General features: G+C 37.8%; 2 protein-coding genes across 2 annotated transcripts; both read right to left on the reverse strand.

Moving 5' to 3' along the window:
- Positions 1-371: 371 nt before the first annotated feature.
- Positions 372-33358, reverse strand: LOC115925101 (mucin-5AC-like). The gene is made up of 3 exons (XM_030988293.1): positions 32282-33358; positions 1533-1767; positions 372-523 (listed from the first exon to the last, which is right to left on the reverse strand). Exons 1-3 carry the CDS (start codon positions 33356-33358, stop codon positions 372-374), a joined length of 1464 nt encoding a protein of 487 aa, XP_030844153.1.
- Positions 33359-60147: 26789 nt separating this feature from the next.
- LOC579872 (neuromedin-U receptor 2-like) lies at positions 60148-61066 on the reverse strand. Its single transcript, XM_779966.1, has 2 exons — positions 60624-61066; positions 60148-60157 (listed from the first exon to the last, which is right to left on the reverse strand). The coding sequence occupies exons 1-2, from the start codon at positions 61064-61066 to the stop codon at positions 60148-60150; spliced, it is 453 nt and encodes a 150-aa protein (XP_785059.1).
- Between the last annotated feature and the right edge of the window lie 8633 nt (positions 61067-69699).

The following is a 69699-nucleotide window of genomic DNA, read 5'->3' on the forward strand; positions in this document are numbered from 1 at the left end:
GTTGCTTCAATGTCCACCTTCCGAAGAACGCTGAATAAAACGTGAGCACCAAATTTACCCGTGAACTGAACGCCATAGGACGCCATGTTGGGGATACAATCGCCTAGCGGTACTATGGCATACCTGCCCGCTGCACTCGGCGCGCGAGCTGGCCCAAACACGGCGCGGCAAAGCCCAGAACGAAAGCAACAAACACCCGGGTTTTCCTCACTGCGATATCGATATTTTCGCAATCGCAATCGGATCAAAAAAAATAAAAAAGCGTAGGGTCGGGCGGGTTACGCCAAGTCATCAATTTTTTTTTTAGGCCTAATGATGCGTCTTAATCCACTATGAAATCCTCTGGTTGTAGATTTTGTGAGTTGTCTCTTTTAGAAAGTAGGGGCTTGGTTATACTGGAGCAGAGGCAACTGCACCCTCTGAAGAAATGTAATAATCTGCCATTCCATTTTCATGTAGTTGGTCAGAAGTCTTCTTGAGACTGAAGAAGGGACATCTGCTGGTTGCTCCTTCATCTGGTTTTCTAAAAGAAAGCTATACCTCTTTAGAAAAGAACATTCTGCACCACACTGCAGGCAAGATGATGTGATGATGTCCCGCAGGAATTTCCCGGCGTCACGTTGCTTATTGTTGGCGTATTTGGGCATCAATTATTTAATATCCATGACAGCCTACTTGACCCCGCAGTTTGTTCTTGCTGCCTTCAGTTGTAGGATTTTTTTTAATGATGGAATCTTGTGCTCTGTTTGCCCTGGATACTCCTGCGCCAATGGGGAGGCTCCAATCACTTGAGCCGTTGCGTTCATATAACATGTGTTACCAAAGTTTGGTATTCCCTGTTTGAAATACATGAAAGTTTTGTTTATCAAAATAAAGCAAATTATATCAAATGTTGACAATGTTATGGCAGGGAGGTGTTTTGGGTATAAACTTATATTCACAGAATTTTTTTTATTGAACTTTGTGCATTCATGGATTTTGCTTCACAAATTAATGATTGTCTTGACTTAAGAAAATCATAATCACATGTCTTTTTGGTCTCTCTGATGATACCGCATTATCTATCTCGTTTCTTTTGACTTTGTGGCTTCGGAGTCTCCAACTTCTTCTCCAGTTTGGACTTTCATCCCCTGAAAACAAGTCTTGAGATATAGACAGCTGAGACAAAACAATCAAGATTATATCACTTTAATTTTGATGTTGGCTGCAAATGGGATATAGTACCTTTAATTACTGATTAATTATCTTATAATGATTTTTTTTAAATCCTTCCTTGCATTTGTGACCTTGTATGCAAACTTTCGGGATACGTCTGCTGGAGTTAGCATTGTTCATCCCCTCTTCTTTGACAAGGCTAAGACGAATTCTGCAAGATAAAATGAAAGTTTCTGGATAAACTGACAGATATGTTGAATGATTCAATATGGAAGCAGACATTCTGACAACTTTGGTACACTACTTGTAAAATAGGAAAGGCTCTAACTGATCAAATAGGTTCACTTTGTATGATATATTAGAACATGCTGACATACCTTGCACTGCTTCAACTTTTGCAGAGTCCAGGGGCGCCTTGTTATTTTTCCTTTTGCCCATGCCCCCGGACTCTGCAAGTTCTTCCTTGGCGAAGACCAAATCAATCGCTCCATTCAACAGGATTACAGCAGGTATTAGTGAGGCCCCTGCCTTCGTTATTAGGGAATGGAGATCCTTGGATCTAACAAGGATATTGCTGTACTTATTGTCCTTTTTATCAATCATAAGTGGAATCTGCAAACAGAAAACAAAACCACAGTTTACAAGAAATCTTTGACCGATATGTTTTATATTATCACTATTGATTGATTAAAGTGCTCACAGTAAATCTCAGTAAGTGCAATTGATGATCATGAAATCAGTTGGTCTGGATGTTGCTAATATTTTATTTTCAATTTAACAGAAGACAAAACCTTTTTTTACGCAGATGGGAATGCTTATTAGGTGGTCTGTCAACGACAGATCACCTATTGATTTCGCTAGAATTTTATTTCTTTATTTATTAGGTGGTCTGTCAACGACAGATCACCTATTGATTTCGCTAGAATTTTATTTCTTTATTTCTTTATTAGGTGGTCTGTCAACGACAGATCACCTATTGATTTCGCTAGAATTTTCTTTCTTTATTTCTTTATTTATTTTTATTTCTTCCGTACACTTTTTTGTACACACGTTCACTCGAAATCGACATGGTCAATTTCCTTCAAATTTCTGTCAGTCATCAAGCACTATGATTTCAAGTCAAATCAACTTTTTCAAGGTCATGGGGTCATCGTGACGTCATCCAGGCGCCATTTTGTAAAAATCAGGTCATTATCATATCTCGATAACGAGTCATCAAAAATCAACCATATTTGGTATACATCAACTTCAGGTCAAAGGTCAACGAAAAATGTCAACAAAATCCGTGCGCGCACCTCGACGCGCACGTACGCGCGCATTAAAATTTTAAAATGGTCAAATTCGTTCTAAATTAATTTTGCATACGTTTCAGGCCATTTTAAGCATTTTCAAAATTTGCGCGCGCGTAATTATGCGCGCGCGTTTCCGCGCGTATCCGCGCGTCCTGGCATTTTGCAACATAGAATCGCCAAATTTTTTCTGTTATCATATTTATTACATTTTTCCAAGCATTTTGATACCTTGTTTACCTGTTTCCGACCAGTAATACCGCAATTAGCGGCTGTCAAAGTTGAACGCACGCGCCGACCTGCGCTATCTGTATCCACAATACATGGGCAAAAACATGCCTATACAAAATTCATTTTAACTCTTCAGAATTGATAGATAACCCCCAATTTCTTTCATATTTAAATAGATTATGAGTTGGAGGTATGATTTCATGTCTCATTTGACCCTCAATTAACTCATGACGTCATCATAATGGCCTCCGAACTCAAAATTTCAATTTGCATATTATGACGTCAGCAGATTTTTGGAAAATTGATTGTATCTCTGTAAATATTGATCAATTTTGTTTCAAATTTTGATATGTTCTACCTGAGAATATTCTCTACAAATACAGTCACCACCAATTTTCATTTGGACAATGGTATTATGGCGTATTTTTGCGATTAAAGGAGGCATGTCAATTTTTTACATTTTGCGTGTATTCTCTATGGGACATGACTTTTTCTCAAAACTGGATTCTACATTCTCGTCTTTTGCGAGCAATATCTCCGTCGTTGTATCTTTGTTTACGCTGAGCTTTGAGTATGTTGTAGCTGAGACAATAAGCTATCACAAGTGTGCCCTTTATTTTTCGATCAGATGCCGGGATCATGCTCATATTTCACTTACAAAGTGGGATTTGAGAATTCAGTTTTCCGTTTACGTGTAATCTCTATTGGAAATGTTTTGGTATATCGGTAACGCACTTGACTTCCGACCTCGAGGTCCCTGGTTCGAGTCCGGGCGTTTCCAACAATTTTGTTTCTTCACTTTTTTTTTCTTTTTGACCTTTCACTGTACCATCTCCTTTGAATATTAAAACACGTACAATCGCAAATAATGTAATAAACAACCATATTTACTTTAATATTACCCTATTATCACTTGATCCATTACTTTTGGCGTGTAATCCTTATGGGAGATGACTTTTTCTCAAATCTGGATTCTACATTCTTGTCTTTTGCGAGCAATATCGCCGTTATTTCGGCTTGATTTTTGTTGATTTTGTAGTATGTTGTAGCTGAGACTATATACTATCTAAATGTTCTCTCATTTTTTTCAGTCTGATGTCATCATGGTCTGTTGATGATGATCATCAACATCATCATGATTGTGATGTTCATCATCATCGTCATCACCATTACTATAAAGATCATCATCATCATGATCATCATTAAGATCATCATTGTTTACATGTCTATATAACTTGAAGGCAGACCACCTTATTCGTCCTCGTGACGAATTAAAATCTAGTATTTTAATTGAATTTGTACAAAAACACAATTCAATTAAAATAAATTTGTGACCACTTTTTTGTGTGCACGATTACTCAAAATTGAACCACCCAATTTCTTTCAAATTTAATACAGTCATAGGTCATCATCTTAAGACGTGACAGGAACATTTTCAAGTTCATCAACATATCGTGACGTTATCCAGGCGCCATTTTGTGAAGTGCTCTGAGAATCAACTCATGATCATATCTTCATAACCGTAAATCATTTCTCATTCATATTTATAACGATTAAGGGCATTATCCGTCCGGTAAACTTAAGGTCAAAAAACGCGCGCGTACGCGTCCGTCCGCGCGTCGGTGCGCGCAAAAATAAAAAATGCTCATAATCACTTTTTGGTCAATTTAGAGTACGTTTTAGGCCATTTCAAGCATTTCGAGAATTTGAAAATTTTCGCAAGCATAAATTTGCGCGCACGTTTGTGATCGTAATGGTCGTACGCAACCGAGAATCGCCTTTTTTTTGTCTATCATAGTATTGCCCAATTTATTCCGAACAATTTGATACCATATTTATCTCTTTATGACAATTGATAACGAAATGAGCGTCCGTTTAAGGTAAAGTCCGTTCAAACCCTCAATTAACTCATGACGTCATCATGATTGCCTCCGTTCAAGGTAAATGTCAGTGCGTGCGAGCTCTTGTAATACATAGCATATATGGGCAAAAACATGCCTATACAAAATCCATTGTAGCTCTTCAGAATGGATAGATACTCCCAATTCTTTTTCATATTTGGATAGATTATGAGTCGGAGATATGATTTCATGTCTCATTTGACACTCAATTAACTCATGACGTCATCATAATGGCCTCCGAAATCAAAATTTCAATTTGCATATTATGACGTCAGCATATTTTTGGAAAATTGATTGTATCTCTGTAAATATTGATCAATTTTCATCCAAATTTTGATATGTTCTAGCTGAGACAAATCTCTACAAATGAAGTCACGACGTATTTTTCATTTTAACAATGGCATCATGGCGTATTTTTGCGATTAAAGGAGGCATGTCAATTTTCACATTTTGCGTGTATTCTCTACGGGACATGACTTTTTCTCAAAACTGGATTCTACATTCTTGTCTTTCGTGAGCAATATCTCCGTCGTTTTATCTTCGTTTACGGTGAGCTTTGAGTATGTTGTAGCTGAGACAATGAGCTATAATAACTGTGCCCTTTATTTTTCGATCAGATACCAGTATCATGCTCATATTTCACTTACAAAGTGGGACTTGAGAATTGTATTTTCCGTTTCCGTGTAATCTCTATGGGAAATATTTTGGATGTATCGGTAACGCACTTGACTTCCGACCTCGAGGTCCCTGGATCGAGTCCGGGCGTCTCCAACAATTTTTTTTTCATCATTAGGTGGTCTGTTATCAACAGACCACCTATTGATTTCGTCAGAATTTTCTTTATTTATTTATTTATTATTATTTATTAGGTGGTCTGTTATCAACAGACCACCTATTGATTTCGTCAGAATTTTCTTTCTTCTTTATTATTATTATTATTATTATTTATTTATTTTTATTTATTTCTTCACTTTTTTGTGTGTCGGATAACGTAAGATTGGTTATGTCAATTTGATTCAAATTTGGCACAGTCATAGGTCATTATCATGAGACGTGACAGAAACATTTTTAAGGTCATTAGGTTATCGTGACGTCATCCAGGCGCCATTTTGTGAAATCACGTTATCCATCATATCTTCATGATGCATCAGCAAAGGTCATTCATATTCATATCACATATACTTTAGGTCAAGGGTTAACAGGTCATGTCATCAAAGGTCACATAAAGGTCATGACGCGCGCGTATGTGCGCGTCAAAATTTAAAATTGCTCAAAATTACTAAACTATTAAACGAGAGTACGAATCAGATCATTTTAAGCATTTCAAAATTTTCCGACCGTAAGTGTCCCCGCGCGCGGTGTGCGCGCTCACAGCGCGCGGAAAAGGTCAAATTCAAAATGTTTACATGATTTTGATTCCTCTTAACGTAATTGACAATTTACATTAATTTCAGTCACTCTTCATATTTCATAAGGCCGTGAGCGTGCGTCAAAGTTCAAAATCCGCGCGTACTGCTATGGGCAATATAGTGCAAATTTGATCAAAAACATGCCATTTTAAAAATCGAAATAGCTCTTCAGATAGTCCATTGACCCCCAATTTTTATATCATGGTTGGAGAAAGCATGAGTTGGAGATATGATTTCATACCACCCTGACTCGTACAAAGTGAAATAAAGTCATCATATTGGCATCTAAACTCAAACAAATGTATTTTGTTGATGACGTCATTCTTGTCTTTGTTTAATTGAGATTATCTCACTTATCGGTCTTCAATCTTCTCCCAGATTTTGATATGTTGTAGCTGAGATAATTCTCTATCAGTAATATGCCATTTATTTTTCATTTAGATGACGTCATCATAGTTAAATATTCGATTAAAGGTGACAATGCATAATTTGTCATATTTGCGTGTTATGTCTATGGGAGGTCACTTTTTTCAAAACATGAATCTGCATGACAAGGTGTTTTGACCAGTATCTCGGTTGTTATTCAACAGTTTTCTTACAAATTTTAGTATGTTGTAGCTGAGACTATTTGCTATCTAAATATTTCCTCATTTTTTTAATCAGTTGTCAGGATTATGCTTATGCTCATCATCATCATTAACATTATCGTTTTTATCGTCATATAACATTATCATTATCATCATCATCATCACCTTTACTATCATGATCATCACCATGTTCATCATGATCATTATTGTTTACATGTCTATATAACTTGTCCCATTCTCAAATCTATCATAAGACTTAGACAGACCACCTTATTCGTCTTCGTGACGAATTAAATTCTAGTATTTTAATTGAATTTGTACAAAAACACAATTCAATTAAAATAAATTTGTGACCACTCTTTTGTGTGCACGATTACTCAAAATTGAACCGTCTAATTTCTTTCAAATTTAACACAGTCATAGATCATCATCTTAAGACGTGACAGGAACATTTTCAAGTTCACCAACATATCGTGACGTCATCCAGGCGCCATTTTGTGAAGTGCTCTGAGAATCAACTCATGATCATATCTTCATAACCGTAAATCATTTCTCATTCATATTTATAACGATTATGGTCAATATCCGTCCGGTCAACTTAAGGTCAATTAACGCGCGCGTACGCGTCCGTCCGCGCGTCGGTGCGCGCAAAAATAAAAAATGCTCATAATCACTTTTTGATCAAATTAGAGTACGTTTTAGGCCATTTCAAGCATTTCGAAAATTTTGCGTGCGCACACCTTTCCGCGCGTATAAATTTGCGCGCACGTTTGTGTTCGTAATGGTCTTACGCAACCTAGAATCGCCTTTTTTTGTCTATCATAGTATTGCCCATTTTATTCCGAACAATTTGATACCATGTTTATCTCTTTATGACCATTAATAACGAAATGAGCGTTAGTTTAAGGTAAATGTCTGTGCGTGCGAGCTCTTGTAATACATAGCATATATGGGCGAAAACATACCTATACGAAATACATTATTAACTGTACAGAAAAAATATTATTGCTCGATCTGAAAAGTCAACGGCAAAATGCGTGTGAAACTAGTGAGCAATAATTGACCCAGTTGTACGTTTCATCGCGCACCAGCTGCTGGTGACAATGACAATGTATATTACGTGTATAACAAAATGCGCACTATGCCCGAACTCCATTGTGACGTAACAATCAAACCCTAGGCAAACTGATTGCAGTGTATCGAAAATTCGTCAGCATATTTTTGGAAAATTGATTGTATCTCTGTAAATGTTGATCATTTTTCTTCCAAATTTTGATATGTTTTAGCTGAGACAATTTTCAACAAATGTCGTTGCCACGATTTTTCATTTTGACAAAAGCATCATGGCGTATTTTTGCGATTAAAGGAGGCATGTCAATTTTTCACATTTTGCGTGTATTCTATAAGGGACATAACTTTTTCTCAAATCTGGATTCTACATCCTGTCTTTTGCGAGCAATATCTCCGTCGTTTTAGCTTTGTTTTCGCTAAGCTTCGAGTATGTTGTAGCTGAGACAATAAGCTATCACAGCTGTGCCCTTTATTTTTCGATCAGATGCCGGGATCATGCTCATATTTCACTTACAAAGTGGGATTTGAGAATTCAATTTTCAGTTTACGTGTAATCTCTATGGGAAATGTTTTGGTATATCGGTAACGCACTTGACTTCCGACCTCGAGGTCCCTGGTTCGAGTCCGGGCGTTTCCAACAATTTTTTTTCTTCACTTTTTTTTCTTTTTGACCTTTCACTGTACCATCTCCTTTGAATATTAAAACACGTACAATCGCAAATAATGTAATAAACAACCATATTTACTTTAATATTACCCTATTATCACTTGATCCATTTCTTTTGGCGTGTAATCCTTATGGGAGATGACTTTTTCTCAAATTTGGATTCTACATTCCTGTCTTTTGCGAGCAATATCGCCGTTATTTCGGCTTGATTTTTGTTGATTTTTAAGTATGATATAGCTGAAACTATATACTATCTAAATGTTCTCTAATTTTGTTCAGTCTGATGTCATCGTGGTCTGTTGATGATAATCATCAACATCATCATGATCATCATCATCATCATCATCGTCATCACCATTACTATCAAGATCATCATCATCATGATCATCATGATGATCATCATTGTTTACATGTCTATATAACTTCTCCCTTTCTCAATATAGTAAATATTATAATCTCTCATAAGACTTAAAGACAGACCACCTAATTCGTCCCCATGACGAATTAAATTTCTAGTATTTTAATTGAATTTGTACAAAAACACAATTCAATTAAAATAAATTTGTGACCACTTTTTTGTGTGCACGATTACTCCAAATTGAACCGTGCAATTTCAATTAAAATTGACACAGTCATAGGTCATCTTCTTAAGACGTGACAGGAACATTTTCAAGTTCATTAAAATATCGTGACGTCATCCAGGCGCCATTTTGTGAAGTGCTCTGAGAATCAACTCATGATCATATCTTCATAACCGTAAATAATTTCTCATTAATATTTATAACGATTAAGGTCAATATCCGTCCGGTAAACTTAAGGTAAAAAAACGCGCGCGTACGCGTCCGTCCGCGCGTCGGTGCGCGCAAAACTAAAAAATGCTCATAATCACTTTTTGATCAAATAAGAGTACGTTTTAGGCCATTTCAAGCATTTCGAAAATTTCGAAAATTTTCGCAAGCATAAATTTGCGCGCACGTTTTTGTTCGTAATGGTCGTACGCAACCGAGAATCGCCTTTTTTTGTCTATCATAGTATTGCCCAATTTATTTCGAACAATTTGATACCATGTTTATCTCTTTATGACCATTAATAACGAAATGAGCGTCCGTTCAAGGTAAAGTCCGTTCGAACCCTCAATTAACTCATGACGTCATCATGATTGCCTCCGTTCAAGGTAAAATGTCCGTGCGTGCGAGCTCTTCTAATAACATAGCATATATGGGCAAAAACATGCCTATACAAAATCCATTGTAGCTCTTCAGAATGGATAGATACTCCCAATTCTTTTTCATATTTGGATAGATTATGAGTCGGAGATATGATTTCATGTCTCATTTGACACTCAATTAACTCATGACGTCATCATAATGGCCTCCGAACTCAAAATTTCAATTTGCATATTATGACGTCAGCATATTTTTGGAAAATTGATTGTATCTCTGTAAATATTGATCAATTTTCATCCAAATTTTGATATGCTCTAGCTGAGACAAATCTCTACAAATAAAGTCACGACGTATTTTTCATTTTGACAATGGCATCATGGCGTATTTTTGCGATTAAAGGAGGCATGTCAATTTTCACATTTTGCGTGTATTCTCTACGGGACATGACTTTTTCTCAAAACTGGATTCTACATTCTTGTCTTTCGCGAGCAATATCTCCGTCGTTTTATCTTCGTTTACGCTGAGCTTTGAGTATGTTGTAGCTGAGGCAATGAGCTATCAAAAGAGTGCCCTTTATTTTTAGATCAGATGCCGGTATCATGCTCATATTTCACTTACAAAGTGGGATTTGAGAATTGTATTTTCCGTTTCCGTGTCATCTCTATGGGAAATATTTTGGTATATCGGTAACGCACTTGACTTCCGACCTCGAGGTCCCTGGATCGAGTCCGGGCGTCTCCAACAATTTTTTTTCATCATTTTGTTTACTTTTTGACGTGTCAATGATCATGAAAATTGAAGACAGACCACCTAATTCGTCCCCATGACGAATTAAATTTCTAGTTATTATTTATTTTTATTTCTCCCCGTTTTTTGTTCATCGGTTAACTCAAGATCGGTTGTGTTAATTTCTTTCAATTTTGACACAGTCATAGGTCATTGTCATGAGACGTGACAGTAACCTTTTCAAGGTCATCAGGTCATCGTGACGTCATCCAGGCGCCATTTTGTGAAATCACGTTATCCATCATATCTTCATGATGCATAAGCAAAGGTTATTTATATTCATATCACATATACTTCAGGTCAAGGGTCAACAGGTCATGTCATCAAAGGTCACATAAAGGTCATGACGCGCGTGCGCGTCAAAATTTAAAATTGCTCAAAATCACTTAACTATTAAACGAGAGTACGAATCAGGTCATTATAAGCATTTCAAAATTTTCCGTCCGTTCATGTCCCCGCGCGCGATGTGCGCGTTCATAGCGCGCGGAAAAGGTCAAATTCAAAATGTTTACATGATTTGGATTCCTCTTAACGTAATTGACAATTTACATTAATTTCAGTCACTCTTCATATTTCATAAGGCCGTGAGCGTGCGTCAAAGTTCAAAATCCGCGCGTACTGCTATGGGCAATATAATGCAAATTTGATCAAAAACATGCCATTTTAAAAATCGAAATAGCTCTTCAGATAGTCCATCGACCCCCAATTTTTATATCATGGTTGGAAAGAGCATGAGTTAGAGATATGATTTCATACCACCCTGACTCGTACAAAGTGAAACAAAATCTTCATATTTGCATCTAAACTAAAGAAAATGTGTTTTGTTGATGACGTCATTTTTGTCTTTGTTTAATTGAGATTATCTCGCTTATCAGTGATCGATTTCCTCCCAGATTTCGATATGTTGTAGGTGAGATAATTCTCTACCAGAAATATGTCATTTATTTTTCATTTGGATGACGTCATCATAGTTAAATATTCGATTAAATGCGACAATGCATAATTTGTCATATTTGCGTGTTATGTCTATGGGAGGTCACTTTTTTCAAAACATGAATCTGCATGACAATGTGTTTTGACCAGTATCTCGGTTGTTATTCAACAGTTTTCTCCCAAATTTTAGTATGTTGTCGCTGATACTATATGTTATCTAGATCACTCCTCATTTTTCCGATAAAATGTCAGAATCACGCTCATAATCATGATCATCATCATTATCATAATGATGATAATCATCCTCATCAACATCATCATGATCATGATCATCATAATCATTACCATCCAGATCATCATCATCATAATCATCAATGTTTACATGTCTATATAACTTCTCCCTTTTTCAGTATAGTAAATATTATAATCTATTATAAGACTTGAAGACAGACCACCTTATTCGTCTTCGTGACGAATTAAATTTCTAGTTTTTATTTCTTCCCGTTTTTTGTGCCCAGGATAACTCACAGTTTGGTTTGGTCAATTTGATTCAATTTTAGCACAGTCATAGGTCATTGTCATGACCTATGACCTTGAAGATTTTCAAGGTCATCAAGTCATCGTGACGTCATCCAGGCGCCATTTTGTGAAATCACATTATCCATCATATCTTCATGATGCATAAGCAAAGGTCATTCATATTCATATCACATATACTTCAGGTCAAGGGTCAACAGGTAATGTCATCAAAGGTCACATGAAGGTCATGACGCGCGCGTATGTGCGCGTCAAAATTTAAAATTGCTCAAAATCACTTAACTATTAAACGAGAGTACGAATTAGGTCATTTTAAGCATTTCAAAATTTTCCGTCCGTTCATGTCCCCGCGCGCGGTGTGCGCGCTCACAGCGCGCGGAAAAGGTCAAATTCAAAATGTTTACATGATTTGGATTCCTCTTAACGTAATTGACAATTTACATTAATTTCAGTCACTCTTCATATTTCATAAGGCCGTGAGCGTGCGTCAAAGTTCAAAATCCGCGCGTACTGCTATGGGCAATATAGTGCAAATTTGATCAAAAACATGCCATTTTAAAAATCGAAATAGCTCTTCAGATAGTCCATTGACCCCCAATTTTTATATCATGGTTGGAGAAAGCATGAGTTGGAGATATGATTTCATACCACCCTGACTCGTACAAAGTAAAATAAAGTCATCATATTGGCATCTAAACTCAAACAAATGTATTTTGTCGATGACTTCATTTTTGTCTTTGTTTATTTGAGATTATCTCACTTATCGGTGATCGATTTTCTCCCAGATTTTGATATGTTGTAGCTGAGATAATTTTCTTTTAGAAATATGTCATTTATTTTTCATTTATCTGACGTCATCATAGTAAAATATTCGATTTAAGGCGACAATGCATAATTTGTCATATTTGCGTGTTATGTCTATGGGAGGTCACTTTTTTCAAAACATGAATCTGCATGACAAGGTGTTTTGAATAGTATCTCAGTTGTTATTCAACAGTTTTCTCCCAAATTTTAGTATGTTGTAGCTGAGACTATTTGCTTTTTAAATATTTCCTTATTTTTTCAATCAGATGTCAGGATCATGCTTGTGCCCATCATCATCATTAACATTATCGTTTTTATCATCATATAACATTATCATTATCATCATCATCACCTTTACTATCATGATCATCATCATGGTCATCATGATCATCATTATTTACATGTCTATATAACTTCTCCCATTCTCAATTCTATCATAAGACTTAGACAGACCACCTTATTCGTCTTCGTGACGAATTAAATTTCTAGTTTATTTTTATTTCTTCCGTACACTTTTTTGTACACACGTTCACTCGAAATCGACATGGTCAATTTCCTTCAAATTTCTGTCAGTCATCAAGCCTTATGATTTCAAGTCAAATCAACTTTTTCAAGGTCATTAGGTCATCGTGACGTCATCCAGGCGCCATTTTGTAAAAATCAGGTCATTATCATATCTCAATAACAAGTCATCAAAAATAAACCATATTTAGTATACATCAACTTCAGGTCAAAGGTCAACTAAAAATGTCAACAAATTCCGCGCGCGCACCTCGACGCGCACGTACGCGCGCATCAAAATTGTATAATGCTCCGATTCGTTTAAAATTAATTTTGCATACGTTTCAGGCCATTTTAAGCATTTTGCAAAAAACGCGCGCACGGACATGCGCGCGCGTTTTCGCGCGTAATTGCATCTTCTAACATAGAATCGCCAAATTTTTTCTGTCATCATATTTGGCACATTTTTTCAAGCATTTTGATACCTTGTTCAACTTTTTCTGCCCATTAATAACGGAATGAGCGTCCGTTTAAAATAATTACCGTGCGCGCGAGCTTTTGTAATACATAGCATACATGGGCAAAAACATGCCTGTACAAAATCCATTGTAGCGCTTTAGGATGCAAGGTGACCCCAAGTTTTTTTTCATATTTTGATAGAGTATGAATCGGAGATATGATTTCATGTTTCATTTGACCCTCAATTAACTCATGACGTCATCATAATGGCCTCCGAACTCAAAATTTCAATTTTCATATTATGACGTCAGCAGATTTTTGGAAAATTGATTGTATCTCTGCAAATGATAATCAATTTTCTTTCAAATTTTGATATGTTCTACCTTAGAATATTCTCTACAAATGCAGTTGCCACGATATTTCATTTTGACAAAGGCATCATGGCGTATTTTTGCGATTAAAGGAGGCATGTCAATTTTTCACATTTTGCGTGTATTCTCTATGGGACATGACTTTTTCTCAAAACTGGATTCTACATTCTCGTCTTTCGCGAGCAATATCTCCGTCGTTTTATTTTTGTTAAGGCTGAGCTTTGAGTATGTTGTAGCTGAGACAATAAGCTATCACAAGTGTGCCCTTTATTTTTCGATCAGATGCCGGGATCATGCTCATATTTCACTTACAAAGTGGGATTAGAGAATTACATTTTCCGTTTACGTGTAATCTCTATAGGAAATGTTTTGGTATATCGGTAACGCACTTGACTTCCGACCTCGAGGTCCCTGGTTCGAGTCCGGGCGTCTCCAACAATTTTTTTTCTTCACTTTTTTTTCTTTTTGACCTTTCACTGTACCATCTCCTTTGAATATTAAAACACGTAGAATCGCAAATAATGTAATAAACAACCATATTTACTTTATTATTACCCTATTATCACTTGATCCATTACTTTTTGCGTGTAATCCTTATGGGAGATGACTTTTTCTCAAATCTGGATTCTACATTCTTGTCTTTTGCGAGCAATATCGCCGTTATATCGGCTTGATTTTTGTTGATTTTTGAGTATGTTGTAGCTGAGACTATATACTATCTCAAAGTTCTCTCATTTTGTTCAGTCTGATGTCATCATGGTCTGTTGATGATGATCATCAACATCATCATGATCGTGATGATCATCATCATCGTCATCACCATTACTATCAAGATCATCATCATCATGATCATCATGATCATCATTGTTTACATGTCTATATAACTTGAAGGCAGACTACCTTATTCGTCCTCGTGACGAATTAAAATCTAGTTTTTATTATTATCAGGTGGGCTGTATAACGTACAGACCACCTTATAATTTCGTTAGAATTGCCTTTATTTATTTATTATTTATCAGGTGGGCTGTATCTAATACAGACCACCTTATATTTTTGTTAAAATCGCCTTTATTTTTTTTATTTATTTATTTATTTTTCTTATTTCGACCCACTTTTTTGTTAGCAAGATAACTTGAAAATGGTTGAATGAAATACCTTGAAATTTGGCACACATATGTATAGGCATATGGAGAAAACACAGTAAGGTTTTCAACCTTGACCTTGACTGATGACGTCATCTAGGCGCCATTTTGTGAAATTTTCTGAAAATAAACTGATGATCATATCTTCATAACCAAAAGGTATTTCTCATTCATATTTATTATGATCAAGGTCAATATCAGTCCAGTCAATTTCAGGTCAAAAAACGCGCGCGTGCGCGTACGTCCGCGCGTCAATGCACGCGCAAAAATTTTAAATGCTCAAAATCATCTCAAATTTATTTTGCATACGTTTCAGGTCATTTTAAGCATTTTATAAAAAATCGCGCGTACGAGCATGCGCGCGCGTTTTCGCGCGTAACACCATTAAAAAACATAGAATCGCCATTTTTTTTTCTTTCATGATATTTCTCATATTTTTTCAAGGAATTTGATTCCATGTTTATCTCTTTATGACCATTATTAACAAGATGAGCGTAAATTCCAGGCCTCGAATTACATCAAATTTGGGTCAAGGCCACTTTTTTGAGAGGGCACAAATCCACTGAAAGGGGCACAAATCTATCCTAAGGGGCACTAAGGCCAACGTGGAAAGTGCGCGTAAAATCACCTCACGCCGTTGTTTTCAAGATGGAGGGGGGGGGGGGATATGTGCACCCAGGGGCGGATCCAGGATTTCTTCCTTGGGGGGGGGGGGGGCCCACCTTTTTTTTTTGTCCCAAAAAATCGCAACGACTCAGCCAGCCGCTGAATAAGCGGGGGGGGGGGGGGGGGGGGGGGGTAAGAGGACACTTTTTTTTCTTTTTTTTTTGGTCTCGAAATTTGAAAATTTGACATTTTGTTCCCTTTGGGGTGGGGGGGAGGGGTGGGGGGGGGGGTGAGATCACCTTTTTTAGATCAGCCATTGGCATAATTTTTTTTTTGTGTGTGTTTCATTTAAAAAAAAAGGGGGGGGGGGTTTGCTCTAAAATACAGACATAAAAAAAACCGAAGGGGGGGGTTGAACGCCCCAAACCCCCTCCCCCTCCCCCCTGTGTACGTGCCTGCTCGTCTGAATACAGTTCCCCTCCCTCCGCGCAAAACGCGGAAGCTTTTACGTTTCATTAAATCATTAGAGAAAGAAGAGGATTCGTTGTACCGTTTTTTACTCTTAATCCTCGTCTAAATTCATCCCCCCCCCCTCCCCCGCAAAGCTCGGAAGCTTTTACGTTTCATTAAATCATTTAAAGCATTACATTACCGTCAGATTAGCATCCGGTGGGGTCCAGGGGGCAGAGCCCCCGGAAGCTCAGGGGTTTAAGCATTTGATTACGGTCAGATGAACATGTTTTTATACTTTATTTGTGACACTGGCAGGACACTGATTGGCGTGAGGTCCAGCGGGCGGAGCCCCCAGAAGATCAAGGGTTTTAGGCACTAAATTGCAGTTAGATGAGTATCAAGAGGCCTGCCAAAGGGCCCTTGGTTGGGTCCCGGGGGCAGAGCCCACGGAAGCTCAGGGGTTTTAGGCGTTTAATTACGATCAGATGAGCAATTTTTGATACCTTATTTTGTTGAGAAACTGGTAGTTAACTATTTTTTCTTTCTTGCTCTCTTTCTTTCTATTTCTCTTTAAAATGCTTTTCAAAAAAAAATTGGGGGGGGGGGGGTTTCCCCCTTTGACGTTTCATTGAATTATTAGAGAAAGAAGATGATTCGTTGTACCGTTCTTGACTCTTTATCCTTTTCTGAATTCCAAGGGAAGCGCGGAAGCTTAGACGTTTTTAACAAATTATTAGGGAAAGAAGACGATTCGTCTCGATCTCGACTACCGGTATTATACTTTTCTGAACTCAATTCACACCCCTCCCGCGCGATGGGCGGAAGCTATGACGTTTTAATTAAAACGTATGGGAAAGAAGACGATTCTTTGTACCATTATCTCGACTCTTAATCCTTTTCTGATTTAATTCCAGACCCTCCTCCCGAGAAAAATCCAAGTTTTTCACTGATTAAAAACTGTGAAAACGCACCAAAAAAGGTCACAACGCGAAGTAAAGATGTTGAACCAACGATGGGTAAACAAAACTTCCCGATATTGATTGGTTCAAATAAAAAGGATGGATTGAAAAACTAAGCCTGAGTCATTACGGTTTTTGTGCCAAACGTTTCAGTCATTTGGATGAAGACATTCTTTCATATCTCCGTATCGGCAATTAAGTCCCGCCAATTAATTTAGGAGTTCCATAGTGGAAATTAAGTCTCGCCAATAATTATTGTTTTAGATCTCCGTAGGGGCAATAAAGTCTTGCCCATTATCATTGTTTTAGATCTCCGTAGGGGCAACAAAGCCTTGCCGACTATTATTGTTTTTAGAGCTCCGGAGGGGCAACAAAACCTTCCGGTAATTATTGTTTTTAGAGCTCGGGAGGGGCAATAAAACCTTGCCGATAAATATTGTTTTTAGAGCTCCGGAGGGGCAACAAAACCTTGCCGACTATTATTGTTTTTAGAGCTCCGGAGGGGCAACAAAACCTTGCCGATTATTATTGTTTTTAGAGCTCCGTAGGGGCAACAAAACCTTCCGGTAATTATTGTTTTTAGAGCTGCAGAAGGGCAACAAACCTTGCCGATTATTATTGTTTTTAGAGGTCCGTAGGGGCAACAAAACCTTGCCAATAATTATTGTTTTTAGAGCTCCGGAGGGGCAACAAAACCTTCCAGTAATTATTGTTTTTAGAGCTCCGGAGGGGCAACAAAACCTTGCCGACTATAATTGTTTTTAGAGCTCCGTAGGGGCAACAAAACCTTCCGGTAATTATTGTTTTTAGAGCCTCGGAGGGGCAACAAAACCTTGCCGATAATTATTGTTTTTAGAGATCCGGAAGGGGCAACAAAACCTTACCGACTATAATTGTTTTTAGAGCTCCGTAGGGGCAACAAAACCTTCCGGTAATTATTGTTTTTAGAGCTCCAGAGGGGCAACAAAACCTTCCGGTAATTATTGTTTTTAGAGCTCCAGAGGGGCAACAAAACCTTTCCGATTATTATTGTTTTTAGAGGTCCGTAGGGGCAACTAAACCTTGCCGTTAATTATTGTTTTTAGAGCTCCGGAGGGGCAACAAAACCTCCCGATAATTATTGTTTTTAGAGCCTCGGAGGGGCAACAAAACCTTGCCGATAAATATTGTTTTTAGAGCTCCGGAGGGGCACCAAAACCTTGCCGACTATTATTGTTTTTAGAGCTCCGGAGGGGCAACAAAACCTTCCGGTAATTATTGTTTTTAGAGCTCGGGAGGGGCAATAAAACCTTGCCGATAAATAGTGTTTTTAGAGCTCCGGAGGAGCAACAAAACCTTGCCGACTATTATTGTTTTTAGAGCTCCGTAGGGGCAACAAAACCTTGCCGACTATAATTGTTTTTAGAGCTCCGTAGGGGCAACAAAACCTTCCGGTAATTATTGTTTTTAGAGCCTCGGAGGGGCAACAAAACCTTGCCGATAATTGTTGTTTTTAGAGCTCCGGAGGGGCAACAAAACCTTGCCGACTATAATTGTTTTTAGAGCTCCGTAGGGGCAACAAAACCTTCCGGTAATTATTGTTTTTAGAGCTCCGGAGGGGCAACAAAACCTTGCCGATTATTATTGTTTTTAGAGCTCCGGAGGGGCAACAAAACCTTGCCGACTATTATTGTTTTTAGAGCTCCGGAGGGGCAACAAAACCTTCCGGTAATTGTTGTTTTTAGACCTCCGGAGGGGCAACAAAACCTTCCGGTAATTATTGTTTTTAGAGCTCCGGAGGGGCAACAAAACCTTGCCGATTATTATTGTTTTTAGAGGTCCGTAGGGGCAACAAAACCTTGCCGATAATTATTGTTTTTAGAGCTCCGGAGGGGCAACAAAACCTTCCGATAATTATTGTTTTTAGAGCCTCGGAGGGGCAACAAAACCTTGCCGATAAATATTGTTTTTAGAGCTCCGGAGGAGCAACAAAACCTTGCCGACTATTATTGTTTTTAGAGCTCCGGAGGGGCAACAAAACCTTCCGGTAATTATTGTTTTTAGAGCTCCGGAGGGGCAACAAAACCTTCCAGTAATTATTGTTTTTAGAGCTCCGGAGGGGCAACAAAACCTTCCAGTAATTATTGTTTTTAGAGCTCCGGAGGGGCAACAAAACCTTGCCGACTATAATTGTTTTTAGAGCTCCGTAGGGGCAACAAAACCTTGCCGACTATAATTGTTTTTAGAGCTCCGTAGGGGCAACAAAACCTTCCGGTAATTATTGTTTTTAGAGCCTCGGAGGGGCAACAAAACCTTGCCGATAATTATTGTTTTTAGAGATCCGGAAGGGGCAACAAAACCTTGCCGATTATTATTGTTTTTAGAGCTCCGTAGGTGCAACAAAACCTTCCGGTAATTGTTTTTAGAGCTCCAGAGGGGCAACAAAACCTTCCGGTAATTATTGTTTTTAGAGCTCCAGAGGGGCAACAAAACCTTTCCGATTATTATTGTTTTTAGAGGTCCGTAGGGGCAACTAAACCTTGCCGTTAATTATTGTTTTTAGAGCTCCGGAGGGGCAACAAAACCTTCCGATAATTATTGTTTTTAGAGCCTCGGAGGGGCAACAAAACCTTGCCGATAAATATTGTTTTTAGAGCTCCGGAGGGGCACCAAAACCTTGCCGACTATTATTGTTTTTAGAGCTCCGGAGGGGCAACAAAACCTTCCGGTAATTATTGTTTTTAGAGCTCGGGAGGGGCAATAAAACCTTGCCGATAAATAGTGTTTTTAGAGCTCCGGAGGAGCAACAAAACCTTGCCGACTATTATTGTTTTTAGAGCTCCGTAGGGGCAACAAAACCTTGCCGACTATAATTGTTTTTAGAGCTCCGTAGGGGCAACAAAACCTTCCGGTAATTATTGTTTTTAGAGCCTCGGAGGGGCAACAAAACCTTGCCGATAATTGTTGTTTTTAGAGCTCCGGAGGGGCAACAAAACCTTGCCGACTATAATTGTTTTTAGAGCTCCGTAGGGGCAACAAAACCTTCCGGTAATTATTGTTTTTAGAGCCTCGGAGGGGCAACAAAACCTTGCCGATAATTGTTGTTTTTAGAGCTCCGGAGGGGCAACAAAACCTTGCCGACTATAATTGTTTTTAGAGCTCCGTAGGGGCAACAAAACCTTCCGGTAATTATTGTTTTTAGAGCTCCGGAGGGGCAACAAAACCTTGCCGATTATTATTGTTTTTAGAGCTCCGGAGGGGCAACAAAACCTTGCCGACTATTATTGTTTTTAGAGCTCCGGAGGGGCAACAAAACCTTCCGGTAATTGTTGTTTTTAGACCTCCGGAGGGGCAACAAAACCTTCCGGTAATTATTGTTTTTAGAGCTCCGGAGGGGCAACAAAACCTTGCCGATTATTATTGTTTTTAGAGGTCCGTAGGGGCAACAAAACCTTGCCGATAATTATTGTTTTTAGAGCTCCGGAGGGGCAACAAAACCTTCCGATAATTATTGTTTTTAGAGCCTCGGAGGGGCAACAAAACCTTGCCGATAAATATTGTTTTTAGAGCTCCGGAGGAGCAACAAAACCTTGCCGACTATTATTGTTTTTAGAGCTCCGGAGGGGCAACAAAACCTTCCGGTAATTATTGTTTTTAGAGCTCCGGAGGGGCAACAAAACCTTCCAGTAATTATTGTTTTTAGAGCTCCGGAGGGGCAACAAAACCTTCCAGTAATTATTGTTTTTAGAGCTCCGGAGGGGCAACAAAACCTTGCCGACTATAATTGTTTTTAGAGCTCCGTAGGGGCAACAAAACCTTGCCGACTATAATTGTTTTTAGAGCTCCGTAGGGGCAACAAAACCTTCCGGTAATTATTGTTTTTAGAGCCTCGGAGGGGCAACAAAACCTTGCCGATAATTATTGTTTTTAGAGATCCGGAAGGGGCAACAAAACCTTGCCGATTATTATTGTTTTTAGAGCTCCGTAGGTGCAACAAAACCTTCCGGTAATTGTTTTTAGAGCTCCAGAGGGGCAACAAAACCTTCCGGTAATTATTGTTTTTAGAGCTCCAGAGGGGCAACAAAACCTTTCCGATTATTATTGTTTTTAGAGGTCCGTAGGGGCAACTAAACCTTGCCGTTAATTATTGTTTTTAGAGCTCCGGAGGGGCAACAAAACCTTCCGATAATTATTGTTTTTAGAGCCTCGGAGGGGCAACAAAACCTTGCCGATAAATATTGTTTTTAGAGCTCCGGAGGGGCACCAAAACCTTGCCGACTATTATTGTTTTTAGAGCTCCGGAGGGGCAACAAAACCTTCCGGTAATTATTGTTTTTAGAGCTCGGGAGGGGCAATAAAACCTTGCCGATAAATAGTGTTTTTAGAGCTCCGGAGGAGCAACAAAACCTTGCCGACTATTATTGTTTTTAGAGCTCCGTAGGGGCAACAAAACCTTGCCGACTATAATTGTTTTTAGAGCTCCGTAGGGGCAACAAAACCTTCCGGTAATTATTGTTTTTAGAGCCTCGGAGGGGCAACAAAACCTTGCCGATAATTGTTGTTTTTAGAGCTCCGGAGGGGCAACAAAACCTTGCCGACTATAATTGTTTTTAGAGCTCCGTAGGGGCAACAAAACCTTCCGGTAATTATTGTTTTTAGAGCTCCGGAGGGGCAACAAAACCTTGCCGACTATTATTGTTTTTAGAGCTCCGGAGGGGCAACAAAACCTTCCGGTAATTGTTGTTTTTAGACCTCCGGAGGGGCAACAAAACCTTCCGGTAATTATTGTTTTTAGAGCTCCGGAGGGGCAACAAAACCTTGTCGACTATTATTGTTTTTAGAGCTCCGGAGGGGCAACAAAACCTTGCCGATTATTATTGTTTTTAGTGCTCCGTAGGGTCAACAAAACCTTCCGGTAATTATTGTTTTTAGAGCTCCAGAGGGGCAACAAAACCTTGCCGATTATTATTGTTTTTAGAGGTCCGTAGGGGCAACTAAACCTTGCCGTTAATTATTGTTTTTAGAGCTCCGGAGGGGCAACAAAACCTCCCGATAATTATTGCTTTTAGAGCCTCGGAGGGGCAACAAAACCTTGCCGATAAATATTGTTTTTAGAGCTCCGGAGGGGCACCAAAACCTTGCCGACTATTATTGTTTTTAGAGCTCCGGAGGGGCAACAAAACCTTCCGGTAATTATTGTTTTTAGAGCTCCGGAGGGGCAATAAAACCTTGCCGATAAATATTTTTTTTAGAGCTCCGGAGGGGCAACAAAACCTTTCCGACTATTATTGTTTTTAGAGCTCCGGAGGGGCAACAAAACCTTGCCGATTATTATTGTTTTTAGAGCTCCGTAGGGGCAACAAAACCTTCCGGTAATTATTGTTTTTAGAGCTGCAGAAGGGCAACAAAACCTTGCCGATTATTATTGTTTTTAGAGGTCCGTAGGGGCAACGAAACCTTGCCGATAATTATTGTTTTTAGAGCTCCGGAGGGGCAACAAAACCTTCCGATAATTATTGTTTTTAGAGCCTCGGAGGGGCAACAAAACCTTGCCGATAAATATTGTTTTTAGAGCTCCGGAGGGGCAACAAAACCTTGCCGACTATCATTGTTTTTAGAGCTCCGGAGGGGCAACAAAACCTTCCGGTATTTATTGTTTTTAGAGCTCCGGAGGGGCAACAAAACCTTGCCAACTATCATTGTTTTTAGAGCTCCGGAGGGGCAACAAAACCTTGCCGACTATCATTGTTTTTAGAGCTCCGTATGGGCAACAAAACCTTTTTGAACATTACAAGTCGGGTTGGCTTACGATGACTATAATGACGGCAAAACTTTTGTGGATTAAAATATTGTGGCCGTAAACGGTTTGATTTTGAAAAGGGCATTCCGGCCAGTGAGAGGGGCATGGCGGCAAATTGCCGATTGCCGGTGGGTAATTCGAGCCCTGAAATTCAAGATAAATGTCAGTGCGCGCGAGGTCTTTTAATACATAGCATATATAGGCAAAAACATGCCTATACAAAATCCATTATAGCTCTTTGGAATGCACCGGGATCCTCAATTTTTTTTCATATTAAGATAGAGTATGAGTCGGAAATATGATTCCATGTCTCATTTGGCCATTAAGTGTATCGTGACATCATCACAATGGCCTTGGAACTCAAAATACGAATTTGCATATAATGACGCTAGCATATTTATGGAAAATTGATTGCATCTCTGTAAATATTGATCAATTTTCTTCAAAATTTCGATATGTTGTAGCTAAGACAATTCTCTACAAGCTCAGTAATAATCATTTTTCATTTTGATGACGTCATCATAGTGAAAATCTCGATTAAAGGCCTCATGTCAAAAGGCCTTCATAATTTGCGTGTTATGCCTATAGAAGGTGAATTTCGTTCACGTCATGAAACTACATGATATTGTTTTTCAAGAATTTTTAAGCAGTATCTCGCTTATTTTTGCTCTATTTTGTCTCAAATTTAAGTTGACCAGCCCACCTATACTTGTTCCAAACAAGTATTATGTCTAGTTAGGTGGTCTGTCAACGACAGATCACCTATTGTTTTCGTCAGAATTTTCTTTCTTTATTATTATTATTATTATTATTATTATTTATTTTTATTTATTTTCACACTTTTTTGTTAACAGGATAACTCAAGATCATTTTAGTCAATTTCGTTCAATTTTGGCGCATTCATAGGTCATTGTCATGAGACGTTAGAGTAACATTTTCAAGGTCATCAAGTTTTCATGACGTCATCCAGGCGCCATTTTGTGTTTTTTGGGGTACTTTTTACTCATGATCATATCTTCTTAACGGAAAAGCATTTCTCATTCATATTTATCATGATTAAGGTCAATATCCGTCCGGTCAACTTCAGGTCAAAAAACGCGCGCGCACGCGTACGTCCGCGCGTCAGCGCGCGCAAAAAAAATAAAAATGCTTCAAATCGTTTAAAATTAATTTTGCATACGTTTCAGGCCATTATAAGCGTTTTGCAAAAAAAATTCGCACGCGCGTGCGCGCGCGTTTTCGCGCGTACTGGTATTTGCCAACATAAAATCGCAAAATTTTCTCTGTCATCATATTTAGCACATTTTTCCAAGCATTTTGATACCTTGTTCACCTTTTTCTGCCCATTAATAACTGAATGAGCGTCCGTTTAAGATAATGTCCGTGCGTGCGAGCTCTTGTAATACATAGCATACATGGGCAAAAACATGCCTATACAAAATCCATTGTAGCGCTTTAGCATGGAAGATGAACCAAATTTTGTTTTCATATGTTGATAGAGTATGAATTGGAGATATGATTTCATGTCTCATTTGACCCTCAATTGACTCATGACGTCATCATAATGGCCTCCGAACTCAAAATTTCAATTTTCATATTATGACGTCAGCAGATTTTTGGAAAATTGATTGTATCTCTGTAAATATTGATCAATTTTCTTTCAAATTTTGATATGTTCTACCTGAGAATATTCTCTACAAATGCAGTTGTCACAATATTTCATTTTGACAAAGGTATCATGGCGTTTTTTGCGATTAAAGGAGGCATGTCAATTTTTCACATTTTGCGTGTATTCTCTATGGGACATGACTTTTTCTCAAAACTTGATTCTACATTCTCGTCTTTCGCGAGCAATATCTCCGTCGTTTTATCTTTGTTTACGCTGAGCTTTGAGTATGTTGAAGCTGAGAAAATGAGCTATCGTTAGTGTGTCCTTTATTTTTCGATCAGTTGCCGGGATCATGCTCATATTTCACTTACAAAGTGGGATTTGATAATTCCATTTTCCGTTTACGTGTAATCTCTATGGGAAATGTTTTGGTATATCGGTAACGCACTTGACTTCCGACCTCAAGGTCCCTGGTTCGAGTCCGGGCGTCTCCAACAATTTTTTTTCTTCACTTTTTTTTCTTTTTGACCTTTCACTGTACCATCTCCTTTGAATATTAAAACACGTACAATCGCAAATAATGTAATAAACAACCATATTTACTTTATTATTACCCTATTATCACTAGATCCATTACTTTTGGCGTGTAATCCTTATGGGAGATGACTTTTTCTCAAATCTGGATTCTACATTCTTGTCTTTTGCGAGCAATATCGCCGTTATTTCGGCTTGGTTTTTGTTGATTTTTGAGTATGTTGTAGCTGAGACTATACGCTATCTAAATGTTCTCTAATTTTGTTCAGTCTGATGTCAACGTGGTCTGTTGATGATAATCATCAACATCATCATGATCATCATGATGATCATCATTGTTTACATGTATATATAACTTCTCCCTTTCTCAATATAGTAAATATTATAATCTCTCATAAGACTTGAAGACAGACCACCTAATTCGTCTCCATGACGAATTAAATTTCTAGTTATTATTATTATTATTTATTTTTATTTATTTTCACACTTTTTTGTTAACAGGATAACTCAAGATCAGTTTAGTCAATTTCGTTCAATTTTGGCACAGTCATAGGTCATTGTCATGAGACGTTAGAGTAACATTTTCAAGGTCATCAAGTTTTCATGACGTCATCCAGGCGCCATTTTGTGTTTTTTTTGGTACTTTTTACTCATGATCATATCTTCATAACGGAAAGGCATTTCTCATTCATATTTATCAAGATTAAGGTCAATATCCGTCCGGTCAATTTCAGGTCAGAAAACGCGCGCGCATGCGTACGTCCGCGCGTCACCGCGCGCGCAAAAAATAAAAATGCTCAAAATCGTCTCAAATTTTTTTTGCATACGTTTCAGGCCATTTTAAGCATTTTGCAAAAAACGCGCGCACGCACATGCGCGCGCGTTTTCGCGCGTAATTGCTTTTTCCTACATAGAATCGCCAATTTTTTTCTGTCATCATATTTGACACATTTTTCCAAGCATTTTGATACCTTGTTCACCTTTTTCTGACCATTAATAACGGAATGAGCGTCCGTTTAAGATAATTTCCGTGCGTGCGAGCTCTTGTAATACATAGCATACATGGGCAAAAACATGCCTATACAAAATCCATTGTAGCGCTTTAGGATGCAAAGTGAACCCAATTTTTTTCTCCATATTTTGATAAAGTATGAATTGGAAATATGATTTCATGTCTCATTTGACCCTCAATTAACTCATGACGTCATCATAATGGCCTCCCAACTCAAAATTTCAATTTGCATATTATGACGTCAGCAGATTTCTTGAAAATTGACTGTATCTCTGTAAATTTTGATCGATTTTCTTCCAAATTTTGATATGATCTAGCTGAGACAATTCTCTACAAAGACAGTCACCACAATATTTCATTTTGACAAAGGTATCATGGCGTATTTTTGCGATTAAAGGTGGCATGTCAATTTTTCACATTCTGCGTGTATTCTCTATGGGACATGACTTTTTCTCAAAACTGAATTCTACATCCTGTCTTTTGCGAGCAATATCTCCGTCGTTTTAGCTTTGTTTACGCTGAACATTGAGTATGTTGTAGCTGAGACAATAAGCTATCACAAGTGTGCCATTTATTTCTCGATCAGATGCCGGGATCATGCTCATATTTTACTTGCAAGGTGGGATTTGAGAATTTTAATTTCCCTTTACGTGTAATCTCTATGGGAAATGTTTTGGTATATCGGTAACGCACTTGACTTTCGACCTCGAGGTCCCTGGTTCGAGTCCGGGCGTCACCAACAATTTTTTTTCTTCACTTTTTTTCTTTTTGACCATTCACTCTACCATCTCCTTTGAATATTAAAACACGTACAATCGCAAATAATGTAATAAACAACCATATTTACTTTATTATTACCCTATTATCACTAGATCCATTACTTTTTGCGTGTAATCCGTATGGGAGATGACTTTTTCTCAAATCAGGATTCTACATTCTTGTCTTTTGCGAGCAATATCGCCGTTATTTCGGCTTGATTTTTGTTGATTTTTGAGTATGTTGTAGCTGAGACTATATACTATCTAAATCTTCTCTCATTTTTTCAGTCTGATGTCATCGTGGTCTGTTGATGATAATCATCAACATCATCATGATCATCATCATCATCGTCATCGTCATCACCATTACTATCAAGATCATCATCATCATCATCATGATCATCATTGTTTACATGTCTATATAGCTTCTCCCTTTCTCAATATAGTAAATATTATAATCTATCATAAGACTTGAAGACAGACCACCTAATTCGTCCCCATGACGAATTAAATGTCTAGTTATTAAATATTTTTCTTATTTCTAACCACTTTTTTGTTAGCAAGATAACTTGAAAATGGCTCGATGAAATGCCTTGAAATTTGGCACACATATGTATAGGCATATGTACAAAGCACAGAATTTTGTTCAACCTTGACCTTGACTGATGACGTCATCTAGGTGCCATTTTGTAAAATTTTACGAAAATCAGTTCATGATCATATCTTCATAACCAAAAAGTATTTCTCATTTATATTTATCATGATCAAGGTCAATATCCTTCCGGTCAATTGCAGGTCAAATAACGCGCGCGTGCGCGTACGTCCGCGCGTCAATGCGCGCGTAAAATTTTAAAATGCTCAAAATCGTCTCAAAATCATTTTGTATACGTTTTAGGCCATTCTAAGCATTTTATAAAAAATCGCACACACGCACATGCGTGCGCGTTTTCGCGCGTAAAACTATTGCACAACATAGAATCGCCATTTTTTTCTTTCATAAAATTCCACATATTTTTACAAACAAATTGATAGCATGTTTATCTCTTTATGACTATTAATGACGGAATGATCGACCGTTAAACATAAATTTCCGTGCGCGCGAGCTCTTGTAATACATAGCATATATGAGCAAAAACATGCCTATGCAAAATCCATTGTAGCTCTTTAGGATGCAAGGTGACCCCAATTTTTATTTCATATTTTGATTGAGTATGAATCGGAGATATGATTTCATGTCTCATTTGACCCTCAATTAACTCATGACGTCATCATAATGGCCTCCGAACTCAAAATTTCAATTTGCATATTATGACGTCAGCATATTTTTGGAAAGTTGATTGTATCTTTGTAAAAATTGATCGATTTTCTTCAAAATTTTGATATGTTCTAGCTGAGACAATTTTCTACAAATCCATTTGCCACAATTTTTCATTTTGACAAAGGCATTATGGCGTATTTTTGCGATTAAAGGAGGCATGTCAATTTTTCACATTTTGCGTGTATTCTCTATGGGACATGACTTTTTCTCAAAACTTGATTCTACATTCCCGTCTTTCGCGAGCAATCTATACGTCGTTTTAGCTTCATTTACGCTGAACTTCGAGTATGTTGTAGCTGAGACAAAAAGCTATCTCAAATGTACCCTTCATTTTGCCTCAATTTTTTGTTGGATCAGCCCACCTATACTTGTTCCAAACAAGTATTACAAATCTAGTTTATTTTTATTTCTTCCGTACACTTTTTTGTGCACACGTTAACTCGAAATCGACATGGTCAATTTCCTTTGAATTTCTGTCAGTCATCAAGCCCTATGATTTCAAGTCTAATTAACTTTTTCAAGTTCATGGGGTCATCGTGACGTCATCCAGGCGCCATTTTGTAAAAATCAGGTCATTATCATATCTCGATAACGAGTCATCAAAAATCAACCATATTTGGTATACATCAACTTCAGGTCAAAGGTCAACGAAAAATGTCAAAAAATTTTGCGCGCGCACCTCGACGCGCACGTACGCGCACATTGAAATTTTAAAATGGTCAAATTCGTTCCAAATTAATTTTGCATACGTTTCAGGCCATTTTAAGCTTTTTCAAAATTTGCGCGCGCGTAATTATGCGCGCGCGTTTCCGCGCGTATTCGCGCGTCCTGGCATTTTGCAACATAGAATCGCCAAATTTTTTCTGTTATCATATTTATTACATTTTTCTAAGCATTTTGATACCTTGTTTACCTGTTTCCGACCAGTAATACCGCAATTAGCGGCTGTCAAAGTTGAACGCACGCGCCGACCTGCGCTATCTGTATCCACAATACATGGGCAAAAACATGCCTATACAAAATTCATTTTAACTCTTCAGAATTGATAGATAACCCCCAATTTCTTTCATATTTAAATAGATTATGAGTTGGAGGTATGATTTCATGTCTCATTTGACCCTCAATTAACTCATGACGTCATCATAATGGCCTCCGAACTCAAAATTTCAATTTGTATATTATGACGTTAGCAGATTTTTGGAAAATTGATTGTATCTCTGTAAATATTGACCAATTTTCTTTCAAATTTTAATATGTTTTAGCTGAAAATATTTTCTACAAAATTAATACAGTCACCAGAATATTTCATTTTGACAATGGCATCATGGCGTATTTTTGCGATTAAAGGAGGCATGTCAATTTTTCACATTTTGCGTGTATTCTCTATGGGACATGACTTTTTCTCAAAACTGGATTCTACATTTTTGACTTTTGCGAGCAATATCTCCGTCGTTTTATCTTTGTTTACGCTGAGCTTTGAGTATGTTGTAGCTGAGACAATATGCTATCGTAAGTGTGCCCTTTATTTTTCGATCAGATGCCGGGATCATGCTCATATTTCACTTACAAAGTGGGATTTGAGATTTCCATTTTTCGTTTACGTGTAATCTCTATGGGAAATGTTTTGGTATATCGGTAACGCACTTGACTTCCGACCTCGAGGTCCCTGGTTCGAGTCCGGGCGTCTCCATCAATTTTTTTCTTCACTTTTTTTTCTTTTTGACCTTTCACTGTACCATCTCCTTCGAATATTAAAACACGTACAATCGCAAATAATATAATAAACAACCATATTTCCTTTATTATTCCCCAGTATCACTTGATCCATTACTTTTCGCGTGTAATCCTTATAGGAGATGACTTTTTCTCAAATCTGGATTCTACATTCTTGTCTTTTGCGAGCAATATCGCCGTTATTTCGGCTTGATTTGTGTTGATTTTTTAGTATGTTGTAGCTGAGACTATATGCTATCTAAATGTTGTCTCATTTTTTTCAGTCTGATGTCATCATGGTCTGTTGATGATAATCATCAACATCATCATGATCATCATCATCATCATCGTCATCACAATTACTATCAAGATCATCATCATCATGATCATCATGACGATCATCATTGTTTACATGTCTATATAACTTCTCCCTTTCTCAAGATAGTAAATATTATAATCTATCATAAGACTTGAAGACAGACCACCTTATTCGTCCTCGTGACGAATTAAATTCTAGTTTATTTTTATTTCTTCCGTACACTTTTTTGTCCATACGTTTACTCGAAATCAACATGGTCAATTGCCTTCAAATTTCTGTCAGTTATCAAGCCGTATGATTTCAAGTCAAATTAACTTTTTCAAGGTCACTAGGTCATCGTGACGTCATCCAGGCGCCATTTTGTAAAAGTCAGGTCATTATCATATCTCGATAACGAGTCATCAAAAATCAACCATATTTAATATACATTAACTTCAGGTCAAAGTTCAACTAAAAATGTCAACAAATTTTGCGCGCGCACCTCGACGCGCACGTACGCGCGTATCAAAATTTTAAAATGCTCCAATTCGTTTAAAAAAAATTTTGCACACGTTTCAGGCCATTTTAAGCATTTTGCAAAAAAACGCGCGCACGGACATGCGCGCGCGTTTTCGCGCGTAATTGCATCTTCCAACATAGAATCGCCAAATTTTTTCTGTCATCATATTTGGCACATTTTTTCAAGCATTTTGATACCTTGTTCAACTTTTTCTGCCCATTAATAACGGAATGAGCGTCCGTTTAAGATAATTACCGTGCGCGCGAGCTTTTGTAATACATAGCATACATGGGCAAAAACATGCCTGTACAAAATCCATTGTAGCGCTTTAGGATGCAAGATGACCCCAAGTTTTTTTTTCATATTTTGATAGAGTATGAATCGGAGATATGATTTCATGTTTCATTTGACCCTCAATTAACTCATGACGTCATCATAATGGCCTCCGAACTCAAAATTTCAATTTTCATATTATGACGTCAGCAGATTTTTGGAAAATTGATTGTATCTCTGCAAATGTAGATCAATTTTCTTTCAAATTTTGATATGTTCTACCTTAGAATATTCTCTACAAATGCAGTTGCCACGATATTTCATTTTGACAAAGGCATCATGGCGTATTTTTGCGATTAAAGGAGGCATGTCAATTTTTCACATTTTGCGTGTATTCTCTATGGGACATGACTTTTTCTCAAAACTGGATTCTACATTCTCGTTTTTCGCGAGCAATATCTCCGTCGTTTTATCTTTGTTTACGCTGAACTTTGAGTATGTTGTAGCTGAGACAATAAGCTATCACAAGTGTGCCCTTTATTTTTCGATCAGATGCCGGGATCATGCTCATATTTCACTTACAAAGTGGGATTAGAGAATTCCATTTTCCGTTTACGTGTAATCTCTATGTGAAATGTTTTGGTATATCGGTAACGCACTTGACTTCCGACCTCGAGGTCCCTGGTTCGAGTCCGGGCGTCTCCAACAATTTGTTTTCTTCACTTTTTTTTCTTTTTGACCTTTCACTGTACCATCTCCTTTGAATATTGAAACACGTAGAATCGCAAATAATGTAATAAACAACCATATTTACTTTATTATTACCCTATTATCACTTGATCCATTACTTTTTGCGTGTAATCCTTATGGGAGATGACTTTTTCTCAAATCTGGATTCTACATTCTTGTCTTTTGCGAGCAATATCGCCGTTATTTCGGCTTGATTTTTGTTGATTTTTGAGTATGTTGTAGCTGAGACTATATACTATCTCAAAGTTCTCTCATTTTGTTCAGTCTGTTGATGATGATCATCAACATCATCATGATCGTGATGATCATCATCGTCATCACCATTACTATCAAGATCATCATCATCATGATCATCATCATGATCATCATTGTTTACATGTCTATATAACTTGAAGGCAGACCACCTTATTCGTCCTCGTGACGAATTAAAATCTAGTTATATCTGCCTTTTTGAGCCACCGGCCACGCTGATTTGGGTGGTGTAATCACCAGAAGCCAATTGATGAGTTACGGTAAATGGAAAAGTTGAGCATACCTGAAAAAATAATCTTGCTTTTTGTACATTTTCAGTGCTGTTTCCTTTATATAACATGCATTAATTGTTCTATGCTTTAGGAATATTCACATTTATAGACAATACAAATTGGAGAACACACATGTAGAAAAATGCAGAATTGGAAATACACTTACCATTGGGTCTGTGTTATCAAGAGGCTGAGGAGTGAGGGAATAGGCGTGAGGATGATTGAAAGATGTGATAGAAGAGAAAGATGTGTTTGGAGAGAAAGTGTCGGGAGGAGAGAAGGCAGAGGTGCTAGGAGCAGAGAAGGTAGAGGCATAAGGAGCAGAGAAGAAAGAGTCCGGAGGAGAGAAGACAGTGGTGTTAGGAGCCGAGAAGGTTTCATGAACAGAGAAGGAAGACTCTGGAGGAGAGAAGGCAGAGGTGTTAGGAGCAGAGAAGGCAGACTCTGGAGGAGAGAAGGTAGAGGTGTTAGGAGCAGAGAAGGACGAGTCTGGAGGAGAGAAGGCAGAGGTGCTAGGAGCAGAGAAGGTAGAGGCATAAGGAGCAGAGAAGAAAGAGTCCGGAGGAGAGAAGACAGTGGTGTTAGGAGCCGAGAAGGTTTCATGAACAGAGAAGGAAGACTCTGGAGGAGAGAAGGCAGAGGTGTTAGGAGCAGAGAAGGCAGACTCTGGAGGAGAGAAGGTAGAGGTGTTAGGAGCAGAGAAGATGTCAGGAGGAGAAAAGGTAGAGGTGTTAGGAAAGAAGTTGGTAGAAGAAGAGAAGGCAGAGGTGTTAGGAGCAGAGAAGGTGTCAGGAGGAGAGAAGGTAGAGGTGTTAGGAGAGAAGTTGGTAGAAGAAGAGAAGGTAGAGGCATAAGGAACAGAGAAGGACGAGTCTGGAGGAGAGAAGGCAGAGGTGTTAGGAGCAGAGAAGGAAGTGTCTGGATGAGAGAAGGTAGAGGCATAGGGAGCAGAGAAGGTGTCAGGCGGAGAGAAGGTAGAGGTGTTAGGAAAGAAGTTGGTAGAAGAAGAGAAGGCAGAGGTGTTAGGAGCAGAGAAGGTGTCAGGAGGAGAGAAGGTAGAGGTGTTAGGAGAGAAGTTGGTAGAAGAAGAGAAGGTAGAGGCATAAGGAGCAGAGAAGGAAGAGTCTGGATGAGAGAAGACAGAGGTGTTAGGAGCAGAGAAGGTGTCAGGAGGAGAGAAGGCAGAGAAAGTAGAGGCGTTATTGTGAGAGACAGATGTGTTAAGAGAAGAGATCTTAGTCATGAGGATGAAATCAGATAGTGTAGGGTAAATTTTGGTTTGGTTAATACATTTCAATTGGTAAGTTATGGCATGTCGGAACAATTTTTTTAAAAGACTTAATCGGAACTTTTGCCAGCTTGATCTCTCTTGACAGCTTTCCTGTTTACCTCTTCTGGTTTCTCTGTGAAATAATCAACAATAATGTCTTCAAAATAGGTGGCCTATTCAACAACAAGAGCAGCACAACAGCGGGTAGCATGGGTGTCGATTTGTATCTGTGGTTGGGGGATGAAAGGTACCAAAATATTTTCGGCAATGTATCAAAGCAACCAAGAGGTAGAAGCGTGTGGCAGGTTGCACCCCCTCCCTCCCAAGTTGTTAACTTTTTCAAGTCACCCTCAATAAAGATAACATTTCAGAGAATATAAGAATGGTAATAAAATTATTAACATGCTAAATGTTAGTCCTGACTCTTGCCTGCAGTGTAGGCCTACTAGACTGATATCATCTATTTTTAAACGAAATTTAGACATTACCTAAAAAAAAATCCAATGATGAGGGATATCAACTTGTGAAAGTATTGTGTTACCAGTGGGCAAATGCATTAGGTTGGTTTGGTTCACTTCCGAGGAATCCTTCCTCATCTCTTTCACCTCCTTCATTGCTTGTGGACATGGTGGAAGGACCACCTAGTTCATGTTCATCATTTCCCTCTGTTTGTAAGGACATTGGTTTTGGAACTTCTTTCACAGATTCCTCGTCTCTTTGATCTATTTTTGGTCCATTTTGCAGGGCAGAACTTTCACCTTCTTTATCTTTTTCCTGTCTTCTAGTAGATACCTGGAAGAAATTGGGAAATTGGATCTTGGAGTACTTCTTGCGCTTTGCAGGGGGGGGGGGGGGGGGGGGGTACTCAGATTTTAGTCGGGCAAAATATTTCCTTTATGTTTATTCCGTTTTAACCATTTTTCTTGTACTTTCTTTGTACACTTTCAAAGAGAGCTTTTTCAAATACATGATGAATACACACAAGGTCCAATAGGTAGTGTGACTGATCTACACGTACTTACCAGGATAATAGATAGGCAACTATATTTGCTGTTACGAACAGAAAACTTCTTACGGGTATTCAAAAACCGTAATTTGTGGTAAACTTCACAAGTCTTGATGTTTTGAGTAAAATTATAAGGCTTGCATTAGGTGACATATTCAGTCGCAGTACGTGTACGTTTTAGATCGTCTTATTACTTCTACTTCTACGACGATACTCAGCAGGATCCATAAGTCAGGATGTATAGTGCTGAGGAATAAACTATCTAGTTCTTGGTCTAGATGCTGGGTGGAAGCGCTCCCTTGAAGCCCTCCAGTGAAGTAGCGTCAAGAGTGATCTTTGAAAGTGCATTCCACGCAGTTACTGTCCGAGGGAAAATGACTTCTGGTAGAGCTGGGTGCGGGATCGGATAGCCAGCAACTTCTGCGAGTGATACTGTCGTGTGTTGCTGGCAATCATGGATGCTGTGTAATGGTGTGCATTGATGGCTACTGTGTTTTTTTGGATCTCCAGGCTCTCCCATTTCAGATGTTGAATCATGGCCGAGACACTGGTTAGAAGAAGGCTCTTCAGGACGAATGGTCACTCGCACAGTGCCATCAAAGCTGTCTTGCTCTCGCTCCCTTGGTCTTCTAGAAGTACATCTAGTTGTTTTTGCTCTTACCAAACTATCAGACTTTTTCCTGAGCACTTCTATCTCTTCCTTTGGCGGAGCATAACTATCCCCCTTCCATGACAGATTCACTTTAGTAAAAATATCAACAAAGGCAATAGTGTTTACATCACTTCTATGTAGTTCTGTGAACCATCTTCATTGAAGTCCACTAGCTGATATGGAGAAATAATAACAATATCCTTTTCTCATTATTGTAATCCACAGGTATACTGCAGTCTTTGCGTCCATGTTGCCCTGACAAAATAATGCGATTTACCTTACCCAAGTGAAAAGATTTAGAGTGTTGGTCAAAATATGCATAGTCAATGGATTTCGAATAATTAATAATCTAAAGTAGATATTAAGTTAGACCTTTTGTTGACGGCTGATTCGAATTCGATCATTGAATTTCTGTATTATATAAAACTGATTGTAAACAAGTGAGAATTAACCTCAAAATCCATGGCCGTAAAAGGCCAGTAAGCTAGGCTGTTCTCCCAGTGCTCCAGCTTGGGCGTGATCGTGAGTTGGCATTGACACAGCGTACAGCTAGCTGCATATGGCGGCACGTGGCGAATGGCGCTGCTGGACCGGTACGGTAGATATCGATGCATGCAGCTCAGCGCAGTACATGGATCTGTCGCAGCCGCCCTATACCCGTACATGAGCTCTCAAGCATCGGCTATATAGCTCCCTGCTTGAGCCTTTGAGCCCCGCTGCTTCCCGGCTGCTGAGCAGAGGGTACGGGCACGGTATAGCTGCCGATCATATCATTTCCAGCGGAGAAAATGAGGGAGAAAAGAGGGGAGAGGAATAAATGAAAAAAGGGACCCATGTCTAAGGTTTTTTTTTAGAATGGGACCCATGTCTAAGGATTTTTTTTAATGAAAAAGGGGACCCATGTCTTAGGATCTTTCCTGAAAAAGTCACCATTCCGAGCACCCCCCCCCCCCCCCCTCTGGGGGTCGTCCTTTATTACGCAACATTTTGCGTCGACTTTGTGATCTTCTCTGTACGGTAAAGACTTTTGGTGCCGCTCGCAGATGTTTCCATTTTTTTTTAATTTAACCTTCATCCACTCGATCGCTTCTTCTCTTCGGCACTCTCCCATCTGCAGTGAATGATGCTGGAGTTGATGACAGCGAACCCTTCCTGATTCTAAGTTCTTTTTCAGCAGATTGTCCCCGCCATTAATTCTGTACTCCAGAAATGCTCAGAAATTGCCACAGTTGCTGGTTTCATCGGCTGTCATCCATTCTGCCTACCACAAAGTAGGAACTGTTTCAGCTATTGCCTGAAGCATTTGCTTTTTTTTTTTCTTCTTCCCGTTTTGCAAGCATTTTATCCATGGTCGTTTTGTTGTTGTTTTTATTTCAGCAATTAAGCCCCCAAATCCCGTCTTCGATGTCGTTCATTTGCTTGTTTTTGCTAGCATTTATATTGCTGATCACTAGTCTCCTTCAGGTATGACGCGGTAAACCGCCGGAAAAACAAAATATTATATAAACGCAAAAAAGGTCCCACGTACGCGTATTCACAGAGCTTGTGTTATGAAATACAGATAAATATGAAGCGTATTCACTTTAATAGGCCGTCATTTAAAAAAGAACCGCCTCTGTTTTACCTCCTCATAACTGAACGATCCTTAATTCAGACAAAATGGTAAAGAAAACAAAAAGCTTGTGTCATATGTATAAGAATATACCAAATTGGAAAGAGGCCGCACAAAATGATATTTTTATTGTAAATGATGTCATTTTTTTGATATACAGTCAACTTAAATAATTACTGAAGAAAGAAGTTATCTGAGTTATAGTGATGCACATAGTATTGTACAAACAACAGGGTCGTACTGTTCTAAATACCATTATCGAGTCTTACTATTAATGCTCGTGATAACATTTACATTATCGAAATGATTCACCTTGTACATGTTTATTATTTCTTCGATATATATATATATATATGTATATGCAACAATTTCAATGTTACGTTCCTTTCTTTCTTGATATGTGTTATATTGCCAATACTGTTTTAGTTATAACTGTTGTATCGAGAGGAGGAACAAATTAAAAATAAATGAATATGACCAGTATTTCCTTTTTGTCTTTCTTCTTTCTCTTTTAAAAATAACTGGTATAACAGAGTGAACTGTGTAGGTGTATGACGCCGTCCCTAGGTAGTATTTACATTTCTAACAATGCTGCTACCAGTTTGTACAATGCACGTGACAGAGCAAATTTATTATCATTTTATGACGATTCCAGAACCATCACAGTGTTCACCAATAGTTATGTGTTACATGATAGCCCTATTCTAATTGCTTGCATTATGGATCAATATTCCAAAAACACAGTCATAACAAAAATCATACATATAATAAATACATTAAAATGTAATTGATGCATTTTTCAACATCCTTTATCCTCTGCTCAGCTTCTATTAAACATAATGACAATCCTTTTGAATACCAATACTCCACTTGGTTCATTGAGCTAACACTGGGAGAAATATCGGTTACTCGAAATGAATAATATCATGGCCTTAAGGAAAAGAACTGTCTTAAATGTAATGCAAAGTTTGGGTATGGGGTCATGAATTTGGTTCAAATAAACATTGAAAGTATATGCGATCCTACAATAACGTTGTCGCGGTTGAAATCGAGTCTTAGGTGATGAAATTGTAAGTTGTGTAGCTCCCTCTCAAGTTCAAGATATACTACATATTCTGGAATTTTTATGGTCGCAGCTACTACTATTGTATGGCCGTAGGGGCTATTTGAAATTCATGAAAATTTACCGGGAGCACCGGTACATTTTAATATTTACTTTTTCTCGAAAGCAGAAGTGTTTTAGGGGCTAAATTTTCTAGTGCTTGGTAAACATCACAGGGGGATCCAAATATATCAAAATTGTAAAAAAAACACTTTCCAGCCAATTTTCTAAATTTCCAAAACTTTGTAATACCTTTAAGGCCGTCTGTACTAGTTTGGCTAGGAGGGATTAGACCACCCAGGGTGATCACTGACAGGTGGCTATCTCATCAACAAAAGAGGATCATGGGGGAACCAATGGTCACCGATTAGGCATTGTTTTCTATATGGAGGGAGCAAGTAGTTACAAGTAGTAAAGTGGGGCTTTAAAGTGTTTTTTAAGGATTCTTTTAACCTTTCAACTCAAAACCGACTCAGAACCAAATCTGACGGCCTGTTAATCAGTGAACCTGCTGAGAAAGCTGATGCCCTGAATAGACAGTTCAATATGGTTTACACAGGAAATTACAACACAGAAAAATTACATTTACCACCTGCCAGAAGACAAGCTCACCTCACCAATACGTCTCCTCGCAGACGACGACATCTACCTAGCAATCAATGGCAGACAACATAAACTACAGGAGGACCTTAATAGACTTGCTAAATGGATGATGGAGCTCAATAACGAGCTCAAAACGGACAAGTGCAAGGCCATCACAGTGTCCAGGAAGAAGAGCCAGATACGACACCAGTACATCCTGAACATCACACCACTGGAAGAAGTCTCGTTGAGTACAGTGCCACCGTATGGGATCCCTCCTTTACAAACCACATCCATCAAATAGAAATGGTATAAAGACGGGTCGCTAGATTCACCCTAAATCGGTTCCACAACACCTCTGGCGTGACCTCCATGCTCCAACAACTTGACTGGACCACACTCGAGCAACGCAGAGAAGATTACAGACTGGTGATGCTGTACAAGCTCCACAACAACCTGGTAGCATTCGACATCGCATCCTACATCAACCCTGTCACAAGACCCACATGAACTGCCCATGTACATAGCTACCAAGTTCCCGGCCGTTCAAGAACTGAGCAACAAAATCAGTCCTTCTCTCCCAGGACTGTGAGGAGTTGGAACTTGGAACAACCTGCCATCTGCCTATGCCTTCCGTCAATGCCTGACGGGAGGCCGCAACTAAGTCTGGGAACGGTTTACTTGCACCATGTAAATATCGTTGCACCATGTACCTGACTCTCGTTAACACACACACACACACACACACACACACGCACACTCATCAGCTTGCAAGGATCTTTAACTGTGAAGGAGGTATAAACTTAACCCAAAGAAAAAGAAGAAGATCCGACGTCTACACCCTAAGGGTGCACATTCTGTTCCATCTAGGGGGCGAGTTTTCACCCCCCAAAGAATTGCACCCTAAAGTAGGTTGAAGCATTGCGCCCTATGGGCCACATGAGGTACATGTTAAAATTAACCGGGCACATATATGAAAAGGCGTACTTATGAGAAGGGGAAGGGGCACTTGTCAAAGTAAATCGAGTATCTCTCAGATTTGAATAATAATAATATTAATAGTTTGTTCTTATAAAGCGCTTTTCAGGACCGGAGGCCCTAACAAAGCGCTTTACAGATAAGTATGTTATTACCCTGGTCATTGGATTCAGGCTTACCCGCACACGATGTATGCACATTCTCCACTCCCTGGGGAGCATTCCAGCCAGGCGTCATTTTTACATGCGCACACTTGCTAATCTAACCACATTAGCTTTCGCATCCTACCGGGTACCCATTACACCTGGGTGGAGAGTGGCAAATGTAGATCAATGTCTTGCCAAAGGACATTAGTGCTGCGGCGGGACTTGAACCACGGACCTTGTGATCCACAGTCCGGCGACTTATCCACTCGTCCACAACACCTCTACGGGCAATTGTCGGAGCTGAAGGGGGCACTTATCTGAATTGAAAAGTAGTAACATCTCATTACATCTCATTACCAGAGATGAGAAGGGGCAGTTATAGAATAAAAATTGACACTTTTCAGAGATGAAAATGAGCATTTGTGAAAAGGGGTGAAGGGGCCTAACTATATGACGGTCAAGCTACGTCGTGCAGGCCTTGTGTGTATTACAGGCGCATGGTGGCATGTCAACGCCGACACTTCTGGGTGGATATTTTTTAATGACTACAAACAAAGAAGACCTTTCCAGACTACGGACAGCCCACAAGCCCAATATTCTGGTGATATCGTCCAAATCTTCATTTACTTGCTCTTCCTGGTCAAATACTCTTCACGGGAAGTGCAGTTATTAAAGTGTCACGTTTGATAACGTAGTATCAATGCATGTCCGTGATGATTATTCCTCTGGTCATATTAGTTGCTACTCCCCAATGCTCAATTAAGGTATAATACCCAGAAGCTCTAATCATTCCCTAATGTTGTGTACATTCTCTTAAATTAAGATTGTATCATAAGACTCCAATCTTCATTTTCCTCAGGCCTGGCTGCGTCGTTCGTGTTCAGAATACAAATTAAAATGTCACTTTTGACAAGGCAGTGCCGTGTGGTGATATTAACTTATTTTGTTATGTCCTCATGCATGCATAGCCTACGGGGATGGTAAGGGGGTGGGGTGGGTGGGGGAGGGGGGGGGGTTAGATTGTAGGCCTCCCTAATTCCCAGCCAATTAGGATGTATTTTATGTGATTTAATTTTTAATGACGCAATTAATGTCCCGCTTTTAAAGATTTGTTAGGATGTTTGCTTGTTGCAACATTAAGAAAACAGAAAACCTGATATGGGGGGGGGGGGGGGCGTTAGAACCTCCTCACTTTCAGATTTAAGAAATATTGTCTCAATGTATGGAGTCCACTTCACTTTAAAGCCATATTTAGTAACTTATGACTTATACTGATGGTTATCAAAAATACATTCCCAATAGTTTTATAGATTGTGTGCATGTATATGCATTGGTTTCTAAAGATTTATTTTCATATCCATATTTATATTATTTTGCGTGAATAGATACATACATGTAACTCGACCTCTACATATTCTTTGTGACATAAATATTTTGTAAAGTAAAGCTGTTGCACAGAAAAATCAACATCAGCATCATCATCATCATTATCACCATCATCACTATTTTCAAAGTCATCATGTATAGAACATTATCCTCACCATCATTCATAATAATAATAATAATAATAGCTAGTTCTTATATAGCGCTTTTCAGGACCGAAGGCCCTCTCAAAGCGCTTTACATATATAAATATTATTACCCCGGTCATCAGATTCAGGCTTACCGGCACACAATGTATGCACATTCTCCACTCCATGGGGAGCATTCCAGCCAGGCGTCATTTTTACAAGCGCACAATTGCTAATCTAAGCACATTAGCTTTTGCATCCTACCGGGTACCCATTTAACACCTGGGTGGAGAGTGGCAAATGTAGATCAATGTCTTGCTAAAGGACATTAGTGCCGCGGTGGGACTTGAACCGCCGACCTTGCGATCCTCAGTCCGGTGACATATACACCACCATCACAATTATCATTATATTTCCTCCTCCTCATCATCATCACAATTATCAACGGCATCATCTTCATCATCAGCACCAACATCACCATCATCTTCATCACCACTATCATCACCTGAATTGTAGGCCAATTTATAACATTATTTTATGTCCAATATTCACGCTTTTTGTCGACCTGACCCAATCCGTTACTGTGCAGCGAACCCACACATTTTCATTTGTGTCAAAGGAATTTCATCAAAATAGAGAAGAGGGATTTTGTGAAAAGGACCTAAACTTTACAAGCGCGTAGGATTTCATTTTAGGGGGCGGTAGTGCGAATCACTTTAGTAGCGCGCTCCCTGAGGGGGTGGTTGCAGGAAGGGGGTAGTTTTCCCCCTCCCCTCCCGCGCGAAGCGCGGAAGCTTTGAAAGAAGACAATTCGTTGTGCCTTTCTCGACTCATAATCCTCGTCTGAATTCAGTCCGCCCCTCCTGCGCATAGCGCGGAAGCTTTGACGTATTATTATAAAAAGAAGACGATTCGTTGTACCTTTCTCGACCCTTAATCCTTATCTGTATTCAGTCCCCCTCACGCGCGAAGCGCGGAAGTTTTGACGTTTCATTAAGTTATTAGAGAAAGAAGACGATTCGTTGTACCGTTCTCGACTCCTTTTCCTTTTTCTTCCTACGTCCACTTACTTTTTTTCTTCTCTTTCTCTTTTTTTTTTTTGGCCGGCGTTTTTTTTTTTTTTTTTTTTTTTTTTTTTTAAATTTTCGCCCCCCCCCCTGGCTACGCGCCTGAAATAAATAATGGTTATGGTTGGTTATTTGTGTGTTATTTAAATTTTTGGTAACTTCAGGAAACACCATACGCCAACAAAATTATTTCTCAATTGTTTTCCAAGCTCTTAAACCGCAAATATATGAGAGATAAGAAGGAAACAGAGATAAAGCGAGAAAGAGAGTGTGTGTGCGAGAGAAAGATAGATAGAGAGAGAGAGAGATAAAAAAAATAGGGAGAGAGAGAGAGAGAGCATGAAGGTGGGCTTTAAAAAACTAGAAAACTTTGTTAAGTGATGTCATGCACATAATTGGTTGTCGATGTTCCGAGAATTGAATGACTTTCAGTTGAAGGCCAGCGACTTCGCTCTAAATTTTGTTAGATGGGGAATGAATCAATCTGGAATGTTATTTGAAATATACGCTTAAAAGAACCCCTAATAGACGGGGGTATATTCTTTAAATTTGTTTGCATTTTTTTTATAGAAGGAAACAAAATCGATAGCCATTAGGTATAACATGATAAACCTGACCTGATAAAAAGAGCTCTGAAACGAATATATAGATAGAAATAGAGAGAAGGTGAGAGAGAGAGAGAGAGAGTGAGTGATAAAGGAGGGGGAGAAACTGAAAAGGATGGATAAAAGGTATTGATTTCTTATTCCCTGTATTGGCTATTTAAAAGGAAAATAACATCTCACAAATTTGAAAAAAAGGTATCGATTTCTTGCTGGCGGTATTGGCTAATTCAAAAGGAAAATAAAATCTCATAAGTTTGACACCTGAATAACTGCGAAGTTATTCACAATGACGTAGCTTTTTACCATAACCAAATAGGTTAATGGTTAAAAAAGGGTATTACAATTGCATTCAAGGTTTTTATTTATATGATAGGAGATCCGATCGATCTGATTTCAGGTTATAATTATAAATAAAATTGATAGAAAAGGAGGGAACTATAAACCAAGACCAATGAAAGGATAAAGAGCAAGTTGACGGTTTTCTCTTATAAATCGTATTTCCTGTAGGGGAAAAAAAGCAACTTGCTTATTGCCATATGTTCTATAGAATTGATTTGGAATATCTTCATAGAATATATTTCTTTAAAATCCTACATGTCAAACTTTCTCCAATGAAAGAATGCGGAATCTTCAGCTTTCTTCCTAAGTGGCCTCAAACTTTTGCTGGCCAAGTCTTGTTGATCATGGTGTCGATGTAAGTTGCAGCTGCTCTTTTTATAATAAAGTAGGAATGAATTACAAGAATAAGTAGAAATAGAGGCCTTGGAAAAGAGAAAGAATAAGAGGCAGAGAAAGTAGAAAGGATGAGAGGAGAAAAGAAACCGCTGGCGCAGTTTAATCTTTGACTCATACTTTTTCATAGTTCAAAATATATAGAAATATTTATGATGTACCTTTTTTCTTCCAGCTTCAACATAAATGAATTGATAGATTTGATGAAAAAATATTAGATAAAAGCATGATAGAGAAAGAGAGAGCGTGTATGTGTGTGTGAGAGAGAGAGACAGAGAGAGAGAGACAGAGAGACAGACAGAGAGAATGACGGAGAAGGGGAGGGTGCGGGAGAAGATGGACATATCGAGACATGAATGACGTACGAAAATGAGGAGTATGGATCAACCCCGATACCTTGTAACAACAATAACCATTTCTGTTATTGTGTTTCAGGTAAGATTATAGGTTTGAAGGCTAAAAATTTTTTAACGGAGTTTTCTTTTAGTAACTGATATTCATAGTCAGGATAATTTAAACTGACGAGACAGAAACGTGAATAAGTTATCCGTGCGCGTAGGAGGAATAGATAGAGTGCAGACAAATTTAAATGATAGAGTAATGTAAGAAAGCTTTTCCTTATTCCCTCATCCCTTTATTCCACAAAATATAGCAGCATCTTCTCGATGAAATCTGATTTACATGTAAGTCTTTGCACTCTTTTTCCACACTCGGGCAAATCAAAATCAAACTTTTAATGGATTATATATAACTTTGAGATGTGGATTCCAAAAGAAATATCAGGATCATGGCCAAAAGGGATTTGTATATGAAGAAAACAGGTGAGATAGATAAAGTGGGATAAACAGGAAGACAAGAATGTGCATGGAGGAAAGAAGTACTGAGAGAGAGAGAGAGAGAGAGAGAGAGAAAGAGAGAGAGAGAAAGAGAGAGAGAGAGAGAGAGATCCCGTAACGAGAGGATCGAGGTTTTGACCAAGACATAATTTTCTTGTTAAGAAGACACGTCATTTTCTTTTCCCTATTTTGTAGTTCCTTTTGTAGTTACTGATTAGTTAGTTTAATTACTCATTATTCATAAGTTTCATTTGAGGTGTTCACACTTGTACAAGCGTTGCTTTTTAGTGGACCCCTCTGTTTCCAACATGTATTTCTTAAATTCGTTTTAAATGCTTATAATTGATTTGTAATGTTTTGTTGGAAACATGAATGAAATTTGAAAATTAGCAGGACATTTACGTGTCCTGTTAACGATTGAATAATAGTATTACTGCTCTCTATGTACGTTTGAAGGCAGAGGAAACTTAACAGCCTCCCAAGAAACAATATGTGTAATCGTTAATCATTATTTTATATTGTTTTGAAATTAGGGTTAGGGTAATATAACATTTTTTATGATTTCCTGTTTATGTACCACTTAGGGTAATATATAGATATCCTGTTAAAACAACATGTAGGGCTATATTATGTCATAAGCTTTAGCTATTTCGAAGCAAGTTTCGAAATTCATTCCATGAAGTTGAAATACTGTACGATTATATATGTCCTCGAGTTATATTCTGTTTATTCTTTGAGAAATACATTAAGTGACGTCGTTTATTAATTGTTTATATACACCTTGTTTTATGTATAAAATTATTTCTATTCTTCTGCTTCAATCTCTCTCTCTCTCTCTCTCTTTCTACCTCTCTCGCCCTTTCACTATTTCTTCAGCGCTTTCTATTTCTCTGGCTCTTTTTCCACCTCCCACATAATGTTAAGGCCTACCTCTCTTTACCATACAGTGTTATTCACTAACACATGCACGCACATAAACATACACATGTACAAACTTGTTTTCGTTGTTTCCTTTTTTGCGATGTTAATATCCTTGTATTAAGAGAGTGAACGAGAGAGGGAGAGTGAGAGATAGAGGGAGAGAGTGAGAGAGAGAGAGAGAGAGAGAGAGAGGGGGGGGGGGGGGGTGAAAGACTTAAAAAAGGGTAGATTTAAAGACCACAGCATCGTAATTGATTTTCAAGTTAATTTTAAGACGAAGAATTCAAAGATGAATTTGTATTCACATGTTTTTTCACATTTTTTTTTTCAAGTGTAAGATAATTTTATTTTATTTTGTCTATACTGAAAGGCAGAACAACTTTTTTCCAAAGTCACAAGATATGACAAATTTACTGCTCAATACTAACCGCTCAGTGTGGAATAATGATGAATATTATTATTATAATAATTTACAAGTACATAAAATTGTGCACTCGAACACATTTCAGCGAAGATTAGTGAAATTTATTTTTAAATCTCCTTTTTTCTGTAGATGTAAATGCCCCTACTGTTACAAATGCATGGTCACACGATCTTTAGATCTGTTTCGTTTCTTGATAATCACTGAACATACAATATCTACACAGTGTTCTCCTAATTGCCGCTACTATTAAAATGAATTTATCCTAACAAATAAAACAAATACACACGTTTTTCTTAGAATTATCATTAAAACCCTAAATATACAGATTTAGATCAAAATAACGAGTTGATTGATTGAAGGATTTTATTGAATATTATCCATTCTCGCAGGCCAAAGACTGAATTGCAATGTTTACAACATTTTACAATGTATATACATGATAAAAGCAAAATAAAATGAGTATTAAAACAGTCCAATTAAGCAATCTACAATGAAATTCAAATAAAAGTGATCAAATGACAGTCATAATGGCTTCTATCATGACGTTTCATTAATTAGCAATGAAAATCTTAACTGAAACATTCTAACAAAATAGTATTGAAATTGATATTAAAATCATTACTATTGCGAATTTGTCATGCCGTTGAAAATTTGTTGAAAATATTGCAAATATTGGAATTGAATTTCATAATGAATCAAGAAATAATGTGAATAATAATTATTGCAAATTCGCAAAGAATAGTACAATTTGTTGATAATAAAAAAAATAAAAAAACATGTTCCACTGGCTAAAATCCTCGGTGGTCAGTGTGAATTCATTCATATTCCAAAGTCAAAGAGCATATTCAAATAATATATACAATTCAACAGCATTAGACAATCCCTATGTAGTGATACTTCTAATGTACTCAAATATATAGAAACATGTCAGGAGTATTGATATTTAAATATCTACAGATATTAAGCAAATAATTACTGGTTTGTTGACAAACCAGGAGATAGCTTATTCACATCTACCATAGAGTGTATGGAATTAATGCTAATTCTAATTCCGTGTTTGCAGATGCCATATTTCTTTCGTTTGGAAAGGACCTTTAGGAGACGAAAGTCTCACTATGTTGTTCTAGTTAGCCAGGAAATGTCGCCATCGAAGTAAGTTTATCTATGAAATATCATGCTTTTCATATGTGGTGATTTTAGAATGTATTCGGTCAGGTTTATATGATATTACACAATCAATGTGTACCGAGCTACAAGACAAGTACGGTGTATAAATCGAATTGCACAAAACTGTATAATGATCCGTAACTTACGTTGTATAAGTTACATTGGAAGTCTTATTATTTTTAGTGATAATAATGCATGACATACAGACGCGATGTTAAATATCGCTACATTTATGAAGATATGTTTTTACAATGTATTCAGATGGTTTAATACATTATTTAAACTGGGGCTTATTGTTAGCCATTTAAAGTGATAGTTTAAGTGAGAAAGTTGAGTTAGTATAAATATATAAATGAACAAAACAGAATAAGTTTATAAACTGGAAATGTTTTCTCTATAAATTGAAATTTGAGATTAGTGATGTAAACGAAGGACTAGGGGTTTAATCTTACATTTAATTAACGAGATGTTGTTTTGGTGATGTTTTGATTAGTATTTAGCGGGGAAGTTTCCCTGGTCTTATAGGCCCGAATTCACAAAGGAGGTTTGTCGACAAACCTAGGTTTATGTACGTCATATGACGCGTTTTGACTCGTATTTTTTACAAACCTGGTTTGTAAAATCGCGTCGAAACGCGTCATATGACGCACGAAAACCTAGATTTGTCGACAAACCTCCTTTGTGAATTCGGGCCAGTGAGTTTGTTATAATGAGGTTCCACTGTACATTCACTTCGGAAAGATAACTACACCCAGATCGCCTTGGAAATACTTTGTCCCATCACCTTCACCAACGGTTATTATTTGTTTACTATCACTTCCGAGGCGATCTGGATCAGATCGCCGAGGAAATGATAGTTTGCCATCGCCTGAAACCAAAAGCTTATTATTTGCTTTATATTCCACATCGGTAACATTTTACTTCTTTCGTCATTTTAGAGCAACAAGTCACCAAAACAGCTAACAAACGGTGTCCGATACGTACAGTGCATGCAGTACGTCCGTATGCGCAACCAATACAACGTAAACAATCTTCAGCGAAAGTACGTTGCACTGTATAGATAGTACTACTCAGGGGCGTACACAGGATTTTTTCAAGGAGGTTATTTTAAAATGTGAAAATCGCGCCGCCCGGAGGGAGGGGGGGGGGGGGGAGGGGGGGGGGGGAAGGAGCATTCATCTTTTGTTCAAAAACAAATTGAGTGGGGAGGTTAACCCCAAAAACACCCTCTCCCCTCCAGAATAACCCCGTCTAAAAGCAAAATATTATCTTTTCCTTGAATACGAGCTAAATTTACTGATAATTCCTTTCACTATGCTTACTCAACATTTTGATTGTCGATTGTTTCGTAATAAAAAGTACTATTTGGTGAGCTTTACGTTTGTGTTTATATTTGACTTTGAAACGATTAATACATGAAACAAATAATGAAACCCTTGCATAGACGTTTGAAGGTCTTTGGCTCTTGGAATAGTATGTGAAATATTTGTCTTTAATAGTTAAAACATTAATCAGAAACAGTTTCACTTGTTGATTGCTTAGCTTTGGATAATGTTTGGACCTCTGCGATGTAGCGCTTTCTTGCATTCTTGCAAAAGACCTTTCTCAGACCTTTCTGAAACCAGCGATATTGAAATGAATAAATAAAAGGATTTATCCACATGTTACCGAACCCCAGAAACACAGAAATCTGGTACAGCAAGCTGTTCAAATCTACTCCACCACCACAGCAGTTGAAGATAAAAAGTGACACCATATTCGTGGACCAACATAACATGAAGAAGATCGAAACAATCAACAAAGTTTTTATGGTGTTTCTTCTCGCTCGACTGCGATAATCGACGGTACACGAACTTTGGCTTGGTGTTGTTGAATCAGCTTTGGATCGGCTGCGCTTAGACTGAAATGCGCGCATTCCGTCGCTTCGGAGCCGAACAGCGATTGCTGAGTAGACGAATATCATAGCTATTACAGGCAAGATGAATTCCAGGGAAACGGCTGCAGGTTGAAAAACAGTCTTGAAAGCGGGATGAGAGAAAAATGACATTATGCATTCGTTTCCGTCTAGACGGGCAAAATACTCCGAAGAAAGTTGAAACAGAAACCCGATAGCCCATGGGAGAAATGCGATGAACTTTAGGAGCTTGGAGTTGGTTTGTCTTCGGAAACGGATGGGGTAAAATACGGCGTAAAAACGTTCCAGTGTCATCAGGACAAGGTTTAAGGAGCTGGCAACGATGAGTGACCAGAACAGATACCTAGTGTACCAGTATTTGCAGAGAAACCTTGCAAGAGCTGGTCGATCTATCGGTAGTGGTGGTAGTGGTATGACATAATTGGCGATGAGGATAACAGATGTACATAGGTCGATCAGGGATTGGTTGGCAATGAAAAGATTGGTGACACCGTGGAGATCATCGACTAGGGCGATGACAAGGAGCACGAGGCCATTGCCGACGATACCTAATATGCCAAACAAGGTGTACACAATCGTAGTTGGGAGGTAGCTCAAATCATCGGACTTCGAGTTTTGTGTAGTGTTATCCATACTTGAAAGAATTTCTTGACTGGTGACAGAAATCTATATAGTTTTGAAACTGAAAGAACAATTCGATTGCTTTCTCTTCACAGAATCCGTGGAAAATTCGTTAGAGGTCTTTACAATGAATCCTCGAGGAAAGTATTTAAATAAATATATACACGTATATGCAATTAAAACGATAGGTTTCAGGCTATTCCTGCGCGTTGTTCAGTAAAAAGGATTGCCATCAAATGTGATCATTTTGACAACAGCATTAAGTCCATCACTTATTACGTTTCCCTATGTGAAGTCTACCTAAAAGTATCCCTCAATAAATATATGCAAACATGTTACTAAAGGTAAAAGCTCCCTGACCACCTTCCAGCTTCGAAAGGCAAAATGATTACGCCTGTAGGCCGTAAGAGCTCTTTTTATAATAATTTTCATCAAAGATGAGAGAAAAAGTGAAAGGCAGAGAGTAAGATAGAGGGAGAGAGAGAGAGAGAGTTGATGAGTATGATTGCTCGGCATACACACTAGGCTTATCATCGTGGGTTATCTGTCAAATCAGAATGAAACGTATGTCCTCGTATTTCATTAAAGGTTCTTTTTTTTTTATCGAACAGGCAGATTCCCAATCAATTCATTTTCTTCTCTGGATCGCAGCGAAAATGAATGTGCATGGACGCAATTGAACCAGACCATTTGTTAGCTTCCTTCCGAGCTATTTAGAATATTGCTGAGTGCCATTATCTAATATTGGCATGTCAAATTTAATTTTAACATATATCTGCTACGATTACCATTGCTCTCAAAAGGGTAGTACTGAGTTTGTGTGTCTTTTTCAGAATATAGTAGAAAACGTTATCTGCTTCAAGGTAATTGCAATTAAGAGTGGAAAAAAAAAATCATTATTATATTTTTGCATTTATTTGCTAGTCTTGCTTCTCTTCATTCTTTCTTCCTTTCTTTCTTTCATACTCTCTGTCATTTTCTCCATTTTCCCGCTCTCGTTTCGCCTTTCTTCTCCCTCTTTTTATTGTGATTGTTTTACAATCGAAATATTAATAATATAAATACATTGACCAATAATATATTTATAACTAGTAACTCGACAAAACTCCCAAAGGGCAACAAAGCTTTGAAAATACAATAAATTATGTAATATCGACTTTCTTTTGACAAATTTCTCTCTAATTACCTGCTTTAGCTATGGGGTCTGTGTCTAACTAAAAGATGATACCAAGAGTTTAAGAAAACTTACATTGAAACACTATAGGCATGATATTGACATTGGGAAGAGTGAAAATAATAACATAAATGTTGTATATCTTAATTAGATCCTCCTACAAAGGTGGTTTAGAATCGGACAGGAAAAAGAGACTTTGATTGCAAATGCAATAGAGTCGACCAATACCAATCATGCAATGAGCAAGATATATTTGCACATTTGAATATCTACTTTCGGAAAAAGGTCATGAGTTTGTAATTTTAAAAGGCCACCTGCAAATTAAAAACGCTTGAATCTCCCTTTCTGGTGACAACACCCCTTCTCACAATGGGAGGAACACATTCTTTTAAATATTGCATTAGTTAAGAAATGATAATTTACATCACCGCATTTTGTTTACAAGTTGAAACACATAATTCTCTTTCATTACTTGTCTCACGCTCGCTTGTTTTCAGAGTGACATAACATGACCTTCACGGTTGTTGTAACCAATCAGAAGCATGCTTTTAATTAACTTCCCCAAACCTCCAGGAAGGAAGACCTACGGTATATCAATATTAATAATAGTCTGTGTTTATATGGCTCTTGATACATCGACGATGTCTCTAAAGAATAATATCACCCAAGTCATCGGATTCAGGCTCGCCTAAACACAATGTTCACTTATTCTCCTATCCCTGGGTAGCATACCAGCCGGAAGCCATTAACAGACGCTTTCTACGCAGAGCAAACTACAATGACTTTTTTGATTTTTGATTTGATTTGATTTGATTTGATTTCTGAATTTTTCCAAATATATAACAGAATAACAAAGAATATATAAATGTAAGGTATAATACAACATATACAAGCAATAATTTCTTCACTTCAAAATGTGTTTTTTTACATAATATATGTACATATAATAACGAAACTTAATATTTCCAAAACATATCATAAATTTAAAGTATTATCCGAACTATCTGTTGGAAAAAGTGCAGGATACCGGAATCATAACCGAAGCTTGACAAGGATGGCGGCCTCAAAAAAAAAAAAAAAAAAAAAAAATCTTAAGGTAAAACTTAAAATAAAAAGGAGTTTAAAACGATCTTTGTGTATGAGTTGGTGAGTGTGTTGTGTAAGTGTATATATATCGTGTATTAGTGTGTGTGCATTTGCACGCGAGCGTGCGTGTTTGAATGTGTGTGTAACGAATAGTGGATGTGCACGTAGCTCTATGTTCGTTCATCGTTCATCTTCGTTCATCTTCCACATTACTGTTAACACCTGGACCCCGCACTAACACCCGGTATGGTGACCGCGCCTTTTCAGTTATTGCCCCCGCTCTCTGGAACAAACTGCCCGCCTTTATTCACTGCGCCCCCTCTGTATCTCAATTCAAATCTCTACTCAAAACCTATCTTTTCAAATTGTAAATTGCAGTTGTGCGTCGGTCAATGGAGGTGCGCACCATATTTGTCTTTATTTAGTTGATTGCCACTGTTTTTCTTACCTTATCTATGTTACTTTTGTATTTTTGCTTTTTCTTCTAATTTAATTCTACGGGCTATAGTCTTCTCTTAATCAGAACACTGTGCGCTTAGAAACATCAGTATTAAGCGCCTAATAAATGTTATGTATTATTATTATTATTATGTTGCATGGAGTGTAAACAAATGTAGCCTTTTCGACAAAGGATACCAAGAATACGAAAAAGAATACAAAATTTGCATAATGAGTTGCAACGTGACCAAAATTTGAGATATCAATGATAATTGCCTACTGCATGTTGAAATCAGTTATACTTCGATATAAGAGTTTTTTTAAGAGATGCTTTAAAAGAATAGAGAGATGAACAATGTCTCACTGAATTTGGTAAAGAGTTCCAAACATCTGGGGGCGTTTCACAAAACTTGTCATCAGTGACAAATGACAATTTGTGTTATAAGCTACTGAAATCCTTGCTTCTGATTGGTTATCAGCAGATTTGTCGCTGATTTTTGTTATTTGTCATTGAAAAAAGGCTTTGTGTAACGCCCCCTAGTCCACGATGTCTTATTGACTTTGGGGTTAAAAGTATTTTAGGGTTTTCTAAGTGATAATTTGTTTAACAACGGGTGTGATATGTGTGAATGTTTGAGTTTAAACTGTAAATGTTTTGAAATAGGGATGCATCCTACCGGGTATCCATTTATTAAACAACTGTGTGGAAAGTGGCAAATGTAGATTAATGTCTTGCCGAAGGATATTATAGTGCCGCTGGGGGACGCGAACCAAAAACTATGTGGTCCACAATCCTATGACATATCCACTTGACCACGACACCTCTACTTAGATGTGATACCTAAAAATGCGGATCTGGAAAGTCATCGTTTCCTGAAAAGTTATAACGGGTTGGATCTTGGTGAAATAAAAGTATTTTTTCCTTAGAAAATGGGAAAGGCCAAATCGATATTTAAAACATAAATGACCTTAGAAAACTATGGGATGACAAAATGTCTTGCACGGATGATGTAGACCTACAAATAGGCCTACATCATAGAGAGAGAGAGAAAAAAAGAGGAGAATATTGAGAAAGTATAGAGTTCTGCTCGGAGTTTGAGAATCCAAATCAATAATGAACCTCAGAAGAATTGTTTTCTTCAAAGTTTAAAACAAAGCTTCTCCAGCTAATAACATTATATATATACATATATGAATCTTTTCCTGTTAAAATAAGCAAGTTCTTCTCAATGTACTCTCATTTTGCGTTATTTTGAGATGTACCAAATGTGCCAAATTAAACGAACCTTACCTATCAATCACAGGTTTAGCTTAATTTAGAGATATTCAAAACTAACCTATAAAAGTTTAGTCGTGATTGGTAAATAAATTAAAAAAGTAGGTATTTTGAAATATGCAGCTGTTCCAGAGCTAGATTTGATGAAGTTGTGGTCTACATTATACGCATGACTGTCTATTTATGGCAAAAGGTATTCTATCTGATATTCTCAACGTGTTTTACTTTTCTATCTGCATTTTGGGTAACTCCAGATACTGTTACAACCTCTTGGCTATGGTTGTTTTCTTGTGTTCCTGTAGAATAACTTTCTCAAATTTTTCTGAAACCAATGATATTGAATTGAATAAATAAACGGATTGATCCACATATTTTCAAAACCAAAACACACAGAAATCCGATAGTGCAAGCCATTAACGTCAATCCCTTCACCGCAACAAATCAATTTAAAAAATACAAATTGATTCAAAGTCCAACATGGGATTAAAAAAAAGACTGAAAAAAAAATACCTTGCAACAACAAAAATATTTTCTGGAAAGACATGTTATTATATGTTAAGGTAATTTGTAGGTTTGAAAGCTAGAGAGTTTTAAAAGGAGGGAGTTTTTTTAAAGTTATTTATATTCATAATCGGGACAATTTGAACTAACGTGACTGAAACGTGAATACGTTATAAGTGCGCTGAGGAGGGTGATGAAAAGTGCTCACAAATTTAAAAGAGTATAATGTAAGAAGGCTTGTTCTTATTTCCTTGTCCTTTTTGGGCCTATATAAAGCAGCACCTTTTCGATGAAATCTGACTTTAATTAAGTCTTCCCCCTTTTTTCACACTCGGGCAAATCAAATCAAAACTTTTAATGGAGTATGAATAACAAAGAGATGTGGATTCCGAAAAAATTAAACAATTTAAAACAAAAGACATATTTAAAGACCACAGCATCGTAATAGAACTTCAACTTACTTAAGAAGACAAAGAATTAAAAAAGGAATTGGTTTTCACAACATTTTCACAGTTTTTTTAGGTGTAAGATTTTTTATTTAATTTGTTTCCAAACTGAAAGGCAGAATAAATGTTTCAAAAGTCACAAGTTATAACAAATTTACTTTTTCTAGTTATATTCTCCTCGATACCAACGGTTCAGTAAGGCATACCGAATAATATTTCAATAATAATCTACAAACACATACCATTTTGTAGTTGAACACATTTTTAGCACCTGGTGTCAAAACCTTCCTGTTTGAAGAAAACCATTGCATTGTTGAATGTTTCAGTATAGTTAGTGTAACATTCAACCTATAGTGAAAAATGCATTATCACACGATATATAGATCTGTATGGTTTCTTGATAATCACTAAACATAAAATATTTACAATGTGTTCTTCTAATTGATATAACTATTAAAATAACTTGATCCTAATAAAACAAATATTACAGACGGTTTTCTTACAATTATCATTGAAATCCTAAATTTAGAGATTTAGATCAAAAATAACAAGTTACAAAGCATCTTATAATAATCTATACAATTCAACAGCAGTAAGCTTTTCGTAAGTAGTGATAATTCTAATGCACTCAATTATATGAAAACATGTCAGGAATATTGATACATGTATGTACATATTTACAGATATTGAGAGATATAGATATAAACATTCCATATTATATTTATATGTAGGAGTATCGTGGTCGAGTGGTTTTAGGCGCTTGACTGGAGATGCAAAGGTCGAGAGTTCGAATCCCGACACGGCGCTAATATCCTTTGGCAATATATTAACCTGCACTTGCTACTCTCCACCCAGGTGTTAAATAGGTACCAAGCAGGATGCGACCGTCATTGTTTGTCGAACAGTTCATGAGCGTCAAGTAACGCACGGCTGGAATGCTCCCCAGGGAGTGGACATTGTGCACACAGTGTGTACGGGCAAGTATTGATTCCAATGACCGGGGTAATAGTATATCTGTCCAGCGTCTTGAGACATCGTAGATGTATTAGGCGCTATATAAAATCGAAATATTAGTATTATCATTATGAGGCAAGTTGGCTCAGTCGGTTAGGGGTCTGCCTGACAAACAAAAGATTGTGGGTTCAAATCCAACCCAGGCGGATAAATAGAGCTTGCGTTGTGTGTTAACGTACCTCTCCCCTGTTTCACCATGTAGGCTACGTTACAATGGAAAAACATTATGTTCCTCGGATAAGACGTTATACGTGGAGGCCCGTGTACAAAAGGCTCACCACATGTGCACGTTAAGCACCCATTACACTATCGAATAAGATAAGGGGAAAACCCCCGTGAAGTGGTCCACCTTTACAACACCACTTATTCATAGCTTACAGAATAACCCCTCTTAAATTGATTTTATTTTCCTTGAATACGGGCCAAATTTACTGAAAATTTATTTCCATATTACTTTAATGTATGCTATGATTGGATTTGACTTTGAAATAATACAAAAATGAAACAAATGATGAAACCCTGGCATGGACGTTTTGAAGGTCTTTTGCTCTGGGAACAGTGTGTGAAACATTGGTTTAGTGTTTGATAGTGAAAACATTAATCAGAAACGGTTTCACTTGTTGGTTGCCGCGCTTTGGATATTGTTGGGACCTCTGCGATGTGGCGCTTGGGTCTTGCATCCTTGCAAAAGACCTTTCTCAGCCCTTTCTGAAACCAGCGATATTGAAATGAATAAATAAAAGGATTTATCCACATGTTACCGAACCCCAGAAACACAGATATCTGGTACAGCAAGCCGTTCACATCCACTCCACCACCACAGCAGTTGACGATGAAAAGGGACACCATATTCGTGGACCAACATATGATGAAGAAGATCGAAACAATCAACAAAGTTTTTATGGTGTTTCTTCTCGCTCGGCTGCGATAATCGACGGTACACGAACTTTGGCTTGGTGTTGTTGAATCAGCTTTGTTTCGGCTGCGCTTAGATTGGTATGCGCGCATTCCGTCGCTTCGGAGCTTAATGGCGATCGCTGAGTAGACGAATATCATAGCTATTACAGGCAAGATGAATTCCAGGAAAACGGCTGTAGGTTGAAAAACATTCTTGTAAGCGGGATGAGAGAAAGATGACAATATGCATTCGTTTCCGTCTAGACGAGCAAAATACCCCGAAGAAAGCTGAAACAGAAACCCGATAGCCCATGGGAGAAATGCAACGAACTTCAAGACCTTGGAGTTGGTTTGTCTTCGGAAACGAATGGGGTAAAATACGGCGTAAAAACGTTCCAGTGTCATCAGGACAAGGTTTAAGGAGCTGGCGGTGATGAGTGCCCAGAACGGATATCTAGTGTACCAGTATTTGCAGAGAAACCTTGCAAGAGCTGGTCGATCTATCGGTAGTGGTGGTAGTGGTATGACATAATTGGCGATGAGGATAACAGATGTACATAGGTCGATCAGGGATTGGTTGGCAATGAAAAGATTGGTGACACCGTGGAGATCGTCGACTAGGGCGATGACAAGGAGCACGAGGCCATTGCCGACGATACCGAATATGCCAAACAAGGTGTACACAATCGTAGTTGGGAGGTAGCTCAAATCCTCGGACATCGAGTTTTGTGTAGTGTTATCCATTCTTAAAACAATTTCTCGACTGGTGACAGAAATCTATATAGTTTTGAAACTGGAATGACAATCCGACTGCTTTCTCATCACAGACTCAGTAGAAAAGTTGTTAAAGGTCTTAACAATGAATCCTCGAGCATTTATATATATATATATATATATATATATATATATGTATGCAATGAAAACGATAGGTTTCAGGCTATTCCTGCGCGTTGTTTATTAATTTAAAAGCGATTACCATCAAATGTAAGCAGTTTGACAACAGAATCAAATCCATCTATTTTCCCTATTTGAAGTCTAACTAAAAGTATCCCGTCAATAAATGTATCCAAACGAAGGAGTATATCCTTGTTACTAAAGATAGAAGCACCTTGACCACCTTCCGGCTTCAAAATGCAAAATGATTACTTCTGTATGAACGCAAGAGCTCTTTTTATAACAATTTTCATCAACGATGAGAAAAAAGGGGAAGTAAGAGAGTAAGATAGAGGGAGAGAGAGTGGATAAGTAAGATCGCCATACACACTACGTTTTGTATTGTGGGTGATCTGTCAAATCAGAATGAAACGCAAGTCCTCAAATATCAATAAAGTTTATTTTTATTTTTTCTCGAACAGGCAGTTTCCTTGTCAATTTAATTTTTTTCTCTGGATCGCAGCGAAATGTGTATGAAAGCAATTCCATTAGCTTTTACTATATCAGACCTCATATTTGCTTTCTTCTGAGCTATTACCAATTACTGAGTGACATTATTTAGTATTGACATGTCAAATTTACATTAACTGAGATCTGTCTTTTCATAATATAGTAGAAAACGTTACCTGCTTCAAGGTAATTGCAATTAAGAGGGGAAAAATGAATAAATTGATAATCACATTGTTACCATTATTTGCTTGTCTTTTTTCTCTCAAACTCTCTGTAATTTTCTCCATTTATCCGCTTTCGCTTCCCCTCTCTTCTTCTCCCCTTTTAAAATCTAAACATCGATAATATTAACACATTGTACAATCACGTATTCATAACTAGTGACGTGACAACATTTCCAAAGGGCAACACAGCTGTGCAAATGCAATAAATTTTGCAATATCGACTTTATGTTGACACATTTCTTTCTAATTGCCTGCTTTGACTATATTTGTGTATAGGCCTATGTCTATGTTTTTTGTAGGGGAGTTTTATAAATGGAGGTGCATTTTCACCACGCAGAATAGCAGTGCAAGTCAATAGCCGACCAGCGGGCAATATCACACATGGCTGAAAAGAAAATATTCAAATGAAATAATTTAACATATTTCCCACATGCCTATAACAATGAAACTACACAGAATTGTAGTCAAAGGTATGCTTGAAATATATGTGAAATAAAAATTCAAAAATATTGTTTAGTTTTGTTTTAAATAAATTTACAGAATTTGCTATTTCTACCAACTGACTGCTGATGTGTGTGTGTGTGTGTGTGTGTCTGGCGCGCGCGCGTGGGGCAGACTGTGTGCATAGGCAGTGTGATCACCAACATAATACATACACTTAAACAGCAGTTAGCTATTCGTATGTAGTGATAATTCTAATGCACTCGATTATGCAGAAACATGTCAGGAATATTGATGTATACATATCACAGATATTGAGAGATATTGATATGAATATCCCTCTTAATATTTTATATGAGGCGAGTTGGCTCAGTCGGTAAGGGGTCTACCCCGGGGGTCTGCCTGTCGAACAAAAGGCAGATGAATGAAGCCTGCGTTGTTTCATAGACGCAGGCTATGCTAGAATGAAAAAACATTACGTTCCTATGATAAGACGTTAAATGGATGCCCGTGTAGAGAAGGTTCATCACCTTTGCACGTTAAGCACCCATTGTACTATCGTATACGAGAAGGGGAAACCTCCGTGAAGGGGTCCACGTACCTTTACAACCCCAATCACTCACAGGCATGCCCAGGTGACGCCAATTACTTAATAATGATAACAATAATGATAAATATAATAATGAAGATTTAGTGACTTCTATCTGTACCAGCAATCGGATTTTTTTTTTTTTTTTTTTTGGGGGGGGGGGGAAGACTTTATTCCAATTTCGGCATTATGGAGGGTTTATATCAACAATTTTTTGTATGGTGATTTTGAAAATCCCTTAAAAACTAGTTTCATGGAATTGGGGCAACGCAAACCTATACATAAGAAAATATTTTTTGTGAGATTATGAAAAACTGTATGTCAAATTTGAAAGGACATACCATTTAAATGACAAAATCTTATTTGTTTGATCAAAATCGGTTTAGAGACGGCTGAAATATTCATAAATATAACCATTTCTAATATATGTGGGGCACCACAAATACTTGATAATTTTGAACCAGCCGTTAAAATTAAAAGATAGCGCCTTATACGATTTATTCCAGCCAATGCCAATGTTAGCTTTTTGTTGACCCGTGTATTGTTTTTATTAATTCATTAATTTATAAACAATCACCGTTTTTCTAAAAAGTGGAGCTGAATAGCCTTCATAGCAATTTCAGGTCCTAAAAGGGCACAGAAAATGTCATAAATATGAATAAGAGCAAAACCCATGCACTTTGAAAGCATTTGCAAGAACTCAAATATCCTTTTAAAAACAAACCCTTACGTTATTTGGACGAATTTTCTGAGGGTCATATCCAACCGACAAAAACTGCCTCGAAATCTAGCGGTAAAACTGCACTCAGATTTTTCAGAAAAAGCCGCAAGACAATTATGTCCATCATTTCTATAGCATTTGGCGGATATGCGTATTTCAAATTATTTAACACCAGTAGCGGTTCTACAGGGGGGCTCGGATAGGGCTTTAAGCCCACCGCAGTATAAAGAAGTCCCCCCATCCTGATTGAATGAATTAAAACGAGAAACACGTAAACATGAATGCAGGAACTCATATAGGCAAAAACCAAACCAGTCTTTGGCGAAGTACTACATCAGGGTAATGATGCCTCGTGTAAAAATTTGCTTACAGAAAAACCCCTTATTCAATTAAATTATTTTCTTTGCCCGAAATACCAGCCAAACTTACTGATACTTTTGGTCAATAGTACTTTAACGTTTGCCTATAAAATGTTATTCGACTTTGGAACAATAACAAAAAAGGATAAACATATGAAACCCCTGCATGGACGTTTGAAGGTCTTTGGCTCGTGAAACAGTTTGTGAAACACTGGTTCAGTCTTCGATAGTAAGAACATTAAACAGAAACGGTTTCTCTTGTTGGTTGACTAGCTTTGTATATTGTTTGGACCTCTGTGATGTGGCGCTTTCTTGCATTCTTACAAAAGAGCTTACTTAGACCTTTCTGAAACCAGCGATATTGAAATGAATAAATAAAAGGATTTATCCACATGTTACCGAACCCCAGAAACACAGATATCTGGTACAGCAAGCCGTTCACATCCACTCCACCACCACAGCAGTTGAAGATAAAAAGTGACACCATATTTATGGACCAACATAAGATGAAGAAGAACGAAACAATCAACAAAGTTTTTATGGTGTTTCTTCTCGCTCGACTGCGATAATCGACGGTACACGAACTTTGGCTTGGTGTTGTTAAATCAGCTTTGGTTCGGCTGCGCTTAGATTGGAATGCGCGCATTCCGTCGCTTCGGAGCCGAAAGGCGATCGCTGAGTAGACGAATATCATAGCTATCACAGGCAAGATGAATTTCAGAAAAACGGTTGCAGGTTGAAAAACAGTCTTGAAAGCGGGATGAGAGAAAAATGACACTTTGCATTCATTTCCGTCCAAACGGGCAAAATACCCCGAAGAAAGCTGAAACAGAAACCCGATAGCCCATGGGAGAAATGCGATGAACTTTAGGAGCTTCGAGTTGGTTTGTCTACGGAAACGGATGGGGTAAAATACGGCACAGAAACGTTCCAGTGTCATCAGGACAAGGTTTAAGGAGCTGGCGGTGATGAGTGCCCAGAACGGATACCTAGTGTACCAGTATTTGCAGAGAAAACTTGCAAGAGCTGGTCGATCTATCGGTAGTGGTGGTAGTGGTATGACATAATTGGCGATGAGGATAACAGATGTACATAGGTCGATCAGGGATTGGTTGGCAATGAAAAGATTGGTGACACCGTGGAGATCGTCGATTAGGGCGATGACAAGGAGCACGAGGCCATTGCCGACGATACCGAATATGCCAAACAAGGCGTACACAATCGTAGTTGGGAGGTAGCTCAAATCATCGGACATCGAGTTTTGTGTAGTGTTATCCATACTTGAAACAATTCCTCGACTGGTGACAGAAATCTATATAGTTTTCAAACTGCAAGAACAATCCGACCGCTTACTCCTTACAGACTCCGTAGAAAAGTTGTTAAAGGTCTTTACAATGGATCGTCGGGGAGTATTTACATATATATTTATAATCATATGCAATTAAAACGATAGGTTTCAGGCAATTCCTGCGCGTTGTCCATTAATTTAAAAGCTGTTGCTATCAAATGTGATCAGTTTGACAACAGAATCAAGACCATCACTTATCACTTTTCCCTATTTGAAGTCTACCTAAAAGTATCCCGTCAATAAATATATGCAAAGATGTTACTAAAGGTAGAAGCTCCCTGACCACCTTCGAGCTTCGAAAGGCAAAATGATTACGCCTGTATGACGTAAGAGCTCTTTTTATAACAATTTTCCTCAATGGTAAGAAAAAAAGGGAAAGTAAGAGAGTAAGATAGAGAAAGAGAGAGAGAGAGAGAGAGAGAGTGGGTGAGTATGATCGCCTATACACACCAGGCTTTGCATTGTGGGTGATCTGTCAAATCAGAATATACGCAAGTCATCAAATATCATTAAAGTTTTGTATATTTTGTTATCAAACAGGCGGATTCCTCGTCAATTCATTTTTTTTTCTCTGGATCGCAGCGAAATGTGTATGAAAGCGATTCCACGAGCTGTAACTATAGCAGACCATATATTTGCTTTGTTCGGAGCTATAAAGGATATATATTACTGAGTGACATTATATAGTATTGACATGTCAAATTTACATTAACCGAGATCTGCTACGATTACCATTGCTCTCAAAAGGTAGCACTGGGTTTGTGTGTCTTTTCAGAATATAGTAGAAAACGTTATCTGCTTCAAGGTAATTGCAATTAAGAGGGGAAAAAATGAATAAACTGATGATTACATTGCTACAATTATTTGCTAGTTTCGCTTCTTTTCTTTCTTTCTTTTAAACTCTCTGTAATTTTCTCCATTCTTTTGCTCTCGCTTCCCATTTCTTCTTCTCCTCTCTTTTATTATTATTGTTTTGCAATCGAAACATCGATAATATAAACACATTGTACAATAATATATTTATAACTAGTAACTTGGCAAAATTTCCAAAGGGCAAAAAGCCTTGAAAATACAATAAATTATGCAATATCGACTTTCTGTTGACATATTTCTCTCTAATTGCCTGCTTTGAATATATATATTTTTGTATAGGCCTATGTCTCACTAAATATCATGGCTATCATGGAATACTGTACACTCTGATATCACTAATGTTAATAGAATAATTGTTTTTAACTTTGAACCAAGGTTCTTGCCTTTTTGTAAATATGTTATATACATCTTTATCTTTTATTTAGTGTAAAATACCAAAGCTTTGTATTTAATCACAAAACATATTTACCCTAGATGTAGAAAAGCTTGTAGTTTAAGTATGTATTCATAGTTATTCGTATTTATTCATTACATTCTCATTCATTGCTGATACTTTTGTGTGTTAGTGGTACCAGACACGATTAGCATTAAATGCTATTTTCTGTTCCCATTTATCCTTTCAATGTTAACCATTCACATTTGATTGTTATATTGATGTACTTTTGTTTGGATAATAAAATTCAAACTCAAACTCAAACTCAAACTCACATGATATGGAAATTGGGGAGTGTAAAAAAAAATAACATAAATTATGTATATCTAAATTAGATCCTCCTAAACAAGTGGATTGAAATCGGACGGGAAAAAGAGACTGAAGTTTATTGCAAAAGAGGCGACCAATACCAATCGTGCAATTAGCAAGATATATTTGCTAATTCGAAATCCTACTTTCGGCAAAAGGCCATGAGGCTGAAATTTAATAGGCCCACTTGCGACGCAGCACCTTTTCGATGGAATCTGATTTACATGTATAAAGTATTCGCACTTTTTTCACACTCCGGCAAATCAAATTAAATCTCCTAATGGATTATGAATAACATTGAGATGTTTATTCCGACCAAATGAAAGATTTAAAACAAAATACAGATTGAAGGACCACAGAATCGATATCGAATTTCAATTTACTTTATGAGACAAAAAAAATTCAAAGAGGAATCGGGTTTCATCTGTTTTACACAGTTTTTTAGGTGTAAGATTTTTATTCAATTTGTTTCCATAATGAAATGTCGAATAACTTTTTCAAAAGTCACAAGATATAACAAATTTACCTTTTCTAGTTATATTCTGCTCGATACTAACCGCTTAGTATGGCATAATGATGAATATAATTATAATAATCTACAAACACATACAATTTTGTACTTTAACACATTTTTAGCAGCTGGTATTAAAACTTTCCTGTTTTAAAAAACCATTGCACTGTTGAATGTTTCATTATCTACGAGGTTAAGTGTAACAGTCAACCTATAGTTACAAATGCATGATTACACGATCTCTAGATCTGTTTTTTTCCTTAATAATCACTCAACATACAATATATACATTGATCTAACTATTGAAATTACTTGATTCTTATGAAACAAAAATTACACATTCTCCATATTTCTTAGAATTATCATTGAACCCTAAATTTACAGATTTAGATTTAAAAAACGAGTGACAAAGCACATTAAGTCAATATATACAATTAAACAGGAGTAAGCTATCTGTATGTAGTGATAATTCAGTGCACTCAAATATATAGAAATATGTCAGGAATATTGATATATACATATTACTGCCGTTCCTCCCTACTACTACATCGTTGTATGCAATAACTAACTAAAATGATTGCTATAGCCCCATTATCTAGGAAATGACATATCCATATATGCATATCTTGTTTTCCCCTCTTTTCGTTTTCCCTGATTTTATTTTTTTCCTATTTGTGTTATTTCGTTTTTTTAACCATTTGTATAAAAATGCTATTTTGTTTGTAACTATACTCTTGTTATTAGTTCTTGAATTTTTATGTTCCTTCTTTGTGCAGGACCATTTATATAAAACTTCATGTGAGCTGATCAATGTTTCCCTGTTAAAAGATTTTTAATAAATAAATGAGAGATATTGAGAGATATTGATATAAACATCTCATATCGTATTTATATGAGGTGAGTTGGTTCAGTCGGTAGGGGGTTTTGCCTGTCGAACAAAAGATCGTGGGTTCAAATCCAACTCAGGCGGATGAATGAAGCCTGTGTTGTGCGTTAACGTACCTCTCCCCTGTTTCATGGTCGCAGGCTATGTTACAATGAAAAACATTACGTTCCTCAGATAAGACGTTACATGGAGGCCCCTGTAATGAAGGTTCACCACCTTTGTACGTTAAGCACCCATTGTACTATCCTAAAAGACTAGGGGAAACCCCCGTGAAGGGGTCCACGTACCTTTACAACCCCAATCACTCACAGGCATGCCCAGGTGACGCCACATAGTAATGATAACAATCATAATAAATATAATAATTTAATGAACTCTGCCTGTACCAGCAATCGGATTTCTGGTATTCGAGGGGGGGGGGGGGGGGCGGACTAGATTCCTATTCGGGCATCCTATGGATGGTTTATATCAACATTTTTTGTATGGTGATATTGAAAAACCATTTAAAACTAGTGAAATTTGGGTATCGCAAACCTGCATAAGAAAATATTTTTTGTGATATTATGAAAAACTGTGCGTCAAATTTGAAAGAACATACAATTTATATGACAAAATCTTCTTTTTTTTGATCAAAATCGGTTAAGAGACGGCTGAAATACCCATAAATATAATCATTACTAATATTTTCCTGGCACCACAAACATTCGATAATTTTGAACCAGCCGTTCAAAAAAAAAAATATAGCGCCTTAAACGATTTATTCAAGCCAATGCCAATCTTGGCTCTTTGTTGGCCCGTGTATTGCTTTTATTACTTCATTGATATATTAACGGTCACCGTATTTTTTTTTTAAAGTGGAGCTGAATTGATACGGTCGTATTTAATCTAAATTTGACACATTTTGAGGTCTTAAATTACCTTCATAGCAATTTAAAGGGCACTAGAAATGTCATAGATAAGAATAAAAGCAAAACCCATGCACTTTGAAAGCATTTGCGGTCTTAAACAAGAACCCAACTACCCTTACGCGAATTTGCTGAGACGCCTGAGGGTCATATCCAAACGACAAAAACTTCCTCCAAATCTAGCAATAAAGCTGCACTCAGATTTTTCGGAAAAAACCTCAAGACAATTATGTCCATCATTTCTATAGCATTTGACGGATGTGCGTATTTCAAATTATTTAACACCAGTAGCGGTTCTAGAGGGCGGCTTTGGTAGGGCTTCAGGCCCACCACAATACTAAGAAGTCCCCCATCCCGATTGGATGAATTAAAACGAGGCAAACGTAAACATGAAGTCAAAAAACAAACCAGTCTTTGACGAAGTACTACATCAGGTTAATGATGCCTCGTGTAAAATTGGCTTACAGAATAACGCCGTCTTAAATTAAATTATTTTCTTTGCTGTGAATACGAGCCAAACTTACTAATACTATTGTTCGATAGTACTTTAATGTTTGCGTATATATACGACTTTGAAATGATAACAAGAAAATGGGGAAAAATGATGAAACCCTGGCATGGACGTTTGGAGGTCTTTTGCTATTGGAACAGTGTGTGAAACATTGGTTTAGAGTGAGAAATTTAAACAGAAACAGTTTCACTAGATGGTTGTCGCGCTTTGGATATTATTTGGACCTCTGCGATGTTGCGCTTTCTTGCATCCTTGCAAAAGACCTTTCTCAGACCTTTCTGAAACCAGCGATATTGAAATGAATAAATAAAAGGATTTATCCACATGTTACCGAACCCCAGAAACACAGAAATCTGGTACAGCAAACCGTTCACATCCACTCCACCACCACAGCAGTTGACGATGAAAAGTGACACCATATTCGTGGACCAACATAAGATGAAGAAGATCGAAACAATCATCAGAGTTTTTATGGTGTTTCTTCTCGCTCGACTGCGATAATCGACGGTACACGAACTTTGGCTTGGTGTTGTTGAATCAGCTTTGGTTCGGTTGCGCTTAGGTTGGAATGCGCGCATTCCGTCGCTTCGGAGCCGAAAGGCGATCGCTGAGTAGACGAAGATCATAGCTATTACAGGCAAGAAGAATTCCAGGGTAAAGGCTGCAGGTTGAAAAACAGTCTTGAAAGCGGGATGAGAAAAATGTGACAAAATGCACTCGTTTCCCTCCAGACGGGAAAAATATCCCGAAGAAAGCTGAAACAGAAACCCGATAGCCCATGGGAGAAATGCAATGAACTTTAGGAGCTTGGAGTTGGTTTGTCTTCGGAAACGGATGGGGTAAAATACGGCAAAAAAACGTTCCAGTGTCATCAGGACAAGGTTTAAGGAGCTGGCCACTATGAGTGACCAGAACGCAGACCTAATGTACCAATATTTGCAGAGAAACCATGCAAGAGCTGGTCGATCTATCGGTATTGGTGGTAGTGGTATGACATAATTGGCGATGAGGATAACAGATGTACATAGGTCGATCAGGGATTGGTTGGCAATGAAAAGATTGGTGACACCGTGGAGATCATCGACTAGGGCGATGACAAGGAGCACGAGGCCATTGCCGACGATACCGAATATGCCAAACAAGGTGTACACAATCGTAGTTGGGAGGTAGTTCAAATCCTCGGACGTCGAGTTTTGTGTAGTGTTATCCATACTTGACACAAATTCTTGACTGATGACAGAAATCTATATGGTCTTTAAACCCGAAGAAACAATTCGATAGCTTTCTCCTCACAGACTTGTTGTAAAAAGCTCTTCACAATGAATACTTGAGGAAAGTGTATACTTATATATGCAATTAACACGATGGATTTGCCGCTGTTCATTCAAAGACGATTGGCATCAAATGAGATCATTTTGACAACACCATCTGCTCAATCACTTATCACTTCTTTCCCTATTTGAAGTCGTACTAAATGTATGCAAACGAATGAATATCACTTATACTTTCAACCACCTACCAGCTTCAAAAGGCAAATTGATTACGCCTGTATGAATGAAACAGCTCTTTTTATAGTTATTTCCTCAAAGATGAGAGAAAAAGAGAAAGTAAGAGAGCAAGATAGAGAGAGAGAAAGAGAGAGAGAGAGAGAGAAAGAGAGAGAGAGAGAGAGAGAAAGAGAGAGAGAGAGAGAGAGAGGGGGAGGAGTAAGATCGCGCGCACACACTACGTTTTGCATCATGGGTAATTCGTAAAATAAGGATGAAACGCAAGTCCTCATATTTAATTAAAATGTCAACTTATTTGTTTTCATCGAACAGGAAGATTCCTAGTCAAATCGTTTTTTTCTCTGGATCGCAGCGAAATGTGTATGAAAGCAATTCCCCTAGCTATATACCAGACAATATACTAGCTTCGTTCGGAGCTATTCAGGATATATACTACTGAGTGCCATAATCTTATAATGATATATCGAATTTACATCATCGACCTATATCTGCAGTATCGGGTTCGTATGTCTTTTTCAGAGGATAGTGGAACAACTTATCTGCTTCAAAATATTTTCATATTAGTGAGAACAAAAAAGAATAAATCAATTATTACATCATGACAATTATTTGCTAGTCTTGCTTTAGTTTTTATACTCTCTGTCATCTTATCCATTTTCGCTTTCGCTTCCCTTTTTTTCTTTTTCCTTTTTTTAAATTTGTACTTTTTTTTTAACAATCAAGAAATCTATAATATAAACACATTATACAATAATATATTTAAAACGTGCAATGTGACAGAGTTTCAAATGGGCAACCAAGCTTTGAAAATACAATAAATTATGAAATATCGAATTTCGTTAGACAAATCTCTCTCTAATTGCCTGCTTTAACTATCTTTTTGTATAGGCCTGTTTCTAACTAAAAGATGCTATCAAGAGTTTAAGAAAAAATCACATTAAAACACTATAGGCATGATATGGACACGGGGAGAGTGAAAAAGATAACATAAATTATGTATATCTAAATTAGATCCAAATACAAAGGTGGTTTGGAATTGGACAGAAAAAAAAGAGATTGAAGTTGAGATTCGACCGATACTAAACATGCAATTATCAAGATATATTTGCAAATTTGGATATCCTACTTTGAGTAAAAGGTCTAAAGGTTGTAATTTCTAGGCCCACCTGCAATTTAAAAAACGCTAGAATCCTCTTTTTGGTGACAATAGCTCTACTAATAATGGCAGGAACACATTATTTTCAATTCAATAACTACGTTTTCCTGAAATATGCATCAATGCTAGAGCGAGATTTTAAGAAGAACTAAAATAGAACACAAGTTTATACGCATGTCCAGATATGGATTTAGGAAATCTATCTGACATTCTCAACGTGCTTTATTTTTATCTGCATTTGGGGTAACTCTAAAAACTGTTACAACCTCTTGGCTATGGTGGTTTCTTGTGTACCTGCAAAATACTTTTCTCAAACCTTTCTGAAACCAATGATATTGGAATGAATAGATAAGCGGATTGATCCACATATTTCCAAAACCCATAAACACAGAAATCCGGTAGAGCAGGCCATTAACGTCAATCCCACCACCACAACACATCAAAGAAAAAGCTACAAATTGGTTCAAAGACCAACATAAAATGAAAACGACTGAGACAATTAACACTGTTTTGATTGTGTTTCTTGTTGCACGACTGCGGTAATCGATGACTTTCTGGTTCCTTGAACTGGAGCCAGATTGTACCTGACCAGGCTGACGGCTTGTAGCAAGTGTGTCTATTCGCAACCGTATTGCAATAGACGTGTACACTACGATCATCACAATCACTGGAAATAACAATTCCAAGAAGATAGCTACGGCTCCAAAAGCTGTTTTTAAAACGGGGTCCGAGCCGGAAATAAATCGGAAAACACATTGGTTGTCTTCGACGTGTGTGGAGAAAATCAGAGTTAACTGGAACAAAAAGCCGATGGTCCACGGGAGAACTGCGATTAGCTTCAAGCATCGAAAGTTGGTATGGCTCCGGTAGCGGATGGGATGGAAAATCGCACAAAGACGTTCCAGTGTCATCAGGACAAGGTTCAGGGAGCTGGCGACTATGAGGGACCAGAAAAGGTACTTGGTGTACCAAAATCTGCAGAGAAACTGAGCAAGGATTGGTCGACCTGATGGCAACGGAGGTAGAGGTACGACGAAACTAGCGATGAGGACGACCGATGACGAAAGGTCGATTAAAGATTGGTTGGCGATAAAAAGATTGGTGACACCACGGAGATTTTTGACTAGGGCGATGACAAGGAGCACGAGACCGTTGCCGGTAATACCAAATATACCAAACACAGTGTACACAATCGTAGTGGAGAGCTGGTTCCATTCCGAAGTCGTCCCAGCTTGTGTACCGTTATCCATACTTAACAAAACCTAAGAAGAATACCACCAGAATTATAGAAATATAGTACGATTCAAGGTTTGTTTAGAGTGGTTAAAATTATTTCTATGTCTCTTTAAATCCAAGCTCCTCAAAAGTATTTGTAGTAAGTTTGTTCCTCTGTTATAAGCGGACACGAGAAAATCTTCCAGAAATCTTTGTTGTTTCTCATTTGAATA

This window comes from Strongylocentrotus purpuratus, unplaced genomic scaffold (genome assembly GCF_000002235.5).
Source record: "Strongylocentrotus purpuratus isolate Spur 01 unplaced genomic scaffold, Spur_5.0 spur5_scaffold_17, whole genome shotgun sequence".
Lineage (NCBI taxonomy): Eukaryota > Metazoa > Echinodermata > Echinoidea > Camarodonta > Strongylocentrotidae > Strongylocentrotus > Strongylocentrotus purpuratus.

Coding starts and splice junctions, on each gene's coding strand:
- LOC115925101 (XM_030988293.1), bottom strand. CDS start 33,358: ATGACTAAGATCTCTTCTCTTAACACATCTGTCTCTCACAATAACGCC. Junction 1,768..32,281: donor TTGATAACACAGACCCAATG/GTAAGTGTATTT, acceptor TTCTGTTTGCAG/ATTCCACTTATGATTGATAA. Junction 524..1,532: donor AAAAGTTGAAGCAGTGCAAG/GTATGTCAGCAT, acceptor GCTTTCTTTTAG/AAAACCAGATGAAGGAGCAA.
- LOC579872 (XM_779966.1), bottom strand. CDS start 61,066: ATGTCCGATGATTTGAGCTACCTCCCAACTACGATTGTGTACGCCTTG.